At 48.0% G+C, this 69198-nt stretch overlaps 3 protein-coding genes and 1 long non-coding RNA gene across 40 annotated transcripts in view; 2 read left to right on the forward strand and 2 right to left on the reverse strand.

Annotated features, from left to right (window-relative positions):
• Positions 1-2855: 2855 nt before the first annotated feature.
• RBP5 (retinol binding protein 5) lies at positions 2856-18854 on the reverse strand. 2 transcript variants are annotated; one of them, XM_070270957.1, is made up of 4 exons: positions 18264-18471; positions 17822-18000; positions 15403-15504; positions 2856-9333 (listed from the first exon to the last, which is right to left on the reverse strand). In XM_070270957.1, the coding sequence occupies exons 1-4, from the start codon at positions 18334-18336 to the stop codon at positions 9310-9312; spliced, it is 378 nt and encodes a 125-aa protein (XP_070127058.1). In that variant the 5' UTR covers positions 18337-18471; the 3' UTR covers positions 2856-9309. The 2 variants fall into 2 exon arrangements, with proteins under 2 accessions (XP_070127058.1, XP_001498135.1); XM_001498085.5 differs by lacking the exon at positions 2856-9333 and adding an exon at positions 9378-14939 and having other exon boundaries at positions 18264-18854.
• On the forward strand, positions 12860-45897 carry CLSTN3 (calsyntenin 3). Of its 4 annotated transcripts, none has more exons than XM_001498099.7 (19): positions 18623-18689; positions 19959-20393; positions 22797-22919; positions 23356-23551; positions 25151-25359; positions 25615-25764; positions 26023-26208; positions 26680-26961; positions 27839-27951; positions 30529-30691; positions 31277-31333; positions 32069-32226; positions 32362-32510; positions 36730-36956; positions 37255-37425; positions 38247-38392; positions 38628-38763; positions 44468-44670; positions 44926-45897. In XM_001498099.7, the coding sequence occupies exons 2-19, from the start codon at positions 20330-20332 to the stop codon at positions 45064-45066; spliced, it is 2874 nt and encodes a 957-aa protein (XP_001498149.1). In that variant the 5' UTR covers positions 18623-18689; positions 19959-20329; the 3' UTR covers positions 45067-45897. The 4 variants fall into 4 exon arrangements, with proteins under 4 accessions (XP_070127033.1, XP_070127034.1, XP_001498149.1 ...); XM_070270934.1 differs by lacking the exons at positions 18623-18689; positions 19959-20393 and adding exons at positions 20849-20974; positions 21431-21552; XM_070270932.1 differs by lacking the exons at positions 18623-18689; positions 19959-20393 and adding an exon at positions 12860-13463.
• Positions 45898-66412: 20515 nt separating this feature from the next.
• Positions 66413-69198, forward strand: part of PEX5 (peroxisomal biogenesis factor 5) — an 18181-nt gene continuing 15395 nt past the window's right edge. For 4 of the 33 annotated variants that reach the window (XM_070270939.1, XM_070270946.1, XM_070270948.1 and 1 more), the window contains exons 1-3: positions 67439-67568; positions 68189-68351; positions 68966-69098. In XM_070270939.1, the coding sequence (XP_070127040.1) occupies positions 68205-68351; positions 68966-69098 (280 nt within the window). In that variant the 5' untranslated portion in view covers positions 67439-67568; positions 68189-68204. Of the gene's footprint in view, positions 66672-67388; positions 68033-68188; positions 68352-68686; positions 68723-68965; positions 69099-69198 lie in introns of those variants that run through there. The other 29 variants (XM_023643070.2, XM_023643072.2, XM_023643073.2 and 26 more) reach the window with 23 other exon arrangements.
• On the reverse strand, positions 66660-67359 carry LOC138924765 (uncharacterized). The gene is made up of 2 exons (XR_011439976.1): positions 67259-67359; positions 66660-67059 (listed from the first exon to the last, which is right to left on the reverse strand). It is a non-coding gene; the product is annotated as an uncharacterized lncRNA (long non-coding RNA).

Genomic DNA, 69198 nt, shown 5'->3' on the forward strand with positions numbered 1-69198 from the left:
TGGAATTATGATCCGGTTTAATTTAGGAGAACTTGTTTCTAATAGGGCGACCTGTTAGAAATCATCCTGGTTTGTCTGGGACCCAGTGAGGGTTTTCCTGGGACATGGGGCTTTCAATCCTAAAACTGGTCCAGTCCCAGGCAAACTGGGACAGTTGCTTATTTCTAGCGCTTCAGTTATCTATTTTGTCCCCCTTTCCCTTGGCAAAACGTGAGTCCCTAAAGAGCAAAAGCCGCATCTGCTCTATGTGCAGGCCCCCAAACGTAGGTAGGAAGACTGAATAAAGGAGGGAAAGGAAGCAAGCTACAGACTTGTAGTACACTATGTTCACCAAAATAGAAAACACGAGAACAATCTAAAATAACTGTGACTCTACTAGAGCATAGGGTGGTGGATGATTTAAAAAATGTTTCCCTGTTTAGTGAAATTTCTGTAATGTTATTAAATCACTCTAGTAATTATAAAATAAAATGTATTTAAAATGATAATTGTGACCAGATGGTTCTCTGTAAGCCAGACAGGATTAGAAGGATGGGGTAATGGATCCTGAAGATGTTGCTGGACCCTGGCTCTGGGGCCTCTCTAATCCGTGTGATTAATGAAAAAGAACTTTCTGTCCTTGGATGTAAGCTTAGGCCAGGCATGGATCCTTTCAACTCGGGGAGCTTATGTCTAAAGACAAACTGATATCTTGCTGTCTCAACTCTCCCCGTCATCTCCAGTTCTCACTTACACCTTCTGAGCCAGCCTCTGGATCCATCAAATTTTGTTTCTCATTAACTGAGGAGGGGCAGAGGGAAGAAGCAAGGAGAGGGGGAGTCTTCAAAGCTGTGAAGGAGGACGGAGAGAAAGCAGACGGAGTACATGGGTGTGAGTGCTGGAAGTGCATAAACACATTCTCAGAGTTTGGATTTTTATTTTTTTTATTTTTTTATTTTTTTTTTTTTAAAGATTTTATTTTTTCCTTTTTCTCCCCAAAGCCCCCCGGTACATAGTTGTGTATTCTTCGTTGTGGGTTCTTCTAGTTGTGGCATGTGGGACGCTGCCTCAGCGTGGTCTGATGAGCAGTGCCATGTCCGCGCCCAGGATTCGAACTAACGAAACACTGGGCCGCCTGCAGCGGAGCGCGCGAACTTAACCACTCGGCCACGGGGCCAGCCCTTGGATTTTTATTTTTAAAACTCCTGTTGATGCTGCCACCTGCTGAGCTGCATGGGGAAGGGCCCAACAGGCAGAAGGGGGGCTGGGTTTTCCAGACCAAGGATGCTTTTCTTCAGACTTCATTAGACCCCAGCATTTAGAGAGGAGTTTACTCTCTCTTGGAATCCAAACAGCTGTGGGAGACCCTGGGCTGCAGGGGTGGGGGCAGTTTCCTATCTTTAGACACCTTGCCCTGGGCCGGGATATGTTTGGGCTTCTATGCCCAGCACCAGGTAAGGAGAGAGACAGGAGAGAGGTGGAGAGCACAGGGGGCCGAAGAGGCCTGAGTCAGCTGGGCTGGGATCCTGGGCTTCTGTCCTTAATGGGCAGTAGAGATGTGGACAGACAAGGGACAAGATGGTTCTATTTAGATGCAGACCTGCAGCCTTTATTCTACCTGGGTTTGTTAGTCAAATAAGCTCATGATATCTCTTACAAAATTTATGTTATAAAAATAACAACGTGATAGCTGATGTTGTCTAACGTCTCATGTAGTTTTTGTAGGCACTTTAAACATAATTATTGGGAACAAGTGAACTAAATAGATCTAAGTAAGATAAAAGGTTTTCAGGTGAACTTTTTACATATTATGGTATAGGTACTTAAAAATAACTTCAAAACATTTTGGTTGCTTGAAACCTTAGAGTTTTGCCAAATTGAGTAAAATGATAGAAATTTATCGAGAATCTATATCACTTCCAAATAAGATAAAACATTAGCTATTAATTACCAAACATAGTTTTGTCTACTTTTGGCTTCTTATTAGAGAAAAAGTTAAAAAATATTTGGGCTTATTAGTGAATGTGTTTTGTGCCACGCTGAGAACTTTTCTATGAGAAAGCACATGTTTCTAGAAAGTATTTATAAATCTGCCAGTCCACAGAATGCTAATGTAAAAGACAGTTTATAATTGCTTACTTAATTTTCACTAAAAATTAAGGTTTCTAAGGGTTAAGAATTCCAGATGTGTCATTAAAGCTACTAAAAATGAATGAGGGAAACATCTCTGCATACTAGGAAAGCAAGATGTATGTTTTTGGTAAGAGAAGCTGTGAGGAGTGGAGACGCATTCTTTGTGAAGGAGAATAAAAGTAATTTTTCTCCTAAGGAGAGGCTAGGAAGGAGGGAAGGCATGGAACAAATTCTGAATGTAAAAAAAGAAAGTTATAGAAAGTTTGTAGAAGAGGAACCCTGAGAAAAGAGCCTTGTGCACGGTCAAGTTGGTTAAGATTGGAATGAATTTAATTAAGTAAATGAATCTTAGTATCAAAAGTAAGCTGGTGCAAAATTAGAATTTGGTTTTCTTTCTGTCTTAAAAGGACAATTTTTCTTGGACTTTTAGTCTGCTCTTGATAAAGAGATTATGAAATGTTTTTCTTTCCTTTTGAGTAAGTACCTAAAAGGCAGAAATTCTATCTTTTGTCAAAATAGTTTCCTATGTTCAAAAAGTTGAGGTTTCTCTGCGAAGAGAGAGCTAAAGTTAAAAAAAACTGTTTGACTCTCTGTGTTTCCCTTTAACATTCTCTGTTGTCACTTTGGTTAAATGGATAACTAAGCCTTGTTTCATAGTGACCTATGATCCTATTTGACCAAGTGTTTTAAAATCTTTTGAAATTTTTGACAAACTTCCCAAAATTCAAATTCAAAATAAAATCTTTTTTTTTCAGCCTGAAAGTAACTGAGAATGTCCAGAGGGCCCCTGAGACTTTTCAAAGAATTTGTTTTCTTATAAAAAGGGAAATATTAAACAAGTTTATTTGGTACGTTAAATTGCATGGGAGGCACTGTCAAAAAAGTGATCCTATGGATATCTTTGTCTGCATAAATGTTGTTAATATCAGTGTTCTAAAAACTATATGAAATTCCTAACAATCTGATATGTCCTGGTATAACGTTATAGTCATAATTGTAGTTATTACCTTAAAATGTTATATTTCACAGAAATAACCAAATTTCCTTGCCAATTGCATTGTAATCAGATCTTTAGCCATGACACTTTAAGTCTTTTGTCATTTACAGACAGTTATTGTTTTACTCTGATGCTTTTGTAAATATGCTCCATCTTCAGAGAGATTCATGGATAGGACTCTGACACTTACTTTAGAATACAAGTTTCTGATAAACTTTCAGATCATAATACTGAACTGGGTAAGAAATTATGTAATTTTAATGGAGGGACTGATGGCTTCGTAAAAATGCTAACAAAAGATCATGAACAAATATTAGATACACTGGACTACACGAACTGGAGAGAATGCTCTAATGTTTCGTTTTTTCAGATTTAAAGAAATCTCTTTTCTTAAGCTATCAACAATTTGGTAAGATTTTCCTTTGTGAACAAAGATGAAACATTTACTTTTTCTCCCTACCTATTCCCTCCAGAACTCAGAAACTTTTGGTGAGTATTCTTATTTTCATTTAATCAGGCTAAGTTTTTAATATAAACAAATTGATTTTACTGTGATTATCTTTGGGAAAAAAATTGAGCGTAGTAGTAGAGAGAAAAGTTATGCTTGCCTTTGTAGATATTAGATTCTAGTCTTATGCTGGTATGACCAGTAAGTCTCTGGTATCTTATACTTATGACTATCATCAACACGTTAAAGACGCCTTCTTGGATTCCAACTTATAGGACCCTGTTGGTCACAGTCTAGACCCTGGCAACTAGGTATTCTTGACACATCATCCGAAGAAGACAGTCCTCGGGCCCCATTGGAAAGTGCTCCCAACCACTGACACTGCTGAAGACCTGGGAGGCATTGAAACTTGGAGATACATCTCACAGCTAAAGAAGGCCCCACCTGACATCTGGTTCTGTACAAACACTGGAGACCTCCAAATCAAACTGACCAGGAAGAGAAGCAGCTGACATCTGAGGCAGGCAGCTTTCCCTAGGTGGCCAGACCAGGATTGTATACCTTTCACTCACTGTTGCTTCTTACGTTATTTTCTCCCTCTCTTTCTTAGAAAACAATACTCTTATCCACATCTCCCAGTCTATTACAAAAGGGGGAGATCTTTCCGACTGTTGGGTTTGTCCTCAGAAGCCTCACTCTGTATGTGAATCTAGAGATCCTTTAGCACACTTAATTACCAATCTCTCTGCCATTCTTCTCTTAATTTCTTGTGGTAAGTGTTTAGAACTCCTTGCCTAAACAATCAAATCCTTGGTTGAGTCGATTTCATTATGAAGACTCCATGATTGTGCTCCCTTGGGGTATATTTTCACTTGTGCTTGGAACAAAGACCTGTGGGGAACACACTGTTTAAATCCCTATCAAACTAGAGGTCACTATGCAATTGGATCATTGGTTATGCCTATTTCGTTACATGGTCAATCAGAAACTCAGCACTGGGCATCATCTTTGAATCTACTTCACAGACTGAAATGTGAAGCTAGTTGCATGCATAATCAAGGGTGTTTAGTGCCTGATAGTATCAACCCCAGCAAAGCTACTAGATTTGGAAAAATACTTTTTCCTTGGGTAGGCACCGTCATGAATGAATATTTGATCAGAAATTTATCTAAAACCCTGGGGAATATTGCTAAATCTGCCATTAAAACAATCACTGCCTGAGATCAGTCTTTGGATTCCTCATACGAGCAATATTAGATAATAGAATTGCTCTTAATTACCCCCAGCTGAACAAGGTGGGTTTGTCCTGTGATAAACACCTCTTGTTGTACCTGGATAAATACCTCTGGTGAAGTAGAAGCTGAACTAGACAAAATCTGAGCACAAGGTGAATGGTTAAATGCTGTGCCCACTGACACTGCATGGTTCTTTGATCTCTTTAGCTGGTTATCCCCAAGAATGGCCTCCTAGTTCATGTGTTCTATTATTCTATTCTATCTAATATAGTCTCTGATTTGGACTTAGCATTTTGTTTATTATTATGGGAATTTTCACTGTTGTAAACTTTGTCTGTCTACATAGCTTGATGTTATAAAAACACCACTTGGATGATGGTCACTTAGCACTTTAAAATGATGGCTACAGCTTATGAGCCTTCACCTGAGAAATTTTGAGGGACTACAGACAATGTTTGCCCTTAAAGGAACTTCATGGTAAGGCTTTTCTCTGTTCTGGCACTCTTGTTGCTCAAATGTGGCCTAAGGTTCTTAAGAAAACCACTTTCATTCCTACGTAGAACATGACATCCTGGGAATGAACCTTCCTGCTGACGAGGGACCAACGACGCTTTGATGGCTTTCCAATAGTCGACCAGCAATGCTTTCAAATTGTTGATCAGTGATGCTTTCAAAGAAAGAGCTTGATCAAAAGAGGGAAATGTTGGGGCCAGCCCAGTGGTGCAGAAGTTAAGTTCACATGCTCCGCTTCGGCAGCCCAGGGTTTGCCAGTTTGGATCCCCGGTGTGGACCTATGCACCGCTTGTCAAGCCATGCTGTGGCGGGCATCCCACATATAAAGTAGAGGAAGATGGTCATAGATGTTAGCTCAGGGCCAGTCTTCCTCAGCAAAAAGAGGAAGATTGGTGGCAGATGGTATCTCAGGGCTAATCTTCCTCAAAAAAAAAAAAAAGGGAGAAACGTCAAAATTGACTTTAGTGCAGCCATGTTAAAATGGAGCCAGAGCTGCCTTCCCAGAGAAACCGCCTTGCCCTCTCGAATCTGGGTCTGGGCAAAACCTCTGGACCGGGCCAAAAACAGCAACTGTTTTACAAGCAATTGTTTGAGAAGTCAGCAGGACAATGGACACCCTGATCACAAAGACTGAGGATTGTGGACTTTCTGAAGATAGAATCAACAGTCAATCATTGTTTAGCCAAGACCAGCTGTCTGCCTCCAACTCCAATTAACATTTTTTGTAATACAACCTCCCTTCTTTGCCTTTAAAAGCCCTTGACTTTTACTCCCTAGCGGGACACTATTTGGATTTCTACCTGAGTCTGTGTTCCCCAAATTGCAATTCTTGAGACCTCGAATAAGCTTTTTGCTTCTCTTGCAATTTATGCCTCTTATTCATCAGGAAGGTGGGCTGCTGAGCCAGATTCACCAGGTTCAAACCCAGGTGCTGCCAAGAGGAGCTTTGTGACCATGACCGGATTCTGTGATTTCTCTGTGCCTGTAAACACCCTCTTCTGTAGAAGAAGGATGAGGACAGTGGTACACACTCCCATAGGGTTCTTCTGAGGATCAAATGAGTTAATAACTAAAATTCCTTGGATGAGTGCTGGGCATTTGATAAACACTCAATAAACATCACTACTTGCTTAGAGAGGCAGAATAGCAAAATAGTTAGGTCGGTGGTCCTCCACCAAGAGCAATTTTTCTCTCCAGGGGATATTTGACAACCTCTGGAGATTGTTTTCAACAGCTGGCAGGATGCTACCGGCATCTAGTGGATAGAGGCCAGGGATGCTGCTAAGCATGCTACAATGCACAAGACAGCACCTCCCACAATGAAAAAGGATCTGGCAAAATGTTCGTAGCGCTGAGATTCAAAAACCCCGGGTTAGGTGGTCGGGCTTCTCTAGAGCTAATCTGTTTCAGTTCGAATCCTGGTTCTGCCTTGTATTTGATCTGTGACCTTTGGCAAGTTACTTAAATGCTCTGTTCTTAGTTTCTGGGATGGTTAATTTTACATGTTAACTTGACTAGACCAAGGGATGCCCAAATAGCTTGTTAACCATTATTTTTTGGTGTGTCTCTGAAAGTGTTTCCAGAAAAGATTAACATTTGAATTGGTGGACTGAGTAAAGAAGATGGCCCTCCCCGGTGTGGGTCGGCATCACTCAATCCATTGAGGGCCTGAATAGAACAAAGAGCAGAGGAAGAGAGGATTGCCTGGAACATCTTCTGCCCTTGCTCTGGGGCTTACACCTTCGGCTCCCCTGGACCTCAGCCTTTAGAACTTGGCCTAGAATTACACTGCCAGCTTTCCTGGGTCTCTAGCTGGCAGATGGCAGGTCGTGGGGCTTCTCAGCCTCCATAATTGCTTGAGCCAATACCTTATGCTAAATCTCTCTCTGTCTCTACACACACACACACACACACACACACACACACACACACGTAAATATAAATTGGTTCTGTTTCTTTGGAGAATCCTGACAACACAATTTCCTTATCTGTAAAATGGGGATAATAATATGTCATAGGATTCTTGAGAGGAGTAAAAGAGTTGAGGAGTAAATGTCTGGCATGTAGTAATCATGGTATGGATGCCAGCCATTATTATTACTTCTCTCCTCGTGTGTCCCCTCCTTTGGGAAGCCCTCCTTCCCTCAGGGTTAGATTACTTTCCCTGTGCTTATCAGCATGCTAGCACTTACCTTGATGTATGATAACTACTCGTTCCCTTAGCTGTCTTTCTCATAAGACTGTGGGTTCCTTGAGGGAGACTGTTCTTTAGGTCCAATATCCCCAGGACTGAGCATGGTGCCTGGCACATGGAGGTACCCACCTGTATCTGTGGGATGAGCTCATGGGATGGGGAAAAGAGGAACAGTATGCACCACATATTGGAGTTTTCAAGGAAGGTGCCCAGGGAGGAAGACACATGTAGTCAAGTGTGTCCAGGTACTGTGTTGGCAGTGGAGGCAGATGGTCTGAGACGGGGTGGTTAAGCCTCCTTCCTGTTTTCCTGAGCTAGAGGGTGAAGGAGCGAAGGTCACTCCCAGCGCAGCTCTGCCCCATCTAGTGAGAGTTCTGGCCATTGTCATGTGACCCTGCTCCTCACTGTTGGGTACCTTGCTCTTTGTTGGCGAGATCAGGTTTGTGAGTGGCAGGTGTCCTTAAGAGGGTTCGGCTGGTCCTCACCTGGGGTCCCTGGCTACTACCCACTCTGGTCTTCATTTGGAAATAGGGCTTCAGGCGCTGGTAGAAGATCTTGGCCTGGTGAGCATTCTGCTTCTCTTGGGTGACAGCAGAAGCTACTGTGTGGCAGGCCGGGGGGCTGCCCATAGTCTATGACTATTGGGGAAAGCATAGTGGGACAGAGAGCCATGATAACACCTTCCCTGGTGTCCTCCTCTTTCCAATCATCAGATTTGGCTGCATCTGATGGCCTCTGCACAAAGCCTTCTTCCATTTGTGTTTCTCTATCTCACTCTCCCTCTTTTCAGCAAAGAAATCTCTGGCTCCAGGATCGCTGTGCTGGCCCTGGAGGGTTGGGGAGGACCGCAGAGATTCCTACTCTGTGACGTATAAACGACCGTCCAGATGTGGCTCTTCCCTGCCTTGTATGTCTGGACACCATCTTCCCCTCATTGCTGCTGGTCTTCAGGACCCTGCTGCTCTGTTGTCCAAAGAATGTGTCAATCAGCTACCACCAGCAAAGATCTGATGCTATCTAAGATATCCTCCCTGCCTCTGGATATGCACTCTCTCTAATGTCTGGGCAGCAAATTCTGCCGTGTTTGTCTTATTGAAGCCATGAGATAAGGTCACACACCTGCAAAAGGAGTTGGACATCACCTGAAGATGCTGGACATTCTTTTTAACAATTACCTAGGGAAGAGGTGGGTTTTCAGACAGTGCTCTAGCAGGTAGACCTTAGAGAGGAAGGAAAGGGAGCGCCTGCCGCTCTCTGAACTTCACTCTGTTTAGACTTTTAGAAGGGCAGTTGCTGAGATGTGGGCCCCTGGTGCAGGGTGCTCAGATGGTATCTGGGCTTAGAGCTAGGATGGAAGGGCCTACGACACTGAGTGTAGAACCATACCTTTTTGTGGCTGGACAGGTTTTTACTGTCTTAAGTCACCTGCCCCCATCTTTTTGAGGGCTTGGCAAATATTTAGGCTATGGTGCTAGGATGAGGGTCATTTGTGATGAAATTCATAGTTGAAAATATGTGTTAGTTATCTGTTGTGTAATAAATTACTTGCATACTTAGCAGTTTAAAATGGCAAACATGAGTCATTTGACATAGTTTTTTGGGGTCAGGAATCCAGAAGCAGCTTAGATGGGTGGTTTTGGCTCAGGGTCTCTCACAAGGCTTCAGTCAAGGTGTTGGCCAAAGCTGCAGTTATCTGAAGGTTTGCCTGGGGCCGGGGGGTCTGCTTCCAATTTTGCTCACTCACGTGGCTGTGGGCAGGAGGCCTCAGTTCCTTGCCACATGGCCCTCTTCACAGGACACTTGACTGTCCTCATGACATGGCAGCTGGCTTTCCCTAGAATGATCCAAGATAGAAAGAGCAAGACAGAGGCCAAAATGTCTTTTTTAGAAAGTTTTTATTTTACTGTGATAAGAACACTTAACATGAGATCTACCCTCTTAACAAAATTTTAAGTGTACGATACAGAATTGTTAGCTATAGACACAACATTGTACAGAAAATCCAACATGTCTTTTATAACCCAGCCCGGAAGTGACCTAGGATCACTTCTGCCATATTCTATCGGCCATGTAGACCAGTCCTGATACAATGTGGGAGGAGACGGCACAAGGATGGGAATGCCAGGAAGCAGGGATCACTGGGGGCCATCTTGGAGGCTGGCTATCACAAAAGTAGACATATTTTAGAACAATAAATGCAGAAGATCAGTTAGCAGGATGTCATTTTTGCTAGGTATGGTTGTATTTCAGACGCACTAACCTGAAGCTAGAGTGCCTTTGGGGGCTCTTGCCCTCTCCTCCTCCACCTTAAGATCTGAAGGCCCCCTTCATTCACCCCCATTAAGTATTGGGACTGGATAGATCAAGATATGACCCACAGGAGACCAAACACAGAGGATGTGGGGCTTTAGGAGGATAACAAATGGTTAAAAAAGACCAAGAAATTGTTGAAAAGGAGAGGGGTTGGGCAGGAAGGAGAAACCCCAGATAGAATGTCCTTTCCAACCTAGGGGAGGATAACCATAGTGTGAGTCCCAAGAATCTAGGACTATGGCCCCACACACCACAGCAGATTGTCCAAAGGGCAAGTTCAGAGGCTGGAGATTCCAGTTCCAAATCTCCCACACCCCGGGCCTTTATGTGGACTTTCAAGGCTGAAATAAAGTCCTTTAGTAAAGAACTCTTTGAACATACCGTGCATGTACAGCAGCTCTGCTGCAACCTGCGCCAGCCCTTCCTTTGACAATAAGGAGTTTATGGGGTGAGGCTGCGTTTGCACCTCAGATAAGGGACTTGGGTATTACTCTCTGTTCCAGTTCCCTTTGTTTCCTCCAAGACTTTAATAAACCCCTATTCAAACGATGCACCCTTGTCTCATCTGTGCTACTCAGAAAGAAAGGAGTGAGGGGGAAGCAGAACGGAATGGTGAGTGGCAGCGGTGGTTAGGGGAGCCCCCTCCAGAAGAGGGTGCTTTTCCATCCAGCTGCCCTTTTGCGTTGGGCTTCTCCTTCCACTGGGGACCTCGCAGGATAGGTTTTGGTTACATTAAAGATGATAATGGTTTCCTCACAGCTGGATCAAGGACAGGGAGCAAGGCTTTTCTGAAAACACTGGGAAGGAGAGAGCAATCCCAGGGGAGGGGCCGATGTGGAAGGCAAGAGAGTAGATCAGTGAAAGACCATCAAGCTGAACAGACTGGTCCTGTCAGGAAACAAAGGCACAGAGAAGTGAAGTAATTTGCCCAAGATCACACAGTGAGGTAGCGGCAGTGACTTCTCATCAGTGCTTCAGCTCTGCCTTGTCCCCCGGCCTAGGTCAATGATGACAGGGAATATGCTGAAGGGATCAGGGGCGGGGGGTGGGGGGGTGGGGTGGGGTGGAGGCCTCTCAGACAAGAGGAAAGTATGAGAAAAAACCCTCCAGGCAGGGGTGAGGGTGCTGGCTGGTTTGGGTACCCATTGGGAAGAAGATAAGGAGACAGGAGGGTCAAGGGACAGTGGCTGCACCTGCAACTGGTGACTGGAGGAGTCCAGGGCCTGGACAGAGCCCCTGCCCTGGGGGTCCAGCCCCTTGAATGGTGCAGCTTCAGTGTGTACTCTGGGGAAGGAGCCCAAGAGGGACTTGGGGGTGGGGGTGGAGCCCATGGCTCTGTGTACAGCTGCCGCTGCAGTGGCGCTGGGGCTGGGCAGCTGCCACCATTGGCTCTCTCTCCCCTGCCCTGAAGCCTTCTCTCTGCTGGTGGGAAGGCAAGGGTGCCTGTCACTCCACAGCTCATGGCCCAGCTGGCAGGAGCAGAAGCAGCAGCCGCCCAGATGCTGGCACAGGCTCCGAGGGCAGCGCTGGCTGGGATGGTGCACTCCTTCTCATGGGGGTGAGGGGACTATAGGATGCAGTGAGGGAGGCCCAGGGGAGGTAACAATGCCCCCCACCCCATCATCCCCAGATGGGTTACCTGCCTGGACCCCCAAAGTGAGGGCTATACTGTCCCTAAATCTCTGGTATCAGTGTCTCACACTTTGGTATAAATAGAAGCCACCTTGCGACCTCAGGGCTGTGGGCAGTGATGCCTTCTCCTTAACTGTAGATGCAAGGCTTTGCTTCTGGTTGAGAGAATGTCAATCATCAAGCGAAGAGGTAGGGGATACTAAAGGTAAAAATAGCTAACATTGCCCAGTGCTTACTCTTTTCCAGGTACTATGCTGAGTGATCTTACACAGAATCTTCACAAAATTCCTAGGAGGAAGGAAGTACTCTTGCATTGCCTTGTACGACCGGCAAATGTGGCTTATTTACTGAAGATTGGTGGCTTGTATATGCTCACACAGCTAGTAAGAGGTGGCAGTTTGACAGCAGAGCCCGTTCACCTGACACTGTGGAATAGTTTCTCCCAATTTGGGTGCCACTTTAGGTTCATCTGGTGTCTCTGAGGCAAGTGATTTATCCATTAACTCAATGGCCTGGTTATGCTGGCGACCCTCTGGTTGGGCACTGCCCACGGGGAACAGAACAGAGGCTCCTAGGGCTGCCCCTCTCCTTAGTGGCCGGAACAAAAGTGAGGGCAGAGGGGAGTGAGACTTGGGACTAGGTGGATGCGGGGAGGCAGGAGGCTCACCCCCAGATAGATGGTGGGCCAGGAAGTCCTTGAGAAGACAGAGGTCCCCTTTTCTTGCTGGAAGGGTGAACGTGGGAGGTCAGCTCCATCTCACGCCGCTGGAACCTAAATGGCCTCTGGTGAGGGTGGGTATTCACTGTGGAGCACAGGTGCCCACAGGGCCACAGAGCTGGCCCAGAGCCATCCTCCTGGCTGAGATCTAGGGGAGGAGGAGGAGGGCCTCGTGGGTGCTGGTTCTGGCCCCTGGTCAAGCAGGGCCACTGCTTGCACTGCAAGCCTCAGAGGGTTTGCTTACCGTCTTTGCTTCTTTCTGCCCTCCATGCAAACCTACGTCAGCTACATCAGTCAGTTTCTCCTGAGCAGAGGGATCTGGACTGACCTACAGGATCAAGGCTAAAGAATCATTTGGCATTCAGGCTAGAAGGTTGTTTGTGATGAGATGGTGCCATCTGGGCCTGGCGGAGTGGGAGTGGAGCAGGGGCCTAGCATGGGGCTGGCTTACAAGGGGGCAGTTATTCCATCTCACATGGAAATAAACATTTTGGATTCCTGATCATCTCCCTGGGGCCTAAGACACTGGGTAACAAAGTAAAAGTTGGTCCTGGGACTCAAAACTTTGTGTGCCCCAAGGATGAGACCACCCACACTTGGCTGTTGTCCTCTCCCCTGCCTTTTCTTCACTTACAGGTTGGTGGCCCTGGTGACCATCTATTCCATCTGAGGATGGATGGAGCAGCCTGATTTGAACGAGTTGTAGAGGTCTTGTCAGGGTGAATATGCGAGCTGGGAACTGGTATGTGTGTGTGTGTGTGTGTGTGCTTGCGTGTGCATATGTTGTGGGGAATGGAATATACAAGAAGCTAGCAGAGGGAGGATTAAATTTAGCGGATCTCTGGCTCCCACTGCAGTGAGCAGTGCCCCCTGCTGCCCACAGGGGAAACAGCAGCCCCAGCTTCCCACAGTCTCAGTAGGTCCTGGCAGCCACCCCTTGGAGATGCCTCTGAAGCTGCTGGGTCCTCCTCTGGTTGCTTGTGCTCTTTTCGGGGGTCTCCAGGCCTCTTGTTGGATTCTGGCTCCTGGAGGGGTAAGTGGAGGATGTGGACCTGCAGTGTGGATGGTGTAGAGGCTCATATCACAGGAGTTTGGGGGGATTGAAGCTGCTTTAGCTTGGGCCTGACAGTCAACAAGGAGGCCTCCAACCTCCTGGGTCAGGCCCTCTGATCAGACTCCAGCGAGGGGCACTGGGCCAACATGAAGAGCCCAGAGGACAGTTCTGTGGAGAGAGGCTTGGACGTGCGCTGTGCACTCAGGGTGGCCAGGACACTGCGTTGATCTGATGACTTAGGCAATGGGTGAGTACATATGGAGCACGATCCTTCAGCTTCACTGTACCCTGGAAAGAACAAGGCTGCTCCAGCAGCCCTTGGAGCTTCTGCTGGGTGGCTCTGCTCAGAGGAGGCCTCTCCACTCCCCACTCTGCTGGGGACATCTGCAGAGAGGCTGGGCAGGAAATAAGCTATTCAGTTCCACTCTGAATTCTTCTCTTTTTCTTTTCCAGTGTGTGTGGTAGGATCTGTGTTGCAAGCCTAGCTCTTCTTGGCCAGAGCCCCAGGGACTGTTTGAATGTGTAGGGGGCCTAGCCATTGTAGGAAGAGGGGTGTCATCTAATAAGCACAGGCCAGGGACTTTCCAACACTCCCCCACACACATCCAGCCAGGCTCTGTCCCCACCCCACACTGAGCCCTCTCTCTCTGACTCTTGCCCCACAGGACTTTTATTCTGAAAGAACAAAGGCCCCAGAGGTAGGAGGCTGGCAGGAGGCTGGCACTGGCCCTGACCCTGAACTGGCTCCACCCTCTGGGCTGTTTTCCTGGATGGTGATTCTTGGACCCTCAGGGAGGGCCCTTGTGGTGCTCAGTTCTCCCCCTTATCCTCTGTCCCCAGCCTTGCTGGCCGTTAAGCAGAGGGTCCCTATAGCCAGGCCCTGCTGGTCTTCTTACTGTTGCTTTCACACTCCCATGTCCCTCACCTTTCTAGCCCTTGGCCTTGTAGCCTCCATCTGCTTCCTTTTCAGTCTTTTCTGGCCTTCCTCATGCCTGTCCTTCCTAAAGCAGACATGGAGGCCTGGTGACTCTTTAGAAGGCTCCCAGCTTCTCTCAGTCCGGGGCAAAGGTCTCGCCTTGTCGCGTCCCTCTTCCTCAGTACGTAGGATGGGATTATAAGATAGCCAGGATGTATTCGGATGTGTAGATGGGGCCATGCCTTGGGCCTGGTTCTGTTGAGCACATGGGGCTTTCTTGAGAATAAGGACAAGGAAATGGACAAAAAGTCTCCAGCAGTAGCTCCTGTTTAAATTCTTGAATCCCGGTTACAGTTTTCCAAAAGGCCCACGAGGATAGAGTTTCCACTAGTTCCCAAATGCTCAGAGCTTAGTTCTTTCTTAGATGGAAAATAAGAGGCCAGATGAACTAAAGAGAGTTGAGATCAGATACTGTCAAGGGCCCTTCCCCCTTTGCCTGTTTCTTTCATCCAGGAGTTCAGACCTAGAATTGGATATGAGGTCACTATTGGGCAGTGGAGTGTGAGAAAGAAGGACTTTGGCCTGGGGGCTGCAAGTCATAGATTAACATGGGGAGGGGTGAGGAGGGACCCAGAGGGAGAGTAAGTGGCCTGAGAAAGGGACTGCTGACCTGGGACAGTCTGGGCTTGAAGAGGCACAAGCAAGGAGTCTGGGGACCAGTGCGGTCTGGAGGGGCCCTCAGCTCCTCTCCGGCTACTTGACCTTCCTGAAGACCTGCTCACAAACTGCGTCCCTTGCAGTCAGTTCCTGGGGATAGAGGAGGAATAATGAGGAGAGAGAAGGAGGTTCTTGCCAGCAGGAGCTCCTTTCTCAAGGTCCTTGACCTCCATTTAATCCTTCAGGATACACCAGCTAGAGCACTTGATATATGGGGAGTTGTATCATTGTTCCAAACCTTCAACTTTTCACCCCAGAGGAAGGAAGGTAGCTGGGTCAGGGACTGTGAAATGGCCAAGTCTCCATCTCTCCAGTCATGATTTATGGACCGTCATCTGACTTGTAGCCAGGGCCCACCTTGGCCACTCTAGTTCTGCCTCTCTCCACTCTTCCCAGTGCTTTTGTTTTCCTCCTTGGTTTCCTTCCTTGGAGGGGGAGCTGGGGGTGGAGTAGTAGACTTATTTGATTTGGGCAAGGGGATGAATCCTGGCTGGAGGTCTCTTTCCCAGACACACCCGTTTGCGTCTCCTCCCCCAGCCCTCCCTCAGCTTACCAGATATAGGTTCTCTCCCTCCAGCCAGTGTCTCCAGCCCCGGTTGGGGACCTCCCCTTTCTGCACACATACCAGCTGCTCCTCCTCCCAGGTTACTATGGTCTATAGGGAAAGCAGGAATAAAGGAAGATTGGGGGGCAGGATACCCAAAATGCATCCAACTCACTCTGGCTGGGCTGCCTCCTTTCACACCACAGCAGATGCTGTCTTCCTCCAGCCCCTTCATTTTTTTTTTTTTCAGTTTTTTTTTATTGAGTTATTGATAGGTTACAGTCTTGTGAAATTTCAATTGTACATTAATGTTTGTCAGTCATGTTGTAGGTGCACCACTTCACCCTTTGTGCCCACCCCCCACCCCACCTTTCCCCTGGTATCCACTAAACTGTTCTTGGTCCATAGTTTAAAATTCCTCATATGAGTGGAGTCATACACAGATTATCTTTCTCTTGCTTCCAGCCCCTTCATTTTGAGTGAGAGGACTCCCCTCCCCGATTCCTAAAGGCCACTGAGAGCCCCCCCCCCCGTCCCCCAGTTTGTCTACAGTGACCACTGGGGCAGAGCAGGGATGGAGCAGGATAACTGGGGGTGAAATTTGGGGAGTGGGTGATGAAGAACAGAGATTTTGTCTTCCTGATACTTCTGGTTGACCTGGAGGGGCCTTTGGGAAAGAAGAGAGATTGGCTGGAGTCCCACCAGGGAATCTTTTTTGTCTTCTTTCTCATTTCAAGGACAGCTGAAGTGTCCCTGAAAATGAAGGATCAACCTCCCGAATCAGAGCTGAGCGGCCCTGGGCATTCCAGGCAACATTTGCTGAGCTCTCCCATAGGACAGGCCCTGCTAAACAAGGAGCTCAGACCTTGCTCAGATAGAGGAGCAGTAGATAGGTATCTATGATACCAGGCAAGAGTGTTGGGGATGGGAGTAGGGAGGGAAGAGCTGAGTCTTCAAGGAAGTGAAGAGTTAGTTAGATTGGAGATAATGGGAAGTTTCTAGCAAGGAAAGAAACGGCATAGAGGTAAGAAAGAAGGGCACATAGTTGTGAGGGGCTCTAACCTAGAGTGAAGTGGGAAAGACCCTAGTAAGCCATGCACCTTATCTGGAATGTAACATTGTCACTGAAAGGGTTTGAGTCAGGGAGTGACATGGTCACTTTTACATTTTAGATAGACCCTTGTGTCTACAGTATGCAGAATGGATTAGAGGAGGGTTAAGACCGGGGGCCAATTTCAGGCATCAGGTGAGAAATGAGGGCCTGATTAATGTTGTGATAGTGAGAAAGGCTAGGAAGCAACAGCGAGGTTCAGTAGAAATATAATGGGTCATAAATGCCCACCACATACATAATTGAAAGATTTCTAGTAGCTGCATTAGAAAAGTAAAAAGAAACAGGTGAAATTAATTTTAATAATATATTTTATTTAACCTAAAACACCCAAAATATTATAATTTCAGCATGTAATTAATGTAAAAATTTCTGAGATGTCTTACATTATTTTTTCGCTTTGCCTTAAAAATCCAGTGTGTATTTACACTCATAGCACATCTCAATTTGGACTAGTTACATTTCGAGTGTTCAATAGCTATATATGGCTGGTAGCTACTATATTGGACAGTACAGACAAGTTATAAAAACTTCTTGACGAAATGGATGTGGTGCATCAATTTAGTGCGTGTGTGCGTGTCTGTGTGTGTTGGAGGCACAAAGGTAAGGGAGCACGATATATTGACTCTCAGGTCCCTGACCTGGCTGGTTATTGCCATTAAAAGAGACAGTAAATATAAAAGCAGGAGTAGGTTTGGGGAGGAAGATAATGAATTTGGGGCATGCAGATGGAAACATTTTGCAGGCATTTGAAAACTTCCCCCTGCAGCTCAGGAGGTAGCCCTGGCTGGAGGCTACATATCTAGGGCGGTCTATAGATGGAAGCCGAAAGCAGGGCTGTGGATGATTTAGCTCATGGATAGTGTACAGACAAGAGAGAGCAAGTCAAGAACAAAATACTGGGGGAAAAACCCCAGTTTAAGGGCTTAATCGGGGAACTAGGGTCTGCAAAGGAGGCCAAAAGGAAGATGTAAGAAACAGAAAGAAATGTAGGAAAGTGGAGTTATAGAGGCTAAGGGAAAAGAGACTCTGCATTGACCAACAGGGTCACAGGGTAGAGGGTGAGCAAATGTTTGCTCATTGGCCTGAGGGTGACCTGCTCTTTTTGTCCTTTTGGCTGGTGATAAGAGGGGGCAGGGAAGAAGTAGGAGAGAGTGTGGGGGGAGCACCAGGAGCCTGTTATCCTGGGGATTATGCAGCCTGCTGTGGTGACCATTTCCCTAGCTCTGGCTGGAAGAGGTCACTTAGTTGTGCCTCCATTTGTTGAGAGCCACCTGCTCATCCACACCCCCTCCCCGCAAGTCTGAGGAAAGGTACCTGGCATTTTCGTCCATCCATGATGCTTAGGTCCTCCTCAAACTCGACTCCCACCTCGAACTCCAGAACGTAGTTGCGGAAGGTGCTGAGGGTCTTCACTATCATGTGGTTGCCCTGATGGTCAATCTCCTTGTCTGGCTTGAGCAGCAGCGCTATCTTCCGCAGAGGCATGCTGATATCTGTGGGGGCTATCTCTTAGCAAGGGTCCTCTTAGCCACCTGCTCCTCTGGGCTGTGGGCTTTCCCTCAGCTGGGTCTCAGAAGGTGGATTTACTCCCTCCTAGCAATGCCCCGGGCTACAGATGGATTCCAAGACGGGTGCCAGCACCTGAGCCTGTCCATAGTGTCCAACCCCGGCATTCCCCCTCCCAAGGGGACAGAGAGACAGGGAGGGAGAGGGAAGAAGGGGAGTGAAAGGGGTCTGGGAGGGGTGAGGCCATTACTTAGGGCTTGCAGATAGTCCTCCATGTTCTTCTGTGAGACAAAGCGGTAGTAGCCGGTGAGGTTGGGAGGCATTGTCTGGGCTGGCCAAGATGGAGATCGGGATTTCAGGAGAATACAGGAGACAGTGAGGAGGCAGAGACGTTGTCTGGCAGGTGAGGCCGAAAGACTCCAGGCTGGCCTCCACACACACACAGACAAGCTGTGTAAAGGTCTGTGTTCCAGGGTTTTTATAGGGCTGGGGCTCTGTTGCAATAAGAGTTCCTTCCAGACTTCCTCCCTCCCCCTATGAGTTTGGGGCTGCTGTCTGCAGCCTGAGGGAGGGGCAGAGACTTGGCAAGGTTTTGCCTGACCTTGGCTTTTCCTGAGGAAGGAACCTGGAGCAGGATCTGGGGGCTGTCAGTTATCCAAGACGAGCTTTTCCGAAGGTCAGTTTTGGCTTCCCACACGTTTCTGGCAGGCTTGGGAATCATCCCAGAGCCCTGAGGGGCAGCAGTCTCCCCTGGGAGGGAGCTAGTCTTGTTGTGTGCAGTGGAGGCTCTTCTAGGCTCACCCAGAGGTGTGTGCTAGCTATAGCCTGGGATCCTGAGACTGAGTCAGTGATCCTGAAAGGTATGAGGCGGGAGGAGGTGGTGACGGAATGGGGACAGCCAGCTGGCTGGGGAGCCACAGTGGAGGAAATCCTATAGCGAGGGCTCCACAGCTCCCTCAGACGGCTTCATGAGCTGGAGCCCCAATTCTGGCGTTCCAGACTCTGGCCTATAGGGCCATTAGGAGGGAGCAGAGAAACTGCTCTTCCCATGCACAGAGGGGGCTGTCCGCAGCCTGATGAGGTGTTGAGTTCAAAGTCCAGAGCAGGTGAGGGAGGAGTTTGGTTGGCTCTTCCGGAGAATTTATGCTTTTTGGATTGGGATCCAGGGGTTTCCCTCTCTCTCTGGAGTCACTGATGATACATCGCACCCAGTCCCCAGCCCTTGGACAGCCCACGCTTACCAGAAGTATTCCCATGGGGGAGTCTGCCTGAATTATTGTGTAGCCCACCTCTAACTACCCTCCCCCTCTCCCTCTGAGACCTACCAACTTCCCTGGCTTCAGAACCACTGGGTTGGTTCCTCATGGTTTAAGGTGGGAGATTTGGGGAGGGGTAGGCAGGGAGGTTAGGCAGTGGGAAAAATTCTGCCCGGTGGTGAACTGTCCCTACAGGTGTGTGTGTGAGGGGAGTGAGGGCACAAACACCTCACTCTTCCTCCAGCCCCAGAACCCTTTCCATCCTCTGCTGACCAATCCTATGGTTTCCTCCGAGACCTGGGGCTGGGAACTGAAACGCTAGGATCTCTCAGGTGCAGGCTGAGCGGTGTACTTCAGGTTCCCGGGAGGCACGCAGCAGGGACGTGCTGATAGACTGGGCTGTGAAAAGAGGTTAATGCAGAGTTGGAGGTGTCGTAGGGGGTGACGCAGATACTGCCGCTCCTCGCCTCCCTCAGGTCTCCGCTGACGTCTCCCTGCCCCACCCCCGGGCTTCTGGCTTCTCGATTCTCCCAATGTCCCTCTTATTTCCTACTCCCTCTATGGCTTTCCAGCTTCCTCCTCAGCCCCCGCAGTCCCCTTGCTCCCCCAAATTGCAGTGAGGGGAAGAAGCCCTAACACATTCTCCCGCCCCTGCTCCCCAGTCCCATTGGTTCCCTCCCCCCCTGCAGCACCTGGCCCCCACCGTCATTCGATTGGCCAATGGCCCCATCAATCCTCGCCTGGCTGTGCTGACGTCATCCTGCAGTAGCGGGGATGGGGTGGGAATGAGAGAGAGAGAGTGAGGACGCGGGGCTCGAGAGCCAACGAGAAGAAACACCACTGCAAGTCCCCCACCTCGGCCACCCAGTTTGGGGCCTTCCCAGGTCTGCTCTATGGACTAGTGTGGGCGGCAGGCCCCTTTCTGTCCCTGCTCTGCTGCCCGCTGTCCTCCCTCCCCTCCTTGGAGATCCTCTGAATCCCTCCCCCAAGGTGGAATAAGCGGGCTTGAGGTTCCCAGGGGAGACCGATCGCCTGGCCCTGCCCTGCCCCACACCACATCATGACCCTCCTGCTGTTGCCCCTCTTGCTGGCCTCCCTGCTCCCCTCCAGTTCCTGTAACAAAGGTGAGTGAGGCGGGGGTGGGGGGGGTGGGGGGGCACTGAAAGAGGGGTATCAGGCAGATCGAGGAGGGGTATGGTGGGCAGGAGCCGTGGAGGCTCTCTAGTACATGACAGGTGTCGGTTCTTCTGCCCATCCCCCTTCCCATCGTTTTTTCAGACCTGCCCCCTCTCCTCTCCCTCACACCCCCTTTGCCACATCCTCCTCTCTGGTCCATCTCTACCCATGTGCTTCTCTTGCTCCCATTTGGTCCCCATTCCCATCCTGGGATCTCTGTCTCTTTCTTCCCCAATTTCTCCCTGCTGGAGATGTCTCAGGTCTCACAAGGACTTGCCCCTGAGGGGCAATATACATCTCTGGGTGGTTCTCCGTTTCAGTGGGGTGTGCCTGCTCTAAGGGTGTGTGGCAGATCCATCTGGTTCATCTCCATCCCATCCTGGGGAAAAACTATTCCTTGCAGTTCAGCAATTCGGAGCACGTATGTTTTGGCGTGTTCCTCTGCATCCATACCCTTACGCCTGCATCCAGCTCGGCTGTGCGTTACCAGAACTGCCCTCTCTGGCAGACAGCAGACAAATTCAGCTGGGTGAGGCCATGAGAGGGACCAAGAGGGAGGGAGGGAGTGAGGGAAGAGGGCTCAGGTAGGTGGAGAAAGGCAGGAAAGGGCAGAAGTGGGTATGTGGGGGTGCTAAATGAGTGATAAGGAGGAGAAGGGAGATGAGGCAAAGGAGGGGGATAAGAAGGGGATGGAAGAGGGTAAAGGTGGAGGCAAAAAAAGAGAGAGGAGTGAAAGGGAAATCAGGAAGAACAGGTGAGGAGAGGGGGAGGGGGAGAGTCGAGGAAGGAAGAGACAGGAGTGAGTGAAAGGAGATGGACACAAGGAGAGAGTTGAGTGGGTGGCCAAGAGGAGAGGAGCGAGGAGACCAGGGAGAGGGGCAGGGTTGGAGAGGTGAGCTGTGCAGAGGGTGCCCAGTGCCAGCCTTGCTGTGCGCAGCCCCTCCATCCTTGGGCTGTGGCTCCTCACCTCAATCTCTGTCCTCAGCCCGGTTTCTCAGCCTCCTGCCACTTCCTGTGCTGCCTGCTGAGCACCATCTTGTGGCTCTCTCCTCTGCCATTAGAGAGGTGGTCGTGCTGGTCATCTGCAAGACAGGGGCAGGTGTTCAGGTACCAAAGGCTTTTTGGAGGGTGTTGGAGGAAAGAATGGAAATCAGGATTTCTTGCTCAGTATGAGATACTGGGATGAATTTCCTTTTGATAACTCAGTTTCCCTCTGATGATCCGTCTTTCTCTGCTGATGTCCTTCTGGTGGGCCATCGTGAATGTGCTCTGAGAGCCTGGGGGTTGGCATAATGGGATTAGATAGAGCAAGCAGTGGAGATTGGGGCTGAGAGGTGATGTGGAAAGGGAAGGGAACATTCTTCGCCTTCCTCATAGCCCCTCACCAGACTAGTGGGAGATTGGTCCTGGGGAGGAGACACATTTGAGCCGAGTCTGGTAGGAGATGGGGAGATCTGGAGGCTGAATGAGTCCCACATCCATCCTGGATTGGCTGGTTGTTGAAGGGAAGAGTGGTGGGGTAGGCAAGAATTAGGACTAAGGCATAAGTCTGTATAAAATGTGGGATTCAGGGAGTGTGGGGATTGGTGGCCTTGTGGGGGACATAGAAATGTCATGAGTTATGAGTGTGTTCTCTTGGGTGTGGGGGTGAGAAGCAGGGAGGGGATTTGTTTCTAGGCCAGTTCGATAATCCCTTAGGATGTCGGCTCTGCTGGATCCAGTCATTTGGCATTGATTCCTCGGCTCCATCCCTGCCCCTCTCTGTCCCCCTCCCTCTGTCCTATATATTTTCTCTTCTCTCCTCTCACCTCTGGAAGAATGGCCTTAGGTTGGGGTTTGGCTGGGAGTGTAGAGTGAAAGTATCAGGACTGAAATGGTGTGGTGGTGGTGGTAGAGAGGATAAACAATCAGGATCTCAGGAAACTTCTAGATTTCCTCTTTTCCTAATCTCAACTCTGCCCTTAATCTATCCCTTCCCTTTCCCAGGGCCTTCTGATGGCCCAGTCCTGCTCCCTGCATCCCCACTCTCCACTCTCCAGCACCTGAAATCCCTAAAGAAAATTCTCCACCCTTTGACCATGTTTCCCAGGGGAGATAGTGGTCCCCCTCCCCCCAGGGCAGGCTGTTGCCATGGAAGCTGTCTATCCTGCCGTAGGAGAAGGCTGTGACCTCCCAGTCAGACCCTCTGACTCCTTTAATAACTGATTTATTGTCCTCAGCCCTTCCTCCTGCAGGTGCTTCAGCAGGGGTGGAAAGGGGGATGATGCTGGTGGCGGTTTGGGTCAACAAGGGTAGTGTGGGAGTAGAGTACCAGCTCACAAGTGCTTCCTCTCCTCTCCCTGGGGCATCAGCCAACAAGCACAAGCCATGGATCGAAGCAGAATACCAGGGCATCGTCATGGAGAATGACAACACAGTCCTGCTGAACCCGCCACTCTTTGCCTTGGACAAGGACGCCCCCCTGCGCTATGCAGGTAATTGGGGTCGGGACATGGCAAGGTGGGTAGGACAGAGGGCAAGGGAGGAGAGGGGAGGTCCTGGGAGGGAGAGCAATGAGGAAATGGGGAAGAGACCTTGGGAAAATGGAAGAAGTAGGCTCAAGGAGGAGAATGGGCTCCATTGAAGAATGGTGGTTGAGTAAAGGGAGCGGGAGAGAGGTACGTGGCCAGGCAGGGGTTAAACACATCAAGATTTTGCCAGATCTCAGACCTGGTGGCTCTGAGAGGTTGCTGCTCAGGGAAGCTGGGATTGGAGCTCTATGTTTGATACTTATTGCTGTCACATGTACAGGAGAACTGACGGGGTTTGGGAGAAGAGGTGAAGCGGGAACCCGAGGTGGGGAGGCTGAGGCTGGGAAGGAGACGCTGGAGGTGGTTGCAGGAGCCTCATCCCTCCCTCCCCCTCTGCCAGGTGAGATCTGTGGCTTCCGGCTCCATGGGTCTGGGGTGCCCTTTGAGGCTGTGATCCTGGACAAGGCGACGGGAGAAGGGCTGATCCGGGCCAAGGAGCCAGTGGACTGTGAGGCCCAGAAGGAGCACACCTTCACCATCCAGGCCTACGACTGTGGCGAGGGCCCTGACGGGGCCAACACCAAGAAGTCCCACAAGTGAGGAAGCCCTTGTCCCGGTCCCCTGCTCCAGGGCTCTTCTCCCTCCTCCCAAGCTGCTCACCATCCTCTGTCCATGCTGTCATTGATTAGCTACCGGCTCCCCTCTCTGTTTGTAGGGTTTAGAGACAGAGTCTTTGTCCTCCAGGAGCCTTCAGTCAAGGTGACAGAAACATGCAGTAGAACTCAGTGAGATCTAATCTTGGTTTTGCCTCTTATGACCTTGGGCAACTTAGCCCATCTGGATCTGCTTTTCCTTATCTGTCAAATTGGGATAATGATGATACATACTTTTTTTTTTTTTGGTGAGGAAGATTGACCCTGAGCTAACATTTGTTGCCAATCTTCTTTTTTTTTTGCTTAGGAAAGATTGTTGCTGAGCTACTGTCGGTGCCAATTTTCCTCCATTTTGCATGTGGGTCACTGCTGCATCATGGTTTGATGAGTGGTGTGTAGGTCCATGCCTGGGATCCAAACCCATAAACCCCAGGCTGCCGAAGGAGAGCATGCAAACTTAACCATTGGGCCTGGCCGAGATACCTACCTCTTTAGGTTACTGTGAAGACGAAAGGAGGTGGTTTGTGTACAAAGCATGCACCACAGTGCCTGACACATAGGAAAGGGCTCAGTACATGGGGGTTACAATGAGGAAGAGGAAGATGAGTGCATTGAGCACACATCTGGATCCCTTCCAATTGCCCCATCAGTCTACTTGTATTGTGCACCACGCTCACACACATAACATACACATGCACAGCTCTACTTGTGTTGTGCACCACGCTCACACACATAACATACACATGCACAGCTCTAGGTTAGGGTAGGCAGGAGATGGCTAAGCATGAAAGAGACTGGGGCCCAGGACTCCTACGTCTGTTCCAGCTAACTTCTCATTTGAGAATGGGAGAAAGATTGGCAGTCAGGATTCCTGGGCCACTAAGAGGCACTAGCGATAAACCATCCTTGTGACTCAGTTTCCCATTTGGAGATAGGACCCCTGCCTCTGGACCTCCGGCACCTGGATCTTGGCTAAGGGCAGGGCTCAGCACAAAAGGCTTAGCTGAGCTCTGCTTGGCCCGCAGGTGCCCGAGTAGGGAGGGCCCACAGCCAACATGCACATCGCACATGCGTATGCAGAAGGCTGCACTCATCTCACACGTACGACTCATGGCAGATGACTTATGGCTTTTGAACAAATGCCACTTCCCCCCCCATGGTTGGTTTTAATTTGGCTCTAACTCTGCAGATCTGACTTGTGAAGGAAAGACCTGCTGGGCACAAAATCCTCTGCCTTACCACTGGTCTTGGCACCACAACCTATAGCGTTCTGTACAGAAGTCATCAGCTGCTGGCCCCCGCTGGGGTTGCTCCTTACCCCTACATCAGTTGCTCTTTCCCTCGGCCCTCCCTCTTGGGGTGCCTGGTGCCCCAGGCGGCGGGGCTGAGCGTGCTGACTGCCCCAAGCTCAGGGACACACTGGCTCCCTTCTGCTCTGATTCCCTGTCTGGATCCCTACGGGTGCCTCTCGGCGAGTGTCTGGTATGGAGTATCGAGGCTGGCTGACTCTTCCTTGTTCCTCCTCTGCTCTGGCACTTGCAGGGCGACTGTGCATGTGCGGGTCAATGATGTGAATGAATTTGCCCCAGTGTTTGTGGAGCGGCTATACCGCGCTGCGGTGACGGAGGGGAAGCTGTATGACCGCATCCTGCGGGTCGAAGCCATCGATGGTGACTGCTCCCCCCAGTACAGCCAGATCTGCTATTACGAGATCCTCACTCCCAACACCCCCTTCCTCATCGACAATGACGGTGAGTGCAGCCCCTGCATCCCACATCCCTTAGGACACTCCAGGGCTGTGCTCTCCACTTCTCCTGCCTGTCAGATCCTCATTGCACACCCTCCTTCTCAGATGTGGAGCTTTTGTCCCAGACGCTTTGTTCCCCGCTTCCTGCTGCATAGTTCACCCGTGCCCAATTAGCTCATGAGCCCTCCCCTTGCCTCCCCGGGATTTCTCTAGTGCTCTTGACCTGCTCTATCCGCCTCCACCCACACCCCCACCTCAGGGAACATTGAGAACACGGAGAAGCTGCAGTACAGTGGTGAGAGGCTCTACAAGTTTACGGTGACGGCTTACGACTGCGGGAAGAAGCGGGCGGCAGATGATGCCGAGGTTGAGATCCAGGTGAAGCCCACCTGTAAACCCAGCTGGCAAGGTGAGGAGCTCAGCTCAGTGACCCATCTTGTGAAACATCTTTTACCTTGGTCTCCTTTTTTGTCCCTTTGACAATCATAGGGGCTAGGCTAGGAGGCAGGGGAGGGATATTTGGAGTCAGGCTTATAGCTCTCCACCCTGGCCGGCCATTTTCCTAGGAGCCTGAGACTGCCAGTGGAGTGGCAAGAGAGGAATGGATAGGAGGGGCTGACTTACCCTTCTCTCTCTGTCCACCGCCCTCTCCCTCTCACCCATGCAGGCTGGAACAAAAGGATTGAATATGCACCAGGCGCTGGGAGCTTGGCTTTGTTCCCTGGTATCCGCTTGGAGACGTGTGATGAACCTCTCTGGAACATTCAGGCCACCATAGAGCTGCAGACCAGCCATGTGGCCAAGGGCTGTGACCGAGACAACTACTCAGAGCGGGCACTGCGGAAACTCTGTGGTGGGTGTGCCTGCTCCCCTGCCGCCTCGCCCACCTCCCCACCCCAGGCCTGCCCCTTCCCACCCAGCCTCTGCCTGATCCTCCTCTGCCTGTTTCCTAAGAATCTGCCTTCTTACATCTTCCTTTGTCCATCCAGAGTGCATACATCCACAGTGGTTGTGGCAGGTAGTTAGCTCTCGTGGCCCAAAAAGCAAATAAATATGTCATTGGCAAAGATGCATAATTGTAGCACAAGACAGTTACCAGGTACTTTGTGGAACAATGGTAGGGAGAGATGAAGAGTTGGAAAAGGGGTTGAGTTAGTTGGAAAGCTATTCCTAGAAGAGAAGTTTATCCCTCTCTTGTCTTTGAAAGGCGAGAAGAGTCAGTGAGACTAGCTGTAGTCTCCATCAGTCTTCCCATCAGTCGCTCTTGCCCTGCCTGCTTCCCGTTTCCCCGCTCTGACTCTCGTGCCCTCTGGGGCTCCTGCAGGTGCTGCCACTGGGGAGGTGGATCTGTTGCCCATGCCTGGCCCCAATGCCAACTGGACGGCGGGACTCTCAGTGCATTACAGCCAGGACAGCAGCCTTATATACTGGTTCAATGGCACCCAAGCTGTGCAGGTGCCCTTGGGTGGCACAGCTGGGCTGGGCTCTGGGCCCCAGGACAGCCTCAGTGACCATTTTACCCTGTCTTTCTGGATGAAACATGGTGTAACTCCCAACAAGGGCAAGAAGGAAGAGGAAACCATCGTGTGTAACACTGTGCAAAATGGTGAGCCTTCCTCAGGGTGCTGGTCTGAGAGTGGGGACACTGGCTTTGTGTCCTGCCTCTATCACTGGGCAGTCTTTTACTGTGAATGGGTCACTTGCTCTCCCTCATTTGTAAGATGGCAATGTTAGGTTTGATGCTCCCTCAAATTCTGTGATTGACTCCCAACATGACAAGGTGAGAGCCTACTGCCCTCAGAGTGTAGTGGGACTGCTCATTGCTGTTCTCATTTGCAGTTGCTCAATCCCCCTGCATCCCACATGGAGTAGAGTGCCCCCAAATCTACTCCCATTAAAGCCCCTCCATTGCGATGGAAAGGCCTGGATAATGGTGTGCCCCATTCTTTCTCTTCCATCACCATCCCATCCTCCTGCTATAAGGGCTCATTGGCTCATCTCTAAGTACCCCTCCTCCCTCCACTGCAGTGGCACATCTTTCCAGGGAGGGCTCAGCCTTGACCTGCTCTTCCATTTCTGCCACTTTTCTGAGCTCATTTCTTTTGACCTGAAAAGGGCTGTCACCCATGATGTTTGTATTAACCAAAGGACCAATAAAGATCTGGGTGGAAGCAGGCTGGCCAGTGTCCCCCTCCAGCCCCTTTCTCAGATGTCTGAGAAGCCCTAGTTGTCACCTGGGCTGGACTCTGTGTGTGTGTGTTTGTTTGTGTGTGTGTGTGAGAGAGAGAGAGAGAGAGAGAGAGAGAGAGAGAGAGAGAGAGACTGAGAGAGAGGAGACGCTAGAGAATGCAGGAGTAAGAGAATGCAGGAGTAAGAGCGCACCTGGAAGGAAAAAGAATCCAGTTCCTCTCCCTCCTGGTGCTTTGAACATGTACTTGCCTCAGGCCCTGTGTTTGACCCCCATCTCCACCCTCTCTCCTCAGAGGATGGCTTCTCTCACTACTCACTGACCGTCCATGGCTGCAGAATTGCCTTCCTTTACTGGCCTCTGCTTGAGAGTGCCCGCCCGGTCAAGTTCCTCTGGAAGCTGGAGCAGGTGAGCTGGTGCGAGGCTCCAGGGAAAGCTGGGTGATGTAACTTACTTTCAGGGAAGGAGGGTCCTAGGCAGGGCATGGCATTTTTGAGGTCGCCCTATGCCCCCTCTTTCATTCTCCACTTTCAGTTCCTGATCGTTGTACCCCCAGGTTCTCTTGTTCTCTTTTTCCAAGTCTTGTCTCCTGCAGAAAGCACTCCTGGACTAAAAGGAAAACAAATTACTACTAACGTCAAACCTAATCAACTAGCTCTTTCCCCCTGGTTTTATTTCATTTCCTTCTTATCTAGAACTTTAACAGTATTTGTCCCTGACTTCCAAGCAGTTAGCATGTTGTAATCAAGGATATAAGTAATTCTGAGGGACACAGATTGGGTTTAAGTCCTGCCAGGGGACCTTACTAGTCATAAAATCTTGGTCAATATGTTTAAACTTAAGTTTCTTTGACTATTAAATGGGGATAATAGGGATTCTGTATCCCAGGGTTGTTGTAGGATAAAATGATGTAATAGTCCTTTATAGACTGAAAAGCAGTCTATACATTTTAATTCTTAGTATTATTATCCATGATTATGAGGGACAAATAAAAATGGGCAAAAAAAAAGAAAAAGAAAAAATCCTCTCATGAGCCAACAATTCTAGCCTCTTCTTTATTCATTCTCCAAGCTGACCACAAGGACCAGCGGGGACTAATTTGAGGTTCCATCTCCTATTTTTCTTGCAAGCCTTGGTGGAGTGGCTGAGTAAGCAAATGGCTGAAAAAAGGCAGGAAGTGGAAGAGAGAGAAGGGGAAATGAAGGGCCCAGAAAATCCACAAACTGGAGAATTGAGGGCTGTCTACAAAAGCTTTTGCTTTTTGTGGCATTCTTTCAAAGAGATATTCTGCCTTTTGCCGCTTCTTGATCTTTCCCCTACATTGCTAATATTGGTAACATTGCTCTTTCTATTTTTCTTTTATTTGCTCTTATTTATTCAGCAAATATTTATTAAATATCAATACCCTGTCATTCTGCTAGGTTCTGGAGATACAGTGGAGTATAAGATGGAACAAAATCTTTGCCTTCATTGAGCTTACGTTTTAGTTGGGGATCTAGATTTTTAAAAAGTAAGTAGAAATATAAGAATGAAAAATTGTGATAAATTCTCTGAAAGAAAAGCAAGGGACCAAGGTAGAGAATAGAGGGAGGCAAGGGGGGGGGGCGGAACTCAACTTTGGTCCCATGTTCAGTGAAGGCCTGACGGACGTGAAATGTAAGCTTGTCCTAAAGGATGAGAAATAGCTGTGAGAAGAGAGTGTTCCAGGCAGTAGGAAGAGCAGATGCAAAGGCCCTGAGGGAGGAAAGAGCTCAGCATGTTCCAAGCATGGAAAGAGGGCCAATGAGATTAGAGTGCAGTGAACAAGGGGGAAAGACTGGGTTTGAGATTGGAAAGGTGGGTAGTGATCAGGTTGTACAATGGACTCTGTCAGGTGGGGTTCATTTGGATTTTGTCCAATGAGAGATGGGAAGCCTTTTGAAGGGTTCAAAGCAGGGATGTGGCCTGATCAACTTTACATTTTAAGAAGATGACTTTGGCGACTATGGGAGGAATGTATTGGAGAGAGACATGAATATAAGAGAGACATGAGTGTAAGTATAGAGATAAGTCTGTTGCAACAGTACATAGGAGAAGATTGAGGATTTGGGTGATGTGTGTCAATGGAGATGGAGAGAACTGAACAGAAACCCACAGCTTTTAGTTCTGTTTGGCCTTAGGATCGACAGTACCCACTGATGGAGTGGACATGGAGGATGAGGGAGAGAGAAGGATCAAAGATGTCTCCTAGGTCATCCATTTGAGCAACTGGACGGACGGCAGAACATTTATTCTGCCCAGGGAAAACTGAGACGATGGGGAAGGGGTGTGGACTTCCATCTCACACGTGTGAAATGTGAGATACCTGTAAGACAACCAAGTGGTGAGCCAGAGCATTCACAGGAGAGTTCTGGGCTGGGATCAGATTTTAGAGTTGTCAGCATAGATATGGCATCTGAACCCACAGGCACAGAGGAGGTAACCCCTAGGAAAAGAGTGTACAGAGGAAAGGGAAGAGGGTCGAGGTTGAACCTTGAGGAATTCCAGTGTTTGGAAGTTGGTAAGGCAGAGAACTCTCTGCCTCTCATTCTTCTGACCATCCGCCACCCCGGCTTGTCTGATCCTGGAGAAACCGCAAAGAGAAGCATGTTTGTTTTAGTGGTTCCTGTTGGGTTACAGACTTAGAGGTTCCAGTGACATACATACATACATACATTTTTGGGGAAAAATGCATTCACAAAATAGTGTTACTCCTCTTAGAAATGTTTATAGTTTTAAAGGTTTACCTGAAGAGTGGAATTTTAGATACTAGGTTGGTGCTTGATAGATTTTGGGCAAGGATGTTACTCCTTGAACCGGGTAGGCAGCAATTCACTAGTAAACCCTATTGCTAGAACTGGGAATATGAGGGACTGGCCCCTGTCTTGCAGGAGATGGGGCAGTGCCTTGGTTAGTTCCCTCAAGATGAAGTAACCGAGGGATTCTTGCCCCATCCTCCTCCCCCAGGTCTGTGACGATGAGTGGCACCACTATGCTTTGAACCTCGAATTCCCTACAGTCACACTCTATGCTGATGGCATCTCGTTTGACCCTGCCCTCATCCATGACAATGGTCTCATCCACCCGCCCCGAAGGGAACCTGCACTCATGATTGGGGCCTGCTGGGCTGGTAAGTCCTCCTGAACTTCTTAATGAAACCACTAAAGGTTAGAGCCTCCAGTGGCTGAGGATTGGTAAAGGAGCAAGGGCAGCCTGACCTTCATAATCCCCCTGAAGAAAGAGCTCTGGTGGAGGAGACCACAGCCCCCATAACTCCCACGCATTCAACTAATCATCACCTCTGATTTGGAGGAATTTCCTTCTCAGATTTCACCAGAATTTCTCTTTCTGGTCAGCCAGTTCATTCCTACTTTGTTCCATCACGATGGTGATTTCCACAGCTGGGTCCCCTGCAGGAGGCCAGTAAGCCTTCAGAGAGTCATCAATCTTTCAACTTTTAAACTATTTCCTTTTTTTTTTCTTTCCTTCTGGGAGCCTTTGTGTGTGTGTGTCTTACCAGAGCCCTTGTCCTTCCTCAGCAACATATTTGGGGGTTTGTCTATAACAGAGAGATTGAGACATGACAAAAGAAGGGTTGGGACTCAGCTGAGAGATGCAAGTCCTCTGTGGGCAGGGTCAGAGCAGGCAAGACCTCTTCTTTCTGTCAATCTGGCCCCACAACCCTGAGCTCACTGCCACTTTTTTTTCCCTCCAGAGGAAAAGAACAAAGAGAAGGAAAAGGGAGGAGACAACAGTACAGACACCACACAAGGTACTCTGTGTATAAAACCTGGAGACCAGAGGGTTCTCATCTTAACTTTCTGTTCTGTGCTCCCTTTTCCATCGCCAGTCCTATCGCCTCACTATTTACTGCCTCACATGCCGCCAGGGTGCAGAGCCTCTGAGAACTACAGCAAGGCAGGGTTTCTTTGGAGACGTAAGGCCAGACGGAGCTTGGCTGGAGCCTGGGTGTTCCTTCCTGCCTACAGAGGAAAGTAAAGGAGTTCTCTTGCTGGCTTTCCATGTAGCAGAACGCAGGAGGCAGGAGTCAGTCACCCGTCAGGGAAGATCTGGGCATCTATGAAGCTCGCACACATTCATCCTGGTCTCCTTGCATGTCACTGTGAAGGTGCCTCTCTTGCAGGCTCCTCCTTTCCCTCGTTATGTCTCCTCTTTCCTCTCTTTGGTTTTGCTTTCCTTCTTCCCTTTCCTCCTCTCCTGGAAGCTTTTCTCATCTCTGTTGCTTCTATTTTTCGCTCTTCTCCTCCTGGTTTTATTCTGTCTTCTCTCTCTGCCTTCTCCAGTCTCCGCCTTAGCCTCGCTTCCCTCCTGCCTTCATCTCTCTTCTTTCCTTCTTTCAGTTTCTACCTTTCTCCTTTTCATTTTCTTTCTCAAGCCTTCTGCTTTTTCTGTCTTTTCCCTTTCTCTCAGCCCCCTTTGCTCCTTCTTTTCCTCCTCTCTTCTCACCTCCTCTCACCTCCCGTCCACTCCTGTGTTCCTCCCCTAGGAGACCCCTTGCCGATCCATCACTACTTCCATGGCTACCTGGCTGGTTTCAGCGTGCGCTCAGGCCGCCTGGAGAGCCGTGAGGTCATCGAGTGCCTCTATGCATGTCGGGAGGGGCTGGACTATAGGGATTTCGAGAGCCTGGGCAAAGGCATGAAGGTATCGTCCCTTCCTCTAGCCCTCTCCTTCCCAGCACGTCCCCTGGCCCCCACTCCTGCCCCACCTCTCTACCTCTGCTCCCTTCCTCTCCCGCCTCTGATCCTGCTCTCAGCCATGTCTATGTCTGGGGCCCAGGTCCACGTGAACCCCTCGCAGTCCCTGCTCACCCTGGAGGGGGATGATGTGGAGACCTTCAACCATGCCCTGCAGCATGTGGCTTACATGAACACTCTGCGCTTTGCCACGCCTGGCGTCAGGCCCCTGCGCCTCACCACTGCCGTCAAGTGAGTGTTGGGTGGGGCAGGCAAATCACGGAGCAGAGCCAGATGGTGTCAGAACTCCTTGGCCTTGGATGTCACCCAGGGCTAGGCACACCACCCTCATTTTGTGGCTGGGGAGACGGGGCCCCCAGAAGGACAACTGACCTGCTCAATTGACATAGCAATGTTGGTAGAAGAGCCTGGACTAGATTCAGATTTCCCCATAACCGATTTATTACTCTTTCCACTAAGCCACGTTTCCAGGATTTGGGGTTTTAATCTCTGTGCCTCTATGCTGATGTGTAAAGTGGGACAGAGAGGGTACTGGATTGGGAGCCGAGAGATCTGATATTACTTCTGACTCAGTACTAATTGCCTGGATGACCTTGGGCGAATAGATCTAGCTGTTTCACCTCTTTTAACTTTGGTTCATCAAACTCTTGCAAGGTCACATAGGATGATCTGAGCCTGGGGGTTGGCACCCTGTGGCCCCAGGGCTGAATCTGGTCTGCTGCCTGTTTTTGTAAATAAAGTTTTATTAGGACACAGCCATGCCCATCATTTGCATATTGTTTATGGCTTCTTTCCTGTGATGATGGCAGGGCTGAGTAGTTGGGACAGAGACAGTACGGCCCCAAAAGCTGAAGATACTTACTGTCTGGCCCTTCCTGGAAAAAGTTTGCTGACCTCTGGATTCTAAGTGAATGATTCTGAATTCTTTAAAAGAAAACTTGTAGATTACTTCAAGGTTTGAGTCTACTAGGTGTTTAAAAATATGGATTAATTGAGAGGTAATGAAAGCTGATAGTTAAGAACACAGGGTCTATTACTTACTAGCTTTTTAGCATTGAGCAAAGGCTATAAAGCAGGAATAACAATAAAGTCTAATTCACGGAACTGTTATGAAGACTACGTGATATAATCCAGATCCAGTGGCCAGCGGCGTGCCTATTCTGCGGATGTTGGCTATTGTTATATGAAGGCATTTTCACCCCTTGTCATGGTTTACAGGGCAGTTTTTAGGAGACACTGCCATCTATTGGGTGAATTACACAGTATAGCAGTCAGGATTCCTGAGTAAACATTCTCTTCTCCCCTACTCTGCCTCGGTTTCTCCGTAAGCTATATGAAAATGAACATCTCTGACTTGTCCCTATCCTAGGAAGGGTGGGTTTAGAGAGGTGAGGGCTCTCAGCCCTAGCCAGTGCCTGGGCATGGCCATCAGCCCTCACAATCAGAGCCCTGGAAGGCAGCGACAGGGCTTTTGGGAATGGTGTGGTCATGGCGTGGACCTGAAGGCCACAGGTAGATGAGGTCCCGTGGGTGTGGGTCAGAGCTGAGTGTGCACCCCACCATGGTCTAGTCAGGACTCTATTTGTTAAAGGGCTGCCATCCAGCTATGAAGAGCTTAATCTCTCAGAGACCAAGTGGTTGCCTCATCCGCTTTGGTCTGCTCAGGACCACTCAGAAGGGTGGGCTCTGTCTTTTCGCTTAGGGTGGAGCTCTGCAAGAGGCTGCCCTCAGTGGGAGGAGTTGATATCCTCTCTGTTAACTGGCTCATTTGAATTCCTCCTGCCTCTTTCAGGCCCAGGGAAGAGCTTATCCAAGGACTGGGAGCCTGACTTTGGTTCTTTAGTAGAGAGAAGGGGCCTTGTTGTTTTCTTTATGAGGTTAAGGAAGAGAGAGCTCTCATTTCTCCACTTTCAGGGCTTCCAGGTGGTTAGTGCTACCCTAAAACTTCCTCAAGGTGGTGGGAGAAAATATAGATGTGTGTGTGTGTGTGTGTAAGACAGAGAGAAACAGATACTTAGTAGCACCTCCCTTCTCTGATGCATAGCCTTGCCCTGGTCCGCGTGGCTTCCCTAACTTCCAATGTTTAGTTAGTTCTTAGACCTCTGCCTGTTTAAAGCCAGATTTATGCAACTATTCAGTCAATGCAGGTTTTCCCTAAGGGTTTTTTTGTGATCTCTTTCTTCGAAAGACCCTCTACTCGTGGCATTAACCCTTGAACAGATGGCTACAACATCTTTATCTTTAGCATTGTCCTCTTTCCATAGCTCTTGAATTTCTAGCTGCTTCCTATAACCTCTATCTAGATGTTCTGCCAGCACCTCAAACAAATGAGCTGAAGCTGAAGCAACGAACTTCAATGCCCAAACTAGCCCCTCCCCCTGAATTCTCTATTTCTGTAGTGGTGTCTTGGTCCTTGCAATCACCCGGGCTTGAAACCTCTGAGTCATCTTGGATTCCTCTCTGTCTTCATCCTCCATGCCCCATTAGTTGCCAGGTCCCCTAGATCCCTCCTCTGTGCCAGGTGTCTGGAGTCTGTCTCCTTCTTTTCCATTTCTGCTATTACCACTCCAGCCCAGGCTCTTATTACCTCTCACCTCGCCTATTGCCGTAGCCTCCTCACTAGTTGACCTATCTCTAGTATTCTAACTCAGTTAGTGAGTAACTGAGGCTAGGTTAGTGATCTTAAGTCAGGATTTTCATTCTCACACTCCCCTGATGAAGATGACGTCAATGACTTCCTCTCGCCCACTGTGTACCAATTGCACTCAGAGCCCTCAACCATCTGGCCCCAGCCTTTCCTGCCTTGTGTTCCTCTACTCTCCTTAGTATGCTCCTCACCTTCTGCCTAGCAAAGTCGTACTCTCCTTCAAAGGCTAGCTCATTTTCTACTTTTCTTGATTATCCCTACCCTCCCTTGCCAGACCTCCCATTCCCATCCTAACCAGAAATAACCTCTCCCTTTCTGAACTCTCATGGGTTTTCTTTGTTCCGTTCATATGAGGGTGACCGTGTTTGCCCTTGTTTTAAGAGTTGTGTGCCATATCTAATCTCTCCAGATCATTAGTGCCTTCAAGTCAGAGACAGCCCCCTCTTCCCTTTTGGGTTCCCTTTGGATTGCTCATCGCAGTGGGAATGTCTGTGGGAGCCTGTGCTCCAGGGTCAGCTGGGGTTGTTTCCCAAGAGGCTTTGATCTGGGCCTCTCTAAATGACAGTGAAGATTGTCTTAGGCCCCACTCCTTGTGGTAGAGGAACGCAGCAAGTCATAGGCATTGATAACTTCAGGGACTCTGAGCTCATCATATCTGCTGAGGCTGTGCCTTCTCATTTTTGGCTCCAGCAGTCAAGCTGGGCATGCTCAGGAGCACTAATAACAGTTGGCTCAGCACAATCATTTCAGTTAGCACAACCATATGGACCTTAGTCCTTGCTCCTGAATTACCAACTCCCCTGTGAAGACTGTTCGTTCAAGGGGGCACTTCTTTATAAATTTGACTGGCACAAACCCAGGCCCCAAATGGTGGCTGTGGTTTAGTGGGAAGATTGTGGACTTGGAATGAGAAGAATGAGTTTGAGCCTTGACTGGGACACATATTTCTTGTGTGGCTAGGATGATTGACCTAAGAGCTTTGGTTTTTTTTTTTATCCCTATTCCGCAGGATTAAAATAAATGAGAAAAATATGAGCAAATGCTTCATAAACCAGCAAGTGCTATGAGGAGAGGTGTCATTATTATTAATTAGCAAAAGATGGGGCTTGAGGTGATCCTGGGGGCATGTTCCTGAGTGGCTGTGCTGTTGGTTGGTCTGGCCTGGCTGAGTGCTCTGGGGAGAGTTTGTCCTGGCCCCGAGATCAGTGAGGACTCATGGGATGGCCAGTGCAGGTCCGAGAAGGTCAGAGTAGCTCACCTACCAAAGTGTGTTTCTCTCATATTGAAGGGAATGAATGGAAGACACACCAAGGAGGAGGACATCCTTTGACATGCCCCCCTCACCCCATCCCACCCCACTTTTCTTGTTGAATATTTTTTGGCACATATCTGTCAGATATTGTAGTGAATACACTTTTTAATTTAAATCTCCTGGATAAAGAACTGTATATGTATATAGATTTTTGTAAGTTCAATTTGTAAAATAAAGGTTGACAGATGTTCTGTAACCTTGGGGAGGGCAATGGTGATGTGATCACCACGATAGGTCAAGGTTGTCTGACCTTCTGTCCCTGACTCTTTCCTGCTGTGGCATCCTCTCAGGAAAGGGTATCCCCCCTCCAGCTTTGCTGCTGGGGGTGGTCATGGTGGTGCAGAGACACTATCCCCCTTTCCTTCCCTCACCCTTCTTGACATAGGTGCTCTGTTGTAGAGGTGAAGGCCCAGAGGGATGAAACAGAATATGGATTATAAGGGAGAGAGTGTTGGGGTCACAAGCTGCCTCTCTTCCGCCTTCTCATACAGGTGCTTCAGTGAAGAATCCTGTGTCTCCATCCCCGACGTGGAGGGCTACGTGGTGGTACTTCAGCCTGACGCCCCCCAGATCCTGCTGACTGGCACTGCTCATTTTGCCCGCCCAGCTGTGGACTTTGAGGGACCCGAGGGGGTCCCTTTGTTCCCCGATCTTCAAATCACTTGCTCCATTTCTCACCAAGTAGAGGCCAAAAAGGATGAGAGTTGGCAGGGCACAGGTAAGGATAACCCCAGGATATCATCCAGAGAAGGGGCCCATGTCTGAACCAGTGTGAGGGAGAAAATCTGGGGCAGGATATGAGACAGACTTCGTACTGCATTTGCTTGATTAGGGCCATTCACCATTAGGACGTAGACCCAGTAGGAGGCCCATTACTCAAGAAGGAAATTGTTGAGTAATGATGTTCTTGAAAATGATGCTGACTGCTCTCAGAGAATGACCCTGGAAGGGGAAGAAGAATGGCCATGAGGTGAGCCCTTCAGCTCTGACCAAGATCCTGACTCTCTTCCATCCAGTGACAGACACACGCATGTCGGATGAGATCGTGCACAACCTGGACGGCTGTGAAATTTCTCTTGTGGGGGATGACCTAGACCCTGAACGGGAAAGCCTGCTCTTGGACATGGCATCCTTGCAGCAGCGAGGGCTGGAGCTCACCAACACGTCTGCCTACCTCACCATTGCTGGTCAGTGGGGCCTGAGAACTCACCTCTTCTGCCTTCCCCCATGATCAACTATCTGGGAAATCCAGAGGGTCCTCCTTCCAGGCCCAGGGATGTGGCCAAGTGCCATCTTCACCTTCCAAGCCTGGAAGATCTTCTGGCTTCCAGATTGTCCCTAGAGGAGGTGTGCCGGGGTTTAGGCTCCAAATGATTCTTCCTTCCTGCTTCTCTCTACAGCCAGGCTCATCGCCACTCCTGGTTCCTCTCCTCCTTTCGCTCAGTCTTCTCTGACCAGCTTTCTTATCATCTAGCTGTTTGGTAGTAGCCATCTTCTCTATCTCCCGTCTCACTCATCTTATGTACACACCATAGCTTTAAGTCAAGTGCTCGTCTCATAATGAATAGCAGTAATGATCTGGTAGCTTCCAAAGGAAGCCTACTCTTCTCCAAAGGACCCTCCTTAAGGGAGGGTGAGAGAAGATGGGCCTAACCAGTTCCCTCCTGTTTCCATTCCCTTCCAGAGCCTCACTGAGGACTTCTGTATTTCCCCCTCTCTGTTTCCCTCCTGCTTGTGCCTCCCTTCTATCTTGCAGGGTGTCCTTCTTTCCTTCTCTCCATCCCTACCCAGAAGCCACAGAGCTGTTAGAGAAGGGCAGAGCAGGAAATGGAGACTCCAGTCAGAGAGCAGGCAGTGGGGTGGAGGGGAGCATCTCTTCTGAGAACTCAGGTCACCCCCTGTTGAGGGGTGGGACTAACCGATTCTGCACTGGTGGGAGTCTGGGAGAGAGGGTCCTGTCCCAGCCTCTTTGTTGGCTCTTGCACTGAGCTGCGTCCTCCTCCTCTAGGGGTGGAGAGCATCACTGTGTATGAAGAGATCCTGAGGCAGGCCCGTTATCGGCTGCGACATGGAGCTGCTCTTTATGCCAGGAAATTTCGGCTTTCCTGCTCGGAAATGAATGGTCGTTACTCCAGCAATGAATTCATTGTGGAGGTACCTAGAGAGGTTCCTTCCTTCCACAGCTATCCCCCACTGACGAGAAGCCAGGGTGGAGTGGACTCAAACTGAGAGTTGGTGGGAATGGAAATTACAGCCTGGAGGACTCCTGGGCCTGGCGGTGGGTGGAGAAGGAGGAGAAGCTGTGGGGCAGTGGTTAAAAGGTGGGCTCTAGAGAGGTGGGGTCGAACCTGGGAGATGTGTGTGCCCAGTGAGCCCTCCGTTTCCCCAGGTCAACGTGCTGCACAGCATGAACCGAGTTGCCCACCCAAGCCATGTGCTCAGCTCCCAGCAGTTCCTGCACCGTGGTCACCAGCCACCGCCTGAGATGGCTGGACACAGCCTGGCCAGCTCCCACCGAAACTCCAGTACGTAAGGCTGCGCGGGGCCAGGCAGGGAGGGGCTGGTGGCAGGGAGTGGGCTGAGTGCTGGCATCCTCCCTCTCCACCACGGGGAGGGGAGGACAGGCATGGAGCAGTGCGGTCTGTTCCCTGTGTACCTGACTTAACTGGCGACTGTGTTCCGGTCCCCTGGTCCCCCTGGAGCGTTAACTTTCTCCCGTGAAGAAGGTGAGCCTGTGTCGTCGCAGGAGCACTCGTGCCTGGAATCCTAAAGTCAGTGTGGGGTTTAAGAACCTTTTTTTCCTGCTGCCCTCCCCTAACAATATCAAATTAGCCCTCAATCTAGGGATCCTCTGTAGTGAAGCTATCAAGTATTTATTTATTGAACACCTACTGTGTACTAGCACTGTCCTAAAGTGCTATTAGGAATATGAGAGAATTGTAGGATACATACAGTCTGTGTCCTCAAGGAGAATGTTGGTGCTATTATGTGTATAATTATGTGCTATCTATAAAGTCTTAAGACTTTCTACAACAGAATATGCAAATATGCAAAGTATTACATCCCGAGGGAGAGCTGCCCTCCAAAGGCCTCCTTCCCTGGCCGTGCTCCTGCACCAGGGATGAAGTGTTTTAATCCCCGATGTAAGAGTTGCTAAGTTGTAGAAAAACTACAAACTACAAGTATGAGGAAGGAAAGTCAGCCATGATTCCATCACAGAGAGGAAACCATTGTTAAGATGATAGATTATGTTCCAGTCTTTTTCTTTTTACAAAGTCGGGATCAAATTGTTTTGTAACCTCATATTTATACCTAATATTACAAAACGAGTCTTCTTCCACCTTGTTAAAAACTGCAGAATGATTCTGATGTTGCTGAAGATGATTTTTGGAATCCCTTTTTAGAATTGCTTTCAAAGCCAATTTATGAGAGGCATGTATTTTTGTTGCTTTTTAGATACACTTTTCCTTTGGCCCAGTTCCGTGTTACCCAACTTTGTCATCCACTTTTGTCCGAGTTGGCTCTGGATAGCATTTTAAGTTTTTACACGTAAAACCCACTCTCAAAGGGCGCAGGTTTGTCACTTTTGGAAAAAAGTCAAAAGGTATTTCACAGGCTCCGAAGGCAATTCCCTAAGGAGTTCCAAGAATGCTTTCTTGGAAGAAGTTCATGGTCAGCAAACGCTCCCCTGAAAGCACAGCCCTCACTCAACACATGTAATAATAAGAAGAGCGGACACATCAGTGTGTGCTGGGCACCACGCTCATTGGCCTTTACACATATTAACTCATTTAGTCATGACAAACAAGAAATGAAATAGGTACTAGAATTATCCCCTGCGAAGGCAAGGAAGTAGACGCCCAGAAAGGTTATGTACTTTATCCAGGATCACACAGCTAGAAAGTGGTGGAGCCAGCATTCCAGACCCTGTGTACTAACATTGCCCTCCGTGCCCTCTCTGTTTATGTTTGATGCTTTTTTTTTCAGTCTGATTACTTTATAGTTGAACCTAATTTGGGGGAGCTCCCGAGGGCTTCCCAGGGCTTCTTTGACTCGGGCTAGCTCCCTGGTGCCCCTGATTTAGTCTGGTGTCCTCTCCTTGGCATTGGCTGCCAGCTTGTGTTTCCTTTTCTCCGGGATGGCTCCCTTCTTCCTTACTCTCTTTGAAAACAACTAGAGAGGCCTTTTTGAGTGTTTCACTGTGATTCACTTGGCAGTAGTGAGGAGGGAGTCTAAGGCATAACCAAGTTGCATACCGTCTTTAGAGACGGCTGAGAAAACTAATAGTTTTTGTTTTTGTTAGATAGACCTTTGGGGTCAGCTCTTTTTTTCCTCATGATTCCCTAGCTCTTTCTCCAGTTCTTTCCCTGGGAATCAACCCGCTCAGCCTTGTCTGGCTGGACACTGGGTCCTGCTACTCAGGTTAGGCTCGAGGTAGACATGGGTTGGCATTGCTGCTGGACCTGGTGAGATTCTCAGTCCTTGCTTTTTTTTTGGTATGAGGCCCCATGGGAGAATCCCTGTTCTAACTAGTCCAGAGCTTCCTCCCTTGAGCACCCAGCTGCCCTGCACTCACTGGCCTGGCATTTCACACCCCTTGTCCCTTGCAGTTGCCTGGGGGTGCCCTGGGGTTTGTGAGTGCTGCCCTTGTCTCACGTCCCCAGAGTGAACACCACCTCCCCAGCCGCTGTTCTGAGCTGATGTCCAAGCCAACCAAGCTTGCTCTGAGATTCCAATTGAGAGCAGCAGCCTGCCTTTGCTTTTGCCCTCATTTTGGCCTGAGTAGGGTGTGGAGTTGATAGTTCACCTAAGGGCATTGGTGATTGACATCTCTTAAGCTTACCAGGAGATCCACTTGATAAAAACTGTTCCATATGCCTTTTCTGACTCTCAAGGTGTTCCTTCCCCTTCTCCTCCCAACCCTAAGAGTGGTGTTACAGGATTATGGCTTTGCAATTTCAAATTACTCTAACCATGCAGTAGCAGTAAGAGATTTAATGCCCTCCAATGAGATAGGAGGTTCATTTCTCTGAAGCTCCTAAGCACACCAGACAGAGAGCAGTGTGAATTGGGGCAGCCAGGGAAGGTTTTGGGGCTCATGTAGAGTTTGAGCTTGGATCTTGAAGGGTAGAAGGGATTTTGGATGAGCATGAGAGAGAATGAGAATTTGAAAATTGGGGGTGGGTGGTTGGTTTGGGGTGTTTACGGTTAGGGAGAATGAAGTTATCTGAGAAGGGTGAGCTGAGATGATGAAGACAATATTTATCCAGTCATCCCAAACTTTGATGCACATCAGAATCACTGGGGCAGCTGTAAAGACACTTGGTGCCTAGGTTTCACCCCATACCAGTTAAATCAGGCTGTCTGGGGGTGGGAGCCAGGCCTAAGTGGTTTCTAAGGATCCTCAGGTGATTCCAGTGTGCAGCAAAGTTTGGGAACCATTTCCCTACTTTGTCTCCTACAAGTATCCAAGGCTTTGCAGAAAGACCTACAACGAAGTAGGATGAAAATAGACAATGAGTTAGGAAGTGAGGAGGAAGGGACAATGATGAAAGAAGAATAAGAGGAAGCCAGGGAACAAAGTCAGTTCACAAAATACATCCCAGGAGATGCTGTGCAGTTGCTAGAGTGGACCCACCCTTTGACTCTGAGCTAAGGCGTTATGAAAGGCATATGATAGGGGCCAACCAGTATTTCAAGAGAAGCCCTGGGCCTGAGAACAGCAGGAAGTTCCCCCTGAGGCTCTTCACAGAGAGGTGCCATGCAGGGCTGTGGGCAGGGCTTTCCACAGTGTCTTCACAATCACATGAATCAGGAGTTCCCGTGGGCCATTTGCTAAACCCCAGTCATGGTGGCTCCGGAGGTCATTCAAGGCCAGAATTAGCTGCTCGGCTCTAATGCAGCAAGAAAGGTTGATTGTACTTAAACTCTTGATTTTTGTCTGTAGCTAATTTAAAAATCCTGCCATCTCCCTGGCCTCCTGGCTCATTTTAAACTGATTAACCATACTTGTTTGCCTACAGAGGGAACATCTGCATTTTGTTTTTCCTGTGGTCATTTCTTATTCCTGGCAATCAACTTGTCATTTCCTCCCCGGGCCAGGGGCTCAGAGGGACACGTGCATTTGATTAAGGCACAAACCAGAACCATTGGCTTGTCATCATTGTACCTCTAGAGTAGGTTCCCCTGCTGTGGCCTCCACTCTGAGGGGGCTCTCCACTCCTTCTGGGCCCCGGGCTTAGCTGCAGGGGCCATCTGCTGGTGGGGTCACTGCCCCTGGATCTTACCCATTGACTTGGAGACTTGGGAGGGACTATTTCCTGTAGATGGGCAGAAAGGGCAACTCTCTTGCCCTCTTCCCTCCTCCCCGCATGCCAAGGCAGTTGAGAAATGCTGATCCAGCAGGCCCATCTCTTCCCTGGAGCCGGTGCCCAGGGAGCCTGCCTGCCCTGTTCAGCAGAGTTGGCAATCATTGGCAAGTGGCTCCAAGTGGGCTATAAGTCAGATCAGGTTGGAGACCAACTTGGCAGAGAGCCCTCAGGCAGTCTCAGGGAGGTGTGGGGCTAGTGTACTTGCTCAGGCAGGGCATTCTCCACATACCTGGTTGGCCCCGGAGTGTATGGCAGGTGTGTGTGCTGGCTGCTGGAGAGGAGGGGTATGCAGCAAGGTGTGGAGGCTCCCATGCTATGTTCTTCTCTACATTCTGCTCTGTCTCTTGAAGTGTGAGTCTTAGAGGCTGTGGGTAAATTCGGGATTGGGAGATATATGTGGGCTGGAACATGATGTGTATGCGTGTGGGACATGTGTAGTTGTAATAGTCTCTCAGCAACGAGGCGGCCCAGGGTCTGGGCCTCACAGTGGGTGGGTGCATTGCTGTGTGTGCCAACAGTGGTGAGGGCTGTGCACCCATGTGGGGTGTAGTGACCCAGCTGCCTGTGAGGGCCCTGGGCCTGGGGGCGCCTGTGTGGGGTCTCTACCTCCGCCTGCTGTCCCTGGGGCTCTGGGCTCTCGTCCTGCTTCTCCGAGTGCTATATGTGTGTGTGCAGAAGGTGGGCAGGGCTGTGCTCATGGCTGCTTGCTCTGTGGCCCTCGCAGCCCACATCTGTGGTATGTACGTCTTCCTTCAGGGGATTGCCTGGTCTGCCCAGCTGGCAGGGAGCTGGGTGACGCTGCACATATGGCTCTGCTGTGCCTTGCTGGAGACCCTCAGACGCATCCCTTTGATCCTGCTCTGTGAGCGGGCTGCTAGGTGGCTGATGCATGCAGGTGTGCAGGCTGGCAGAGGCCTGGCACGGGTGCAGGGTATGGCAACCGTTTTCCAGCTGTGTGCCCATATGTTTTTCCTGGCCATGTTCCTGTGCATGCACACCTGCTTTGCCACCCTCAGCTCTAAGGTCCGAGTGAGAGTGCACATGCCCTCCTGGGTCTCACTGCCCTTCAGGGTCTGTGTCCCCCTGAACCTGGGCACCAGAGTGAGGCTGCAGGGCCGGAGGCGTGACAGGGCCATGGAGGAGGTGGGTATACGTCGGGGGGAGATTTGGGAGGAGCAGATGCCCCAGACGTCCAGGAGCCCCAAGCCCTCTAGGAGAAGAGAGGTGTCACTGAGCAGGAAAGAGCTCAGTCGAGGTGGGTAAATGAAGGTGCTCCTCCTTGCCCCTTGGACCTGTCCCCCAGCCTTGCGTGCCAGCACCGTCTTCTGGAAGCCAGGCCCGGCCGCTTCTCCTCTTAGGATGCAGGAGGAAGGAATGTCCTCCTGCACCATCAAGCCCGTGTGGCTGCCTCTCTCCTTTCCTCACTGGGCACGGGGCTCTCCTTCCTAGGCTGAGTGGTCCCTGGGGAAGGCACAGGCAGAATGACATGGGCAGGTTCTGACCCTTGCCCTCTGTCCCCTGAGAACAGGGCTGCTCACAGCAGCGTTGTGCTGGGAGCCCTTCTCCTCCCACTGCCCATCTCCCTTTGCCTACCTCCCTCCCTCTGTCACTCTGTCCCTTTGGCCCTAGCAGCAACCCTTTTCCCGTCCCCTTCCCTCCTGGTCTCCTTCCTTTCCCTGTGGGGCTCTGTTTCTCTTCCAGCTTCTACAGGGTAGTCCCCACTTCTGGGCCAACCTGGATCCTATCTTCTCCTACTTGGGGACTCCCTTTGCCCAGGCTCCCCTCCCCTGCTCGTCCCTGTGTGAGTCCCCTCAGGTGTGCTTGGTGGATGTCTCCCCACCGCATGCTCTCCCCACAGTGGTCCCGAGTGCAGCGACTCTCATCATTGTGGTGTGTGTGGGCTTCCTGGTGCTCATGGTCATCCTGGGCCTCGTGCGCATCCATTCCCTTCACCGCCGTGTCTCGGGGGCTGGAGGGCCCCCAGGGGCCTCCAGTGACCCCAAGGACCCTGACCTCTTCTGGGATGACTCAGCTCTCACCATCATTGTGAACCCCATGGAGGTGAGTGGCCCTGGGGAGTGGGGGGGTCTACAGAGTCAAGATTCCACTGGAGCAAACACAGCAGATTCCTAATGAGCGCCAGGCCCTGGGCACAAAGCCCTAGGCAGAGCTCCCGGGAGCAGGAGGGAGGAAGGTTTGTGGGCGGGAGGTAGGGAGAAGAATAAGGGGACTGAGGGAGGTGTGGCCCCCCAAGGAGAGGCTCCAGGGTGTGAGCAGGCCTCTGAGCCCTTCCCCTTTCTGCTCCCCCTTCTCCAGTCCTACCAGAATCGGCAGGCCCATGTGGCAGGGGCTGCCGGTGGCCAGCAGGAGGACGAGGACAGCAGTGACTCAGAGGCAGCCGACTCTCCCAGCAGTGATGAGAGACGCATCATCGAGACCCCTCCACACCGCTACTAAGGCCTACATCCCTCCTCAAACAGAGAGAGAATTCTGCCCTGATGAGACAGAGACACCCCCCCGACGAGAGGGAAGGACATTCTGAAGCAGAGAGACCAAGAGAGAGAGAGCTCTTCAGAATGAGTCACCCTTTAATCTTGAAATCCCTGTGGGGCCCACTGGAGTCTCCCCACCCCTCGTCCTCCCCCCGATCCCACCTCCCTCCCTGGCCTCTGACTCTTCTTCCTGTGGTGTGGGAGACTGTGCCTCCCTTTTCTGCCCCCAACAGCAGCCCCCCTTTAGCTCACCCGTGTCTCCGTCTCTCCCCCCACTAGCCATGCGCTGTGTTGGGGGGTGTCAGTAGCAATGGCGGGGCCAGGGGTGGATTGAAGGAAACCCTGTGCTCTGCCCTTCCCTACTCTCCTGTCTGCGGAGGCCTTTCTCTCCCCGGCTTCCCGGGCTGGGCCTTCCCTGCCTCTCTTGTGATCCCCGCACCTCTCTTTCCATTTCACTCTGGGGATCCCTGCTCCTTCACCTTGCCCACTTCCTTCCTTTTCTGTCCTCTTTCCCTCTTATCTTTGCCTGAGGTCCTACAGCCCCTGCCCCTTCCTACATGACCTGGTTGTGGCTAGGTTGAGGGGATGGGAGAGGGAATGGGGTCCTGGGTGTATTATATATAATGTATATTTTTTCATGTTGTCATGTGAGCGCAGCCCCTGTGTTCTGTGTGCAGCTCACAGCCTCGTGTGTGCGTGTGGCATCGTCATGTCCTGGGGTTGGGGTAGGGAATGGGTGTGGTGAGGGAGGGGACACACCCTGGGGTTTTCAAATAAAACAAGCAGAAAAAGCTTCCTGAGCTGCCTCCTGCCTGCCTTATCTGGTGTGGGTGCTGTGTGGGTGGCAGGCTCTTGAGTCTCAGGGCCTATTCGGGTCTCTGAGCAGGGCGGAAGTGAGGGGGCAGGGCTGGGTGTCCTGGGTGCCGTCACCAGGTAAGTCCACAGAACGCCAGGCCACTGGGAAAGTAAGTTGGGGCAGATGGTGCCCACTGCCTTCTTCCCCCAGCACCCGCTGGAGAAGTATAGACAATTTGGGGAATGCCGCAGACACCTGGGCTTTGTTGGGGCTTCTCTCCACCCCTCCCCATCTCTTAGAACAGTCTACCTGGAGTACATGGGTCCCCAGCCTGGGAGTCCAGACGGGGAGGGCAGGCAATCCTGCTGTTTGTAACAAGAGAGAATGGGCTCTGAGACGTGCTCCCAGGGAGTGAGAGGCAGGAACCCGATGGGGTTATTCAGAAGAGAGAACTGTGGTGGGAGTATCCTTCCTGTGCTGTCCCTGCCTCAGGAAATACCGGGGATCCAAGTCTTGATTTTTGTGTGGAATGAGGGGGTCCGAGGATCAGTGATGTTCTCCCTGGTTCTCTGGCTCTCCGTAACACAGATGGGGTGGAGGTGGAGCTCACTGGCCCACTGCATGCTCCATCCAGTGCCCCTTCTTTCTTCTGCCGGGTGCCCCAGCCGTACCCATGGCTTCAGCTACAGCTGTGGGTTGATGCCTCCACGTTTCTGTCTCCCCCAAGACCTGTTTCCTGAACCCTGTCTACAGCTACCTGTTGGCCTCTGCACTCGGGCATCCTGGCCTCACACTCAACCTTTGCCGGAGTTTTCCCTGTTCTGTTCCCTATCCCTTTGCCTTTTGCCCAGTCTCCTAAGCTAGAAACCTGGGAGTCCGTCTAGATCCCTCCCTCTCCCTTAACCTCATGTCCAAATGGGGACTAAACCCTGTCATTTTTACCCATTTTTATGTTTTAAAATCTCTCAAATGTCTTTTTTTTTTTTTTTTAAAGATTTTACTTTTCCTTTTTCTCCCAAAGCCCCCCGGTACACAGTTGTGTATTTTTAGTTGTGGGTCCTTCTAGTTGTGGCATGTGGGATGCCGCCTCAGCGTGGCCTGATGAACGGTGCCATGTCCATGCCCAGGATTCAAACTGGTGAAACCCTGGGCCACCAAAGCAGAGCGCGTGAACTTAACCTCTCGGCCATGGGGCCGGCCCCCTCAAATGACTTTTTCTTCCTCTCCCTCGTATTGCTGCTGCTGCCTGGATTCATGCCCTCTGCAATATGCCTGGCCCGTTGCAGGGACCTCCTATCTGCTCTCCTTGCCTCCGATGTCTTACTCTGCTCCAGCCCAGCTCTGGGGCTGAGGGGCCTTTCTGAAGTGCGCCTCTGGTTAGCCACTCTCCTCTTTAGAACTTTGCCTACCTCCCTGTCACCGCCAGGGTCAAGTCCCGACGCCTCGGGAGGTCCCTTAACCCAGGGCGGTCAGGCCTCACCTCCCTCCCTCTCTGGCCCCCTCTCTGCTCGTCACACAAAGCACTAGTACCTCCTCAAACTCGCCCTGCTCTTTGTTGCCTCTGTGTCTTTGCACGTGCTGTTACCTCTGCCTAGTGTGTCCTTTCCCGTTTGTGTGCTTTGCAATCTTCTACGTATCACTGAAGACCCAGTTCCAATGTTGCCTCTTCCAGGAAGTCTTCTGCGCTCTGTCACCCATGTTTACACTTCCATCACAGTACTTCCTACTAGACCGTGGTACTTGTCTGCCTCCACCACCAGATTTGCTGTGTCCTCAGCAACTCACATAGGTCCTGGCACATGGTAGGGGCTCCGTAAATGGTGAGTGAGGCGACGTGTGCCTCTCACACCGAGAGACGACTTATGGGTAGGAGGGGAGAGGAGAGCTGCTCTGGTGGCCCACTGGCCTGGGTGGTCAGTGCACAGAGGACAGAGGTGGCTGAGCAGGGCCTGCCTGGATGCCATGCTGACGTTTCCATGTCTGTGGCAATACCATGTGGGAGGCAGCCCTCCCTGTTCAACCTGGGTACTTCAGTGGCTCAGGGTGATGTCTCAATAGGTAGAGACTTCAGACATTGGAAAGCCTTAGCTCTCAGAGGGGGATGAGAGTTTCTGGTTTATGGTCTTGAATTTCAGTGAGTTCATCCCTCTCTCTTCCCTTTTGCCGTCCCTTCTAGTCCTTACCCCCTCCTGGTCTCAGAGACCACAGCTTCCCATGCAAAAGAGCGGAAGCCAAGGGGATCCCATTATTTCTGTTTGTCCTTGGAGCTCCCTACACTGTGGCTGAGACTCAGGAGTCAGGGTCTTTTTTCACCTCCAGTTCAAGCCCCAGCTCCAGAGAGCAAGTGGGGGAGAGGGCAAGCTTGCTGTGAACTCTATCCCCACCCCCTTGATGTACACACATCTGCAGACTGCCAAATGGCAACATAAAGTCTTTCTCTTGGCATCTGCCCAGCCTTGGCCTGACTCTCGGCCTTCCTGGGTCATCTGTCTCTGGGACCAAGCAGGGGTTTCTTCTGAAATGCACCATTCTACATCAGTTTCCTGGAGACTCCAGAATCAGAACCACTGGCCACTGATTATCTTATAGGTGTAAACTTTCCTGTCCCTCCTCTTCACTCTCAGCGTCTGACACCCCAGATCCCAGTCCCTAGTTACCACCATCTCCTTATATGACAGTTGGGCAGGTAGACGTGTCATGGTGGAGTGGGGGTATAAGTAGGAGTCTGGAAGCTTGGAGAAGACCTTGAATTCCTTGTGCTACCGCATGTGCCCAACTACTGCTCTTGCTTGTTGGCCCACTCTCCCTCCCTCAATCTCTCTGTCTCTGCCTCTTTATTTACCTCTCCCTCCCTCTCCTTCTCTCTCTCTCTCTCTCTCTCACACACACACACACACAGAGGAGATAGAAATCAGGAGTGAGGCAAGATGCCAACCCCAGTCATGCAGAGAAAGGGCAGCAGGCAGGAGTGCAAGTGGGTTTTATGTTGTTACTCAAGATCTCCTGGAAGGATGTTCCCTAACCTCCTTCACAGAAGCTGGCAAAGCCTCAGGATGTCAGGCCTTGGGCAGGGTTTCCAATTTACCTGTTTCCATTTAATTTGAAATGGCAAACACGTCTCTTTTCGGCCTAACACCGATCTTTCTTTCTGTACTAGATGGCTGTTATCCTCTTAAGTCCACCCTTCACAGTGAAAATTAATTAGCTTCCTGAAAGGTGTGTGAGGAAAATATCCGCCCTTGGGAAAAGCCATGCTGGAGAGGCAGATATGGTAGCCACCAGTTCAAGAACAAAGTGTGTTCTTCTGTCACCAGACCAGAAACCTGAAAACTCACCTCTGTGCCTTCTGCACAGGTGGACACACATACACCAGTGGCATGCAACGGCAGCATGCTCTGCCTTCTTCACGAGTCTCTATTCCGCCCTGCCACCTTCAGGCTGATGCACCAATCAGCGAGGATTCTGAAACCTCCATTTCCCCTCCCACCAGCCTCCACCCTGGGGGCTTTGTTGGGGTAGGTCAAGAATGACAAACATCCTCCTGGTTTTCTAGGAGTTACGGAGGATCTCATATTCCCTTCAGATTTTAATCTCCATGTTGAGGGCTCCAGAAAGTTTGTCTCCTGGACCCCCCAGGCTTATCACAACTCAGGGCTCCTCTGGACTGTGTGTCGATCTGGTGAATCCCTCAGACCCTGGGATGTTTATAAGCATGAGGTTGAGTTTGCATCCACTGTGTTCCTCTGTGCACTGTGGGTGCAGGTTTCCTGGATGCCACCTCCCTGGGAATCCTCTCCTCACCCAGCTTCCTGCTGAGGGCTCACAGTGAGCTCCCTCCTGGGAGGGAGGAAGAGCAGGAGGAAGGGAGATAGGTTCAGAGGGAGATGGGTGAGCCCCTGGCGGGTGGGCGCATCTGACAGACAGAGAGGAGGAGCTGGCATGCTTATTTTCACAGCGCTGGTGTCACTGCATCTCTTGTGGCACCATGCTGTCGCTCCCTTAAAATACCCCTGTCTTACAGGAAAAGGACAGATGAGGGTTTAAATTTAGAGACTGTGGGTAGGAGGGGGGATAGGGACTCTGGGATGTGGTGGAGCTGGCTTTGTCAGAAAAGGCGTAGGAAACCCACGATGCCTGGGTGAAGATTCTGATCCATGAGGATAAGGGAACGCCTGCCCAAACGTCCAGTCTCAAAGGCCTGACCCGAATTTCTCAAGTCCTCACCCCAGCTCTACAGCCCTCTCCCACCACTCCCCACCTCAGATGTGGTCTTTTTCCCTTAAGCACATGTACATTGGGATTATGCTGCCCTTTGTCAATAGGCTGCAGGGTGGCTGGCTCTGCGGAGAAGAGGCTGTTACGGGCAAAAGCAACATTTGAGAAAACCTCTGATTTTTAGTTAGGCCACTGGAGGGCCTTTATTCCTTTATTCCGTGGCACTGCAGAGAGGGCAAAGTCCAAAAGGCAGGAGGCAGTGAAGAGAGATGACAGCTGGGCAAAGCCCCAGGGTACCAGGGACTTAGTAGGGCACCACTTACCAAGGTGGACTTAGGCTGCTCATGCTACCTTGTCCCCTGAAAGTTTAGCAGCCCCCTCACAGGCCATTGGCCAGTGACCCTCTACCTCAGGGCCCTACTCTTGATATGCCACCGTGTCACTATGAGGAAATCCTAAAGCACCTAAAGCGGGGCACCTCTTGTTGGGTGAGGTGGTGGGGAGGAGGGAATGAGGAAGGCTTTGCTGTCCGCTCTGTCTGCGTTCAGATCCCAGCAACTTAGTGTTTGGTCTTGGTCTTTAACTTCTCTAAGCTTTGGTTCCTCACCTCAAAAGGGGAAATGCTGACTCAAAGCGTTGAGTGAGGCTACTTTGTCTGAAGTAGATCAGAGTCGGCATATTACATGTTAGCTATCATTAGCATTATTGGGAGATGGACAAAACCATTCCTAGCCCCAGTGACAATGGGGTCTTTAAAAGCATGAAATCTTGGGGATGGCAGGATCCCTGAAGTTCCTTCCATCCAAAGCCCAGGCAGCACAGGTCTGTGGTTTTGAACATATGCTTTGGAGTCAGACACACCTGGGGCTGTTTTCACCTTAGCAGCTGACAGAAGCTTATTCTGGCTAATGCCCCTGGGAGAGTGACTATTTTATGGTTGCCAGGCTGATCCAAACAGGCACAAGGTTGTTTTTAATAGATGGGGGCTTTAGCAACAGGAGCTGCTCAGGTCTTAGTAAGCAAGAGCTCACAGTCTTTTGGGTGCTGACTTATGCGTCTGATCTTAAGCTGGATGGGGAAGATGACCTGGTACCGCCATCAAGGCAAAAATAGAGACTTGTTCACCAAATAGATGGTCTTTTGGTCTCACCTCAAAATGGGCAGAACCTTGGCTATAAAGGATTTTTAGGTAAGGCATTGGTGGATAGAATAACTTCTTGCTCTGTTGTGTTTTTCAGCCAGGTTTTCATGCTGAGCCTCGAACCTCAAAAGGAGCTAAATTCCACTCTTGAGCATGTGTGTATGAACTTTGCAAAGGCCCAAGAAAGAAGGCCATGGCTGGTCAGCTTCCTACTGTCATTGTGTCATGGGACAAGGGAATGAAGTGTGGAGGGACCATATCTCAGCTCATTAACCTTGTCCACAAGCTCCCGAGAGTTCCTCCAACCATCTCAAGGTGGCCCTGGAATTGTAACAATTATAATCCTTTGGTTAATTACACAGTCCCTGGCCATGAATTTGAATCTTGGAGGCCCAGACTGTGGCTTTAGCTCCCAAGGGTAGTATATTTTTTCTAACGAAGAGATCAAAAGGATTGAGGATCCCTTATTATATATGGGATATACCATTTTCTTCTAAACTAGAGAAATAACTGAACTTACTGCAAACCCAAGGGCTCAAGAAGGAAATTAAAAAGACTCATGTCTGGAATATTCTGACTCTAAGAATCATGTTTGCTCAAGGAGTCAAGGAAGGACTGCTTAAAAACAACAGCAACAACAAAACAACATTGGATTTGGTCGTAGTCCTGGAACAGGAGAGGTGGAAATTGAAAGAAAAATAGAAGGCTGATTAATCTGGAGGAAGAGATAGATTTCATTGGGAGAAAGGCTTATGATCTTTGAAGACAGGCTAGACACATATGAAAGGAGCATGAGGTCACAGAGGCCAGGCCAAGCAGGTATGAAAGGGAAAAGGAGATTTATGTGGGTCTAATGACCCTTAGTTAGAGGATTAGAAAAGAGAGGCCATTGATGGGGCTAGAGAATTGGGTAAGACAAGAGAAGTACCAAGGGAATGCAGGACCTAATAAGTGAGGGAAATTTGCTGAGATCTAGGTGGGGGTGCAGCAGCAGTCCATCTACCCAAGACAGGATAAGGTGCAATGCAAAAAGAGATGCCCTGCTGATGTGAATTGTGAACTGGTCCAGCTGAAAGCCCTGCCGTGTGGTCAGCAGAGGTAACTACACCAGGAGAAAGTTCAGTGAGTTCACTGGGGAGGATTAGCTTGGCTAGCCCCAAACTCTCCTGTCCTGCTCTTTGATTTGACAACTGTTTCACCGCACAAATTTTTTGACCTAATAAGCTCAGCCTTCCTAAGATGGTCAAATTACTCTTCTGAGAAGGTTTAAAATTTAGCATAGACAAAGTCATGTTAAGTTTAAGAAAAGTTTAAAAATCTGGATGAATTTAAGTTAAATTAAGCTTTGCATTTTCAACTTGAAATGTTTGTTGATTTTAGATTTACGATTTTTAGTTGAAAGATATAAGATACTGCTCAAGCTTATTAACAGTTTTAGAACATTTAAGACAAATCAAACATCCTGACGTGGTAAATCAAGTAATTAGATTCACAAGAGTTGCTTATGTTTATGCAAAAGAAGGGTTTTGCATGTAAGGATTTTAAGTCTACCTTGTCAGGCAATGGAAGTGCATGAGGATAAAAAAGCAAACATATTAAGCATATGAATAGAGCCTAAAACGGTTATGGAAATTTTACTAAGTTTGTAGATGGGACTAATTGTTAAGGAAGTTTAAATCCGTTCACGTTGAGTTAAACATCCATTAAAGAACGAGTCAAAGCAATTTTTTTAAAAAAAAATTTATAAATAGAATTTCAGGATTTATAAGTTGAATTTAAAGACTTAAGCAAAACCAGATTTTATACTTACAATTTTAATCAATTAAATATTAATTTAAAACCCAGGTAACTAGAAATGGTCTTTTCCATACACATTTGGCATTAAAAATATTCACGATGGGGGGCCAGCCCAGTGGCTTAGTGGTTAAGTTCACGTGCTCTGCTTCAGGGCCTGGAGTTCCCAGGTTCAGATCCCAGGTGTGGACCTGCACACTGCTCATTGGGCCATGCTATGGCAGTGTCCCACACACAAGGTGGGGGAAGGTTGGCACAGATGTTTGCTCAGGGCCAATCTTCCTCATACACATAAAATTCACAATGATGGGGTATTTGTGGAACTTGTATCAGCTCCACAATGTTGGATCAGAATGAGTGATGGAAAGAAATCTGAGATGGAGCAGAGATGGCTTAGAGAAGACTGGAAGTAACATGAGGGAGACGGGGTCCAGGACGCAACTGAGGTGACCCCTCAAAGCTGCAGTAGAGTCCATGATAGAACAATTGAAGATTATAAGAGTCAAACAGCTATACCAACCTCTTGATTGGAAAAGTCTCTTCAATGGAGTTTAACTTCATAGTCACTGGCATGGCTTGACACTAGTGACCAGAAGGGTGGACTATTGTAGAGATTGCCAGTTGCTCACCAAACCTTGGTCCAGCACATGATGGACGTATAGCTAAACTACATTTCCCAGCCTCCTCTGCTATTAAGGTGGCCAATGACTGAGCATTAGCCAATGGAATGTGAGCATTCTGCCACACCAAACTCTTGATTGGAGAATCTTCTCCATGGAGTTTAGTCACTGGTATAGCCTGACACTGAAATCAATATTTCCTCCATTACTCTTTTTCTCTAATTACTTCTAAATCTCTCTTGTGGGTTTGGCATAGTTACACAATCTCTCACCTGCAATTCTGAAATCCACAAAGCTCTGAAAGCCAAAAGTGGTTTTTTTTTTTTTTGAGGAAGATTAGCCTTGAGCTAACTACTGCCAGTCCTCCTCTTTTTGTTGAGGAAGACTGGCCCTGAGCTAACATCCATGGCCATCTTCCTCTACTTTCTATGTGGAACGCCTACCACAGCATGGCGTGCCAAGAGGTGCCATGTCTGCACCTGGGATCTGAACCCGCGAACCCCAGGTTGCTGAGAAGCGGAATGTGTGCACTTAACCGCTACACCACCAGCTGGTCCCCCAAAAGTGTTTTTAATAAGTCTGATGCCACAATTCATTTCATGGCAAAACCTGCCCCCAACAGTTGAGGCTAATTATAGAGTTCATCGCAAAGTAAATTTTCATACATTTTGCAGAAAAAGTATCAATGTGCTTGATTCTAGGGTGCTGCCCCAAAGCTGGCTGGGGAAGATATGTAATTCACATATACTAGCACATGATGCATATACTGTATTACCTTATTAAAATCCCAAAAATTCTGAATACCAAAATATACGTGGCCCCAAGAGTTTAAGATAAGAGACTGTGGACCTGAAGAAATGTGGGGCTGCATTGTATAATATATTGTCCTAAATTCTGGGAAGACTATTTTGCATGGGCTAATAACTCATGAATTAGAGACCCAGGCTATTTCCGGCTGGTGCCTCTGCCATTTTCAACACAGCATTTCCAAGGTCACTACGTTTGGCTGGCTGCACCAAGCTAGAAAGAGCAAGAGTCAGAGGATGGGACACGTGGGATTTCACAGGTCAGGCCTGGAAGCAGAGCTTCTCATTACTGTATCTATCCTTGCACTGAATACCATATTGTTTTAAGTCCTGATGTCTGATGAAGTAAATGCTCTCACCTCGTTTTTCCTCACGATTATCTTAACTATGATTGGCTCCTTGCTCTATCAAGAGCATTTTAGAATCAGCCTGTTCAATAAATTAAAAGTTCTTAATGAGGATCAATATTGAGTTTGGGGAATTTCCTATAGAAGAATACTCTATTTATTTAGATTTTCTTTAATGTCTTCAAATAAAATTTTAGTTTTCTCCCTAAAAGTCTTACACATCTTCTGCTGGAATTAATTCTAGTATTTTATATTTTTTCTTGCTGTTATGTGTTACCTTTCTTTTTTTTCTACTATAGCCTTTGATTTTTGCCAGTGCATAGAAATAAAGTTGATTTTTACTTATTGATTTGTTTCCAAAACCTTATTAAGCTCTCTTATTAATTCTACTAATTTATCCGTATATCCTTTGGGGAGGTGGGAAGGGGGAAAGAGTGTACATAGACAATAAGTGCCCTGCAAATAAGAGGTTTTTTTCTTTTTGAATTCTTATGAAGTTGAATTGTTGAGTTCAAATCCTCTCTTTGCGCAATCCTACTTTCTTTGTTCTCCCACAGACGTTGATCCTGAAGGCAGTCCCAAGTAAACTTTGTGCATGCAAATTTCCATATTAGTTTGCTTCCCAAGGAACGCAACCTGCGACAAAAGAGTTATGTGAAATAGTCTCATAAATGTTTTTGAAAAAAACTTCCTTTGTTTCTATGATTATTTCTTCATTGTTATTTTTATTTTTTGTGTTAATTTTTCCCCCTTAACTAGGTTTGCTAGTGGTTTATTTTCTTAATTTTTCACAGAACTACATTTTTGATATATTTATTTGTTTTGCTATTTAATAATTTTTGACTACTTATTTTTTTTAGAGCAGTTGTAGGTTTACAGAAAATGAGCAGAAAGTACAGAGTTTACATATACCCCCTCCTCCCTCTCTCCATTTCCTGTATCATTCACATCTTGTTTTAGTGTGGTTACATTTGGTACAGTTGATGAATCAATATTGATACATTGTTATTAACTAAAGTCCATAGTTGACAGTAGGGTTCACTGTTGGTGTTGTACATTCTACGGGTTTTGACAAACGTATGATGACATATATCCATCATTACAGTATCATATAGAATAGTTTTGCTGCCCTAAAACCCCCCTGTGCTCCACATGTTCATCCCCTGTCCACTCCATCCCCCGAATCCATGGATCTTTTTACTGTCTCCACAGTTTTGCCTTTTCCAGAATGTCATATGGTTGGAGTCACACAGTATGGTACCTTTTCAGATTGGCGTCTTTCACTTAGCAATATGCATTTTAAGGTTCTTCCATGTCTTTTTGTGTCTTGATAGCTTATTTCTTTCTCTTTCCTTTTTAAACTCATTTCTTTTTATCACTGAATAATATTCCATTATATAAATTTGTCACAGTTTGTTTATCTATTCACCTACTCAGGGGCATCTTGGTTGCTTCCAAGTTTTGGCAATTATGAATAAAGCTCCTATATAAACATTCATTGGCAGGGTTTTGTGTGGATAAATGTTTTCGACTCCTTTGGGTTAATACCAAGGAGCATGATTACTGAATCTCATGGTAAGAGTTTATTTAGTTTTGTAAGAAACTTCCAAACTGTCTACAGTGTCTGGACTATGTTGCATTCCCACCAGCAGTGAATGAGAGTTCCTGTTGCTCCACAACCTCACCGGCATTTGACGTTCTCAGAATTTTAGATTTTGGCCATTCTAGCAGTTGTGTAGTGGTATCTTATTGTTGTTTTAATTTGCAATCCCCCAATGACATATGATGTCGAGCATCTTTTCATATGCTTCTTTGCTATCTGTATATCTTCTTTGGTAAGGTGTGCAGATCTTTTGCCCATTTTTAAATTGGATTTTTTTCTTACTGCTGAGTTTCAAGAGTGCTCTGTATATTTTGGATACCAGTCCTTTATCAGATATATGTTTTGCAAATATTTTCTCTCAGTCTGTGGCTTTTATTCTCATTTTCTTGAAGTAATACTTTTTAGAATCAATGACTGTAGTAAAGGTCTCAGTGGAAGTCAGGTTGGAAGGCTGGGTGGGGGCAGCCTGGTTTAGAACGCTCCTAAGGGCAGGAAGTGTATGTGTGTGGCAGTGGTGGAGGGATAGGTAAGGTAAACCCTGTGAGAGGATTTAAAGGTAATGTAAGTATCAGGGTAAATGCCTTGTACCAGTGTAGATAATAAGGAATTAGGGAATTAGCATAGGGACTTGTGCTTAATACATACTTACTGAATTATTAAATTAAAATGTCGTATAAGACTGGCTTTTATACAGGGCATTTGACACTTGCCACATGAGAGTCACAGCTGAACATCATAGATTTTAGAGATAGAGGCCTTTTAGAGAACTGATGAGTTCCATCCCCTCAGGTTGTAAATTGGAGAATGAGGTGTCAGGCCAAAGTTACTGCAACTCACAGATGGTGAATATAACTAACTAGTGGGAAAACTGTGATTCAAATCCAGGTTTCATGCTTTTAGCTAATGCTTATTCCAAAACACAAACAGTGGTATGATTTTGCTTCAAGCATCAAACATATTTTGGAAAACTCAAGCCTATTATATTTATCCATACTTTTGCTTACTGTATTCCTTCTTCTTTCATGACGTTCCAAGAGTTTTTATTTCATCATTTCCTTTCCTCTTAAAGAACTTCCTTTAGCCATTCATTTAGGGTAGGTCTGCTGGTGACAAATTCTCTTAGTTTTCCTTCATTGGGAATGTCTTGATTTTCCCTTCATTCCTGAAGGATATTTTCATTGGGTATGGTGCAGAATAATGTCCCCTGAAAGATGTCCACGTCATAATCCCCAGAACCTGTGAATATTTTCGGCAAAGAGGAATTAAGGTTGCAGATGAATTAAGGTTGCTAATAGTTGACCCTAAAATGGGGAGATTATCCTGGATTATCCAAGTGAGTCCAATATAATGACAAAGGTCCTTATAATTGGAAGAAGGAGGCAGAAGGGAGAGAACCAGAGGGATGGCAGTGTGAGAACTTGGCCTACCTTGCTGGCTAGAGATGGAGGAAAGAGGCCATGAGCTGAAGAATGTGGGTAGCTTCTAGAATCTGGAAAACAAGGAAGTAGATTTTCCTCTAGAGCCTCAAGAAGTAATATAGCTCCACTGACACCTCAATTTTAGCCTAGTGAGACCCATTTCAGGCTTCTGACCTCTAAGATTGTAAGATAATAAATTTGTGTTGTTTTAAGCCACTAAATTTGTCATAGCAGCAAAAAAAAAAAAACACTAGTATTATAGGGTTAATAGTATAGCCTAATAATATAGGATTCTGGGTTGACAGTTCTTTTCTTTGAACACTTGAAAAACATTGTGCCACTTCTTTCTGACCTCCATGCTTTTTGATGGGAAATCTGCTATAGTTTGAATTGTTTTCTCCCCTACAGGTAAGGTAAGGTATTTTTCTCTGGCTACTTTCAAGATTTTTCCTTTGTCTTTAGTTTTCAAAAGTTTAATTATGATGTACCTTGGTGTGCAGGCATACCTCAGAGATATTGTGGGTTTGACTCCAGACCACCACAATAAAGTGAGTCACACAAATTTTTTGGTTTCCCAGTGCATATAAAAGTTATGTTTAATCTATACTGTAGTCTATTAAGTGTGCAATAGCAATATGTCTAAAAAAATGTACATACCTTAATTAAAAATACTTTATTGCTAAAAAAATGCTAATCACCATCTGAACTTTCAGCAAGTCATAATCTTTTTTGCTGGTGGAGGGTCTCGTAAAAAATGCAGTATTTGCAAAGCATAATAAAGTGAAGCACAATAAAATGGGGTATGCCTATATATTCCTTTCAGATAATTCTGTTTGGGGTTTGCTTAGCTTCTTGAATCTGTAGGATTATGTCTCTCACCAAATTTGAGAAGTTTTCAGCCATTATTTCTATTAGTACTTTTCCAGCACTGCCCTCTTTCTCCTCTCCTTCTGGGACTCTGATGACACAATTGTTAGATCTTTTGTTATAGTCCCACTGATTCTGTAGGCTCTGTTCAATTTTTTTTCACTCTAATTTTTGTCAATTGTCCAGACTGGATAATTTCTAGTGTCCTATCTTCTAGTTCACTGATTTTTTTCCTCTGTCCTATGCATTCTACTGTGGAGCTCATCCACTGAGCTTTTTGTTTGGTTATTGTATTTTTCAGTTCTAAAATTTCCATTTGGTTCTTCTTGATAGCTTCTATTTCTTTGCTGAGGCTCTCTCCATTTCATTTGTTTCAAGTGTGTTTGTAATTGCTTGTTGAAGGATATTTATTATGGCTGCCTGAAAATAATTCTGTCATCTTGTTGTTGGCATCTACTCGTTGACATTTTCATTCAGTTTGAGGTCTTTCTGGTTTTGATATGATGTGTGAATTTTTAAATTGAAACCTGGACATTTTTGCATTATGTTATAGATTCTGGATCTTATTTAAGCCTTCTGTTTTGTTTTTGTTTTGAGGAAGATTAGCCCTGAGCTAACATCTGCTGCCAATCCTCCTCTTTTTGCTGAGGAAGACTGGCCCTGAGCTAACATCTGCGCTCATCTTCCTCTACTTTATATGTGGTATGCCTGCCACAGCATGGTTTGACAAGCAGTGCATAGGTCTGCACCCGGGATCCGAACTTGCGAACCCTGGGCCACTGAAGTGGAACGTGCAAACTTAACCACTGTGCCACCAGGCTGGCCTGAGCCTTCTGTTTTAACTGGCTTTTTTTGGACACTACTCCTGCAGGGAAAGAAGGTGTACCATCTCACTACTGCCATGTGGAGGTAAGAAGTCCAGGTTCACCATTTGGCTTCTGATGACACCTGCTGGGCTGAGTAAGTGTGTTAGTTCCAGCACCCGACGTGGTCTCCATTCACACTGCAGGGGATGGAAGAGAACCTCATTACTGGCCTGTGGGGATGGACTCCCAACCTGGCCTTCTCTGACACCACCCCAAGGTAGGTATGGGGGTGTCTCATTATTGGGGGGCCTCACGAGGGTGGAAGTCTAGGATCCCCTCTTGGCCTTTGCTAGTGTGGGTGCAAGTGGGGCCAAAGTTTTTTATTTGTTGTTTGGCTGGAGCAGAGTAGTTATTGTCTAGAAGTTTCTGTCTTTGTAGGCTACCCCTTTCCTGGCCTTTTGGCTAGAGAGGGCTGGATTTTATTGGAGTTTTTTATGTCTGTGCATGTTGGTGTTTCTGGGTTGCTGACCTTTCTAGCACCCATTCTTGGATATATGAGACAAAAAGAAAACCCATGAAACTCACTACTGTGTTGTTTCTTGGGTCCTGAGGTCCTTAGACTTCCTGCTTTTCTTTTCTTTTCTTTTTTTCTTTTTTGCAGAGAAGGATTCACCCTGAGATAACATCTGTTGTCAATCTTCCTCTTTTTTTCCTCCCCAAAGTGCCCTACAGTGCCTTGGTTGTATATCCTAGTTATAAGTCCTAGTTCTGTGTGGGCCACCATGACAGCATGGCAACTGAGAGATGGGTGGTGTGGTTCCATGATGGGGAAATGAACCTTGGATGCTGAAACAGTAAGTGCTGAACTTTAAACACTGGACCATCAGGGCTGGCCCTGCTTTCATTTTTCCACCTTTTAGAATCTTCTTATGTTTGTTTTACATATAATGCCCAGGGGTTTTAGTTGTATTTTAGTGGGAAGAGTAAGAAAAGTATGTCTACTGCATCTTCTTGAAAGCAGAAGTCTTCCCTCAAACAAACAAACACATCGCTTTTCTGTCTATGCTGTAGATATTTGGTGAAAAATCCTGAAAAGGGAGCAAAACTACTCATTTGGGGGAATACTCCAAAGTCAAAAACCTTGATTTCTTTTTACCTTCCTTCTTTCCATTCTTTTGGGGGAAGAGAGGATCAAAGGGTTTCTGATTGGATTTTGGCAAACGTAACATAAGTCTGAAACTTCCCCGGGTTTCTACAGTGGTAAGATTCCGCTACAAGCAGGTGTAAAGGGAGCGAGTACTACAGTCCTTGCTGCTATCTGGGGAATTCCCTGCTGTGTGTCCAGTGGATGCAGTTAGGTACTTTGTATCCAGATCTAGGTTGGCTGGATATAGCTGGTATATCTAGATCTCACTACCTGAACACTTTTAAAGCAAGGTGATATCTGTGCTGGTAAATTTAGATGGGCTGGCTTTGGGATTTGCTGCACCTCACTACACATACAGCTTTCTTCCTTTGCCAAGTTGTCTCTGCCATTGATGGCTATTGCGACTGAAAGGAGGGTGGGCAAATAATAACCAACAAATCCTTCCAAATGTACATATATGAAGACTGCGCTTGATTTGCAATTTCCAGAGCATGGCACTTCCACTATGCTGCATCTTATGTCACTGGAAAAACTAAAGAGTCAAACCAGATGAGGTGGTTCCCCATTTGCAACTCCTTCCCCAACAAAAAGGAGTATAGAATCCAACACTTACAAAGTAATTTGTTTACTCAAGTGAAGTTGTGAAAGAAATTAGTTGCATCTAAATAAGACAATAAAAACTAGGGACAACTGTAACTTGTGAGTTGGATATCGTTATCAATTGAAGGAAATGGCCTTAGAGATCTGTAGCACAACAGACAGAACTCATCTTTAAAGAAGAGCTGAGAGTGTTCACTTGTGACTCAGGCAGCACTGTCTTGGGAATACAGTCATGTTGTACTGTGTAACAACATTTCAGTCGACAACGGACCACATATAGGATGGCGGTCCCATAAGACTACAATGGAGCTGTAAAATTCCTATTGCCTGGTGATGTCACAGCTGTCCTAACACCACAGTGAAAAGCATTATTCACATGTTTGTGGTGAAGCTGGTGTAAACAAACCTACTGTGCTGCCAGTTGCATAAAAGTACAGCAATACAATTATGTACTGTACATAATACTTGACAATGATAATAAACAACTATCTTACTGGTTTATGTATTTACTATACTATACTATTTATCATTATTTTAGAGTGTGCTCTTTCTACTTACAAAAAAAGTTTAGGAAAACAGTATGCTGTGTTAAACTGGCAGCAGCATTATATATCTCAAGTTTCCTGTGTCTCTTGATTGCATCATTTTCTCTCGTGCTTGATTTAATCTTGTGTTGTTTTGTTCATCATGACCCCTAAGTATACAAAATCCACTGCTAATGTTGCCACTAAAAGGCCACGTTGAGTGATTGACCTGGAAACAAAATTAAAAGTCATTAAGGACTATGAAGGTGGAAAATCAGTGATGGTTTCTGCTTGCCAGTCAGGCATGGTGCATCATTCCACCATAGCCGTGATCTTGAAGTACAAGAACAAAGTGACGGAAGCTGTTAAAGGATCTGCTTCACTGAGGGCAAAAGACTAACAAAAATTCATGAAGGACCTATATCAGACATGAAGAAACTTCTAATGACCTGGACTGAAGACCAGCCACAGAAGTGTATCCCTCTCAGCACTATGATGAGGAGTGCTCATCATAGTCAACTTTGCAACGTTAAAAGGAAAGGCTGGACCTGACTATGATGTTGAATGTACTGCTAGCTCTGGGTGGTTTAAATGATTCAGGAATGGTTGTTCATTACATAATGTGAAAGTGAGTGGTGTGTCTGCAAGTGCTGATGTGTGAAGGTAGCTGAAAAAATTTTGGAAATTCTAGATAAGCTGATTGTGGCGGAAAATTACTTGCCAGAGCAAATATTCAATATGGATAAAAACTTTCTAATCTGGAAATGGATGCCCGAAAGGACTTTCATCCATAAGAAGGCCAAGTCAATGCCAGATTTTAAGGATAGGAAAATAGTCTTGCTTGGGGGCAATGTTGCAGGCTACAAATTGAAACGCTTTGTCATCTGGCACAGTGAGAACCCCAGGGCCTTCAAGCATATCAATAAGCACACACTGTCAATGTACTACAGGAATAATAAGAAGTCACGGATGACCCACCTCCTCTTCCAAGATGCCCTCCTGAATTGCTATGCCAGCAAAATGGAGAAGTGCTGTTTGGAGAATAATATACCTATCAAGATTTTGCTTACTGTTGATGATGTTCCTGGACATCCTCCTTTTACTAGTGATCTTCATCCCAATATCAAAGTGGTGTTTCTCCCTTCAAACACCACCTCTTTGATCCAACCAGTGGATCAAGGAGGTACAGCAGATTTTAAGGTCTACTACATTGGAGGACCTTCTCACAAGCGATGCTGCAACTGAGGAAGACACTGAGAAGACACTGATGCAATTCTGGAAGGATTACAACATCTGCGGCTGCATGAAAAACCTTGCTTGGGCTTGCGGTGATGTCACCAAGGAGTGGATGAATGGCATCTGGAAGAAGACACTCAGGGGGTTCATCCATGACTTCAAAGGATTTGCCAAGGATGAGGAGGTTGTAGAAATCAACAAGGTGTGGTTGAGATGACAAACAACTTTAACCTGGGTGTGGACGAGGATGACATTGAGGAGCTCCTAGAGGTGATTCCTGAGGAATTGACTAATGAATAGTTGTTGGAACTGGAACAGGAATGCATAGCTGAAGAAGAGGCAAAGGGAAAAAAACTGCAGGAGAAGAAAAAGGAGAACTCCCAAGAAAATTTTCAGTGAAGGGTTTAGCAGGAGCTTTTGCAGACCTCAACAAGCTCCTTAAAAAGCTTGAAAACATCAAACCCAACACTGTAAGGTTTTCCTTAATAAAGAGGAACATTCATGGTGCATTATCTGCTTACAAGAAAATCTGTGGTGAAAAAAAGCAACAAACCAAGCAAACTATCATGGACGTATTTCTGAAAAGAGTGACACCTCCTCAAGAAGAGCCTGAGGCACATCCTTCAGGAGATATTCCACGAGAAGGCGTTGTTACCATAGCAGATGATAGCTCCATGAGCGTTATTGCCCCTGAAGACTTCCCAGTGGGACAAGATGTGGAAACGGAAGACAGTGACATCGATGATCCTGACCCTAAGCTAATGTGTGTGTCTGTGTCTTAGTTTTTAACAAAAAAGTTTAAAAAGTAAAAAAACCAAATTTTTTTAAATAGAATAAAGCTTATAGAATAAGGATATAAAGAAAGGAAATATTTTTGTATAGCTGTGCCATGTGTTTGTGTTTTAAAGCTGTGTCATTAAAAAAGAGTCAAAAGTTAAAAAAATAAAAAAGTTTATAAAGTAAAAATATTACAGTAAGCTAAGGTTAATTTATCGAATAAAAATATTTTTTATAAACTTAGTGTAGCCTAAGTGTACAGTGTTTGTGAGGTCTGCAGTCGTGTGCAGTAATGCCCCAGGCCCTCGCATGCGCTCACCCCTCGCTCACTGACTCTCCCAGAGCAACTTCCAGTCCTGCAACCTCCATTCATGTTAAGTGCCCTATACAGGTGTACCATTTTTTATCTATCATATTTTTACTATACCTTTTCTATGCTTAGATATGTTTAGATACACAAATACTTACCATTGTGTTATAATTGCCTACAGTATTCAGTACAGTAACATGCTGTACAAGTTTGTAGCTTAAGACCAATATGCTACACCATATAGCTTAGGTGTGTAGTAGGTTATACCATCTAGGTTTGTGTAAGTACACTTTAGGACATTTGCACAATAATGAAATTGCCGAACGACATGCTTCTCAGAACTTATCCCCATCAGTAAGCGACCCATGACTGTTATATAGCTTCTAAATCTTGCGTCTTGGTCTCAAATCTCTGACCTTTAAGTACCTGTATGTGGTTCCAAATTTAACCCAGTAATCTCAATCTACCTGAGCCAGTAAACTTACTTTCCAGAGGTGTATAAGTGACGTTATGAGTTAAAATATTTGATGTTTAAGAAAATCTGACTTATTAGCCTTCAATTTAGGAAGTAAAGTTTTAGACTTGAGATTTTAAGAGGACTAAGAGAATCTGATAAATGTTTTAGGTTTACAGGGTTGAATAAGAATTTAGAAAGATTTTGCCTGATAGGGTTGTTTGCCCCATCAGGGCTGTCAGGCATTTAAAATGCTTTAAAATATGTATATTGAGTGCCATGTAGTGCAAAATGTTTAAGGAAATTTAATTTTTACTTTTAAAAAGGGAAAATCTAGCATAATGCTTAAGATCACGGACTCTGGAATCAGGTTGTGTAGGTCAGGGGTCAGCAAACTACGGGCTGCTGCCTGTTTTTATATAGTCTGCAAGCTGAGAATGGTTTTGACATTTTTAATGGTTGAAAAAAATCAAAAGAAGAATATTTTGTGACGTGAAAATGATATAAAATTCAAATTTCAGTGTCCGTGAAGTTTTATTGGAACATAGGCATGCTCATTTATCTATGGCTGCGTTCCTGCTGTAACAGCAGAGTTGAGTAGTTGTGATAGAGACGGTATGCCTACAAAGACAAAAATATTTACCATTCGGCCCTTTACAGACAAAGTTTGATGTACTTTGCCGCTTATTAGTATAAGCTTGGGCAAGTCACTTAACTTCTCTGTGCCTCAGTTTCCTCATCTGTAAAATGGGGATAATAATAGTTATTACTACTAAGTTATTATGAGAATTAGACAATATTTGAAAAATGCTTAGAACGATGCCTGGCACACAGTAAATCCAGTATGTGTTTAAAAATTGGAGGAATTTAACCTGTTAAACTTGAATTAATCAAACATTCAGGAATAAATAAAATCAAATACTAATTAAAGAATAAGTAAAAATGATTATTTTCCCTTTATAAAAATTATTACTTTTATGAATAGAATAAGAATTTAAACTTGAACATGGATTAACAACATGCAAGATTTTAAAACTAGAACTTCAGTAAACTAAATATTAAATATCCAAGTACCAAGTCCTTTCTGAGCCCCGGAGTCCCTCTTGGACTTGTGGGCCAGGCTCTGTGAAGAATTCCATTGCCTTGGAGACCAAAGCTCCCCCAGGGGGCTTCAAGCAAGGTTTCTGGAAGACTGGGTATTTGGAGTTACGTCTGGATTGAATTTTGACTTCCTAGCTGAGTAACTTTGGGTAAGTCTTATTTGTAAAGTGAGGTTAGTAATACCTACTTCATAGCGATGTTATGAAGATTAAAAGTGCTAATGCACATAAAATGTTTATTGCAATGCTTGGATTTTAGTAAAGCATTCAATAAACATCAGCTGGTATCATTATTACCATTCTCCCATGAGCTGGGCACATACTGGATTATTGGTAATCGGGTTCTAAACTCCTGGCAGAGCAGGTTATGCGTATGATGTGGTTTGAGTGGTACTGGGAGTCCTCTCTGCTTGCTTTGATTTTCTGACATTCTACCATATCATGGGCTTTCAGTTAAACATTGCTCTCTCTAACGATCCACTTTTTAAAGGATTCAGTTTTCAGAGAGCATCTCCTCCTCCTTGGCATGGTTTAGTTTACTAGGTAGTAGGTATCTGCTTTACAATGGCAGCCTGCCAACAGTGAACATCTCAGCAAGGGCTGAGATTCCTAGTACACTCCAGGGGAAAATGGGGAGTGGGGTCAGGGTCTCTGAAAGATGGTCAAAATGTAAGGAAAAGGAGAAATTCTGCACACTCTTTAGGTCTGTCTGGCTAGTCTGTTCCCCTGAGCTGTCAGAGCAGCCTCTCTGCCTTCCCAGGGATGAGTTTACACAGCCATGCCCCTCTCGTCCCCTGGGACCTTCACCTTTGAAATCCGCAGGCCTGCCAAGAAACAAGCCTGGCCCAGGGCGCCACCTGCTGTCTACCTGCCTCGTCTCCTGCACAGAGGGCTGGAATGGTACTTTTTCCCCTTTTAGCACTAACCCATCCCTGCTCATCTACCAGCAGCCCTGAGCACCTCTTGCCCTTCTTCATGACATCAGGACTCCCCTTCGTCTTGGAGCTGGGTGAGATATCAGTATTTATTTCCCAGTGACCTTGAGGTTTGACACCATAGCCAATTCTGAGGCAGATGGTGGGGCCTCACGATTATTCCGTGATTAAAAGTCACTTCTGGCATCATGTCTGTGCTTTTCCAGTCTGGAACAGCGGGAATAAGGCCACCACGGTGACCTTGACCATTGGTGAGGGAGGAAGGAGAGGAGAGGAGTGACTCACTGCGCATCTTCCCTGTAGGTTACCAGCTTGAGGTCTCAGGATGCATTGGACTCTATTTTAGTCTCTGGAATTTGTCATCATCCAGTGCTATTTTCCCCATTACGCAGAGATGGCAGAGGGATTCGGGGCAGGCCTCTGTCTTCATGCAGACCGTGCCGCTGTCCCCCTAGGGGCAGTCTGGAAAGAGGCAGACGTAGAGGCTGGGGAAGGCTACGGATTTGAGCCCCGCAACTCCCGTGCTAGGACCTGTCTCTGAAACTGAGGCTCAGAAAGGGCGAGGAATCGCTTTGGGTCACAATGCGCTCCCAGGGAAGCGCCAGAATGAGCAGAATCCAGGATCCTGAGCCCTCGGGTCTCCCTCAAAGCTCAGTGGTACCTGCATTCTTCTTCGAGCTTTTTCCTCAAAGCAGCCTTAGTATCGGCGATGTTTTTGAGCGTTCTGAGGCGACGCTCCAAGACTTCCCCTTTAAGGCGCTCTTCCCCTTTAAGAACCCACGGCTCCTCCCGTCACGCTGCGCCGCAGCCTTAAAGCCCCGCCCCTTCAAACAGCTCCCTTGGTCGGCGACCGCAGCGCGGTAGTCACGGCCCCTTTAAGCCTGAGCTCCGCCCCTGCCCCCCCGCCCTCTCCTCTTCCCTCTCCCTCCTGCCCGCCCCGGGTGCCCCGGCGCGTAGTGCAGAGCAAGGCGGTGAGCTCCGGGCCCGAGGGGGCGCCCTTTGCGGTGCCCTCGTGGGCCCCGGGGCGGGGCTGGAGCTGCGGCCGGGGCGGGGGAGCTGGGGTGGTCCACAGCGCGGGAGGGCTGGGCTGGGCTCGGCCGAGCGGAGGAGGGGCTCAGGTGACAGGAGGGGAGGGAATGGCCCCCAGCGGTGCTCGCCTGGCGGCTCGGGGGTGGGGGCCTGGGCTCACGGTCGTGGGGTGTTCCCGCTCTTTCTTGCCCCGCCAGTGCCCCAGCACAGCCCCAGCACAGCCCGCTCGCGGAGTTGTCCCTCGTAGTACCCAGGGGTCCAGGCCCCTCTGTGGGGGGCGGCTACAGGCCTGTCCCCCCGCCTGGGACCGCAGTCGCAGAGGCCGCTGGAGAGGCCCAGGCCGAAAGCGGCGGCCTTTGAGGAGGGCATCAGGGAGGCACTAGCCCCTTCTCGGACTCCTGGCGAGGTGGGGGCCACGCAGAAGGCACAGGGGGTGGAGGGTAGCGAGTGGCTAACAATCTGGGACGGATGTCTGCCCGCGTCCCCCAGATCCGGGCTGAGCTGTGGGCTGGGGAAGGGTCTGACTCCGGGACCTCAGTTCCAAATCTCCTCTGCCCATCAGAGAGCTGGCGGTCACCATGGCAATGCGGGAGCTGGTGGAGGCCGAATGCGGGGGTGCCAACCCGCTCATGAAGCTGGCCGGCCACTTTACCCAGGACAAGGCCCTTCGGCAGGAGGGGTTGAGGCCTGGCCCTTGGCCCCCGGGAACCCCAGCCTCTGAGGCGGTGAGTGTTCTTGAGGAGGAAAGTCTAAGTGGCGGCCTGGGATAGAGGGTGCAGGGACGCTTGGGGCTAACTGCCTTCTCTGTTGTGTTGCAAATGGTAGTACATGGTAGTTACCACTTAATGAGTGTTTGCTAAACACTATACTAAGTACTGTATGTCTTTATATAGATGAAGGCAACATTTATAGATGAAGAAACCGAGGCTCAGAGAAATTTTGCAGCTTGCTCAAGGTCATATAAATGGTAGAGCTGGAATTTTAACCCGTGTTTAACTGAGTTATGTCTCTGTGACTTTCACCACTCTGCCATATTGCCTCCCTTTCTTCTCTGTCTTAGGTCTCTAAGCCATTAGGAGTAGCCTCTGAAGATGAGGTAAATATACCAGTCTCTTCTATAGCCTTTTTCTTTTGCCCATTGTGTTTTTATTTTAAACTTGACTTACCTGTATTTCAGTCTTTCGACTTTTCTGACCAAACGACATTTGCCTCCTGCTTGTTTTTTAAAATGTATTCTATATTTCCACATCTGTAGTTTCTGTGTTTCCTTTTCCTTATATTTGACACCCAATGGGCACTGTCTCTTGCTGGGTTCATTTCACCATCTCTTTTCTCACAGTTGGTGGCTGAATTCCTCCAGGACCACAATGCACCACTTGTATCCCGTGCCCCTCAGACCTTCAAAATGGATGACCTCCTGGCAGAGATGCAGGAGATTGAACAGTCAAACTTCCGCCAGGCACCCCAGAGAGGTGGGTCCAGAGTCTGGTGGGAGGGGAGATCACCATTTTCTCTGCAGATAGGGCCAAGGGGGTTCCATATTTGGATGCTGTTGACGTTGGGGGACTGAGA

Source organism: Equus caballus, chromosome 6 (assembly GCF_041296265.1).
Source record: "Equus caballus isolate H_3958 breed thoroughbred chromosome 6, TB-T2T, whole genome shotgun sequence".
NCBI classification, from domain to species: Eukaryota; Metazoa; Chordata; class Mammalia; order Perissodactyla; family Equidae; genus Equus; species Equus caballus.

Coding starts and splice junctions, on each gene's coding strand:
- CLSTN3 (XM_001498099.7), top strand. CDS start 20,330: ATGACCCTCCTGCTGTTGCCCCTCTTGCTGGCCTCCCTGCTCCCCTCC. Junction 20,394..22,796: donor CTCCAGTTCCTGTAACAAAG/GTGAGTGAGGCG, acceptor CTGGGGCATCAG/CCAACAAGCACAAGCCATGG. Junction 31,334..32,068: donor CAGTACAGACACCACACAAG/GTACTCTGTGTA, acceptor TTCCTCCCCTAG/GAGACCCCTTGCCGATCCAT.
- RBP5 (XM_001498085.5), bottom strand. CDS start 18,336: ATGCCTCCCAACCTCACCGGCTACTACCGCTTTGTCTCACAGAAGAAC. Junction 15,505..17,821: donor TGGATGGACGAAAATGCCAG/GTACCTTTCCTC, acceptor CTTTCCCTATAG/ACCATAGTAACCTGGGAGGA. Junction 14,940..15,402: donor AGGGAGAGAACCTATATCTG/GTAAGCTGAGGG, acceptor CTCTATCCCCAG/GAACTGACTGCAAGGGACGC.